The following is a 72089-nucleotide window of genomic DNA, read 5'->3' as shown; positions in this document are numbered from 1 at the left end:
TGTGGAGAGTTTTCTTTCCTACCACACCAAAATTCAACAAGTGGCAGTTTCCAAATGTATGGTTGTGATGTGTAATCTGAAACCCTATCAGTGAACATTTTGTACTCTGACCACAAAACCCATTGGGCTCTTCTGCAGTTAGAAAATCTTTTATTTTTGCATTTATCACACCTTGATCATTTAGAAATAATGATTCACTGGGAAATGTAGATTATCCAAATGTTGATGGGTTTCATGATGCAATATCAAACACACATTCATTAATGTCACCACTGATCTCTTCAGAAAAATATTAGGAAATTGACAAGCTAATGATAAGTTTTCCAAAGTTCTAGTGTTTTTTTTTCCCCCTTGAGATTGTGTATATTATCATTGGCAATAAATACTGTTTCTTGAAAAAAAATAATAAATACTGTTTGTTTATTTATTTATTTATTTATTTATTTATTTATTCCCTCAGTTTTCTTTTCCCCTTGGTGTGGTATAAATAATGGCACATCTCATGATCAGGAGTGTCACATGTGTGACGTTTTATGCACTAGGACACATGAAGTCTGTGGTTAATCATTTTATTTCTGCTGAATTTTTAGTTTCCAGATTTTCATGATTATAGATGATACAATGAATATATTATTGGTACACATTTCTCAATTGGTCACCAATTTAGGGACCTATCAAAAAGGCTCAGATGGCCATGGAAACTCCTGGTCAACTCTAGCAGAAGCAGCCCAGAGCTTGAGATCCCACACAGAGCAGGACTGCATTCGGGACTCAGGTGGCAAGAACTGAGAGCCAAAGCATCTGTCAGTGGCAGCTGGGAAGCCAGGCACCTGAGTCCAAGGAGTAAGTTTCCACCCATCTGGGGGTACCTGGAGTCTACTTCACTTGCTGGCTCACAGAGGTCAGCCTAAGGGAGGACCAGCAGGGTGCCCAAATCAAAGAGGCCATTCCTTCATACTTTTCTGCCAACCCGGTGGCTGCCTCCAAAATAATGATCTGCACATTTAACAGGGCAAATGTGAGACAAGGTGAAGCTGGGTGTAGACATTATTGTAAATACCTGGACAATGTCTGACTGCATCCCAAGGAGAGGTACCAAAAGATCAAGTGGCAGAACAAGGTTTTCCAGGAGTGCACACACTTTCTAGAAGGGACCCAAGTGTTTTTTGAGGCCAGCATTTCCAGAAGGCAATACTTCTCAATTAGGAGGGCACCTCAGAATTTTTTGTCTGAGCCAAGTTGCCCCAGCCCAGCCCCAGAGACCAGAGAGGGACAAGGAGCAGCTGCTAAGCCTGGTGCCAGAGCCAACCAACTGAACCTCCAGGGCGGGGTGGTTGGCCCTCACACCCCTGCCAACCAGTTCCATCTGCTCTGGGGACTCCTTCAACCTCAAGACAGAGTTGATGAAGCATGAAGAGAGGCTCAGCTGGACCCTGAGGTGCTGGAGGTGCAGGGTGCTGCTGCCCAACACCAGGTGGGAGAAGGAAGATGGTAAGAGAATTGAAACTGCACCTACAAGCTGCTATATATTTGCTTCACTGAAGGCCACCTCCTCTTGGGGACCTCCTCTGCCTAGGAGGCAGGTCAAGTCAGTCCTGTACAGGTTCCTCCCTGGGTCTTACAGAACCACTGGCCACCTTTTAGCTGCTGCCCTCAGGAGAGCAGGAGTTGCTGCAGGATGAGGATCTGGCTTTTAACAAGTATGAGCAGGTGTCTTCAGCCCTCCTGATTTTCTCCTGGGACACACCTGGGCTAGAGGACATGAAGGCCATGGGGACCAAGGCAAATTCATCAGTCTTGAAGCTCGAGCTTCTGGGGGCCATGGAGAAGCTCTTCAGAAATAAAAGCTAGATTGGCTTCACAATAAATAAAAGCATACATACTAACATAAAATAAAAATATTACTAATAATATATTCATTATATAGCTATAGCTGAAGGTTAGATTAAAGGAGTAGAAAAAAATGGAATTAGTATTTCAAGGGCATTTTTATCTTAAATCTTGTTAGATAACGCCACTTTTTCAATCTAAAAAAATACCATCAGATATGACTGCAGCAATGAATATTATAATCATATTTAGTTTCTATACAAAATTTCTTTTAGTGAATATTTATTGTTTACCACAGAAATCACTGAGAAAGATTGTTGAATAAAGTAGAGTGGAATTTACATTATTTTAGGGAGTGAAGAGCAATGTATAAACTAAATGAATAAGAATAAGAATAGATATATCCTGTATAAAAAGAAGATCACTGAAATAAGATGCTATAATTTAGAATGAGATAGTGGCTAATTTAAATTGGTGAGCTTCTAAGATGAATGACAATGAGCCGATGAAGCAAAGAATAAAGGAAGGATATTTTCTGTTTGGAGTTCCCAATATTGAGATAGTATTCATGTTGAAGGTATGATAAGAAAGCCAGTATGGCTGGGACATAGTAGAAGAGTAGAATAATATAACACGAGATCAGACAGGCAAATAAGAACAAGGTCAGGAAAAAGAGTTGGGGTTTAATCCAAAGAGAAGGAAAGCCATTAGAAGGTTTTATACAGAGCAAATATTTAGGTATTTAAATTATCAACCTGGCTGCTAAACAAAGAAAAGGTAGTAGGGAATCAAAAGTGGAAAAAGGGGGGCCACCTGGGTGGCTCAGTGATTAAGTGTCTGCCTTTGGCTCAGGGGATGATCTTGGGGTCAGGGATCAAGTCCCACACCGGTATCCCTGAAATGGAGCCAGCTTCTCCCTCTGCCTATGTCTTTGCCTCTCTCTCTGTGTGTCTCTCATGAATAAATAAATAAAATCTTAAAAAATAAAAATAAAAAAGTGGAAAAAGGGAAGCCAAATAGTCTGCTTGGGCTGCCATAACAAAATACCATAGACTGGATGGCTTAAACAACAGAAGTTTGTTTCTTACAGTTTTAGGGACTGGAAAGCCCAAGATCAAGATGTCAGCATGGTCAGGTTCCAGTGAGATGTCTCTCTTTGGCTTCCAGATGGTACCCTTTTGGCTGTGTCTCCAGGTGGCTGAGAGAGGAGGAAAGGAGCTGATTGCCGTCTCTTCTTATAAGGTACTAATCACATCATGAGGGCTCCACCCCTAAACCAAATTATCTCCAAAACCCTATATCTAAATATCATCACATTGAGGGTTAGAGCTAGAACATATGACTGGGGCCAGGGTGGGGGTAGGAGAGAACAGGACAAAATCCAGTCCATACCACTGAAAACAACTGCAATAGTATGGATGAAAACAGATGGTGCCTCAGACCAAGGTCAAATTAATGGCAGAGAGGAACAGATAACATCTCTTTAGAAGTTGCCCTCTACTCTAATGGTAGAGCTAAGAATGGTCACTAATAGAACAATTACGGCTTGAGGAAATTAGATGATTCAAGCATAACTCCAAGATCTTTGACTTGTGTGTTCAAAAGTGGTGCCATTTATGAATATGGAAGACTCAGATTTAAAGAGAAATATTAATAATTCTGCTATAGCCAACTTGCCTTCAAGCTTCTGAACAGGGATCCAACTTGTAATATCAAACAAGTCATTGAATTCATGAGTTTGTGTTTTTTTAGGTATTCCTGGGAAAACACAACATAGAGGTAGCATATAATATTAGGCAATTGGACAGATTCACCTATGTAAATGTGTAATTAGAGATTAGTAGGAAGTTCAAGGCTGAGCCAAGACCAAAGAGTACACAAGTTGAGCAGATTGAGGAAGGGCCAAATTGGATAGTAAGGGAGATTGATAAAAGAGAAAGAAAAATGGGAGAATATGAATTTAGGAAGTCAAAAGAAGAAAGTACTTAAATGATGAAGTTAGGATCCACTGCTTTGACAACTTAAATGGTGTGCTGACAGTAGAAGACTTAAATCATAAATAGAATGTGAGGTGGGGAAATGAGGATGCTGAATATGAACAACTATCCAAATGATTTTAGCTGGGAAAGGGAATGGAAAAAAAAATGGGGATATAGCTAAGGGGAGAGTGAGGCCAGAAGATATTTTTATCTTAATTGGAGATAATAGTACATATTTATATACTGATGGAAATTATGGCATGGAGGAGAAGAAATCAGAGATGCATGAAGAGAATAATCAAAGGGCATGTGTTGAGAAGGCAAAAATAGATGGGATCCAGAGCAGATGCCATCGACAGGAGCAGGGCACGGATCTGTAGAAATAGGGCTGAAAGCAGAGGATATGTATGTAGATGGACAGAGATTGGAGATTTGGTGTGAGGGTGAGAGATTACCCAAAGGATATTCATATAGTGCATTTCCATAATTGCAGAAAGTTTCATCATGCAGCACTAATCTAAATGATTCTTATTATCCTAAATTTATACTCTCTTCTATTTTCTCTTAGAATTTACCTTTTACATATTTTATTTTAAATCTGAAAATTAACTAATTTGATTTTTCCCCAATAGTTAGCCAAGTATCTTTAATCCGTATTAAAACCCTCATCCTTTCCCCATGTCATTAAAATTTCAGCTTAGTTATATATCATGTCACTCTTTCGTATGTGCATAGGTTCCACTTATAGCATATATGAAATATATAAATGCATATTAATATCTGATATTAGTTATTTTGCGTGTTTCTGTCTTTGCTGTTAGGTTTCAAATTGTTTGTATTTGATAATTCATTTGTCCTATTTGTGATACCTTTTTTTATTACTGTAGATTAAGGTATAGTATGACAATTAACCTGGCATTATTTCCCCTATTCAAAAAGTTATCAGCTTTTCTGCTATATTTTTCCTTACCGGGGAACATTTGAATAAGTTTACTATGCTTCCATGCATGTGCATATATTTTAGAAAAGTTCTGTTTGATTAGGATTTAATTATATTATAAATTACTTTGATGATATCACCATTTTAATGCTGTGATATGTTCCTTAATTTATCAGGAACTCTTATTTGATTAATTTTAATAATTCTCTATTCATAAATCCAATATGTTTCATTCCTAATTAATAGTTGTCCTTCCCATAATAAATATTGTATATTATTTTATTAATTTTTTTCTTATCATATGTTGATTTCCTATGCAAATAACATACTATATGTACCACTTTCTTAATTTTCATGATTTAACATTATCTTGGGTTTTCAAGGTGTAGAAGTATCTTATTTCCCGAAAAAGACCAACCCTACAAATGATGAAAACAATTTTTGATGATTATATGGTATATATAGCTTTTCCTTTTCCTTGGCTAAGATTTTAATTTCCTGTTGAATGTAGTGGAGGGATTTCTATTCTTTTATTTCCAACTAGAATTTCTTTTTAGTATTTTCCAAAAATACTACTGATCAGACTAGAGATATTTTTTTGATAACTAACTTATTATGAGTGAATATTAGAAATGAATGTTATATTTAATATAATAGATTAAAAAATAAAAATAAAAAATAAAAAATAAAATAAAAATAAAAATAATATATAAACAAATATAAATATATGATATATAAAATAAATATATGAAATATATAGTATTAGTATATTTTATGCTATACAAGATAAATTTTTAACATTATAAATTGGATGAAAGTATTTTATGATGTGAAAATATCATTTAAAAAATATTCCACATCCTTTGCTTTCTTGAATGATTTTCAAATTTTTGTTCCAGAACAGTTGTGGATAATTCTTTCAGAGTACATGGTAAACATCTGAATCTTTGCCTGGATGAGAATATATTTTGCCTTTGGACTTGAATACTTGGTTTCCTTGACTTAGAAGTCTTTGTAAAATCACTTCTCGGCCTTTTGGCTAAGTTCAAGTTTAGAAGTCTTTGTAAAGAACGTCTCCTGGAGAATGCTGACTTATTATATTTTATCATCTGGTCATAAAAAAAAAAAAAAAAATTCTGGTGCCAATCTGATTATCCACACATTGCAGACAACTTTCTTTTCCTTTCTGAAAAATTTGACTTCTAATTTTTTATTTGTTAATTTCTATTTTGTTATTTTATTGGATTTTATTTTTGCCTTTGGGTCTGAAATTTCATTCCTCCAGCCATAGGTAGCTCTGATGATTTGTTCTTATTACTACTATTATAATTTATTATTACAATGGATTCCTTCACATCATTTTTCCTTCCTCTCATTATGAATTTGCTTTTAGATTGTTATGAGGAAAATCAGTCTGTTCTCTTTTTCATAACCTTTCTCTCACCCTTTATACCTCTTTGGCCTTTTACACTTACTTCTTAGTGAATGCCACAACTCAGGCTCTCAACATACAATGCATTCATCAGATTTGTCCATCAATGTTTTTAATTCATCTAGTAGGACTTTGATATTTTAAATTTTCACATACTCTGTTTCCTGTAAGGCAGTCAGCCTTATTATTTATTTTGATTTGGATTGTTTATATTGTAATATTTTATACATGTAACATAATCTATGTAACACAGCAAAAGCCATAAATCACAACATAAAATGAACAAAGACAAAAAAAGTCAAAGCTGCTTGTGTCCCTTTCTCAAATCCCATTCAACTGCTTTTATGCTTTGAATTTTTATTATTTATTCTTTTGCAACTATTAAAAACTGAATTGTCATATTTGTATATAATTCTAAGTATATTGTTAATTTTTTTTAAAAAAAATAGTGTCATATACTGTTTTTCACTCAGCTTTATGTTTCTAAGATTCATGGATGTTGTATTTACCTTTTCCTCAAGAGTGTATAAAAGTCCACTATAAAAACGGTCCCCAATTTTTGACTTACATCCTGTTTATGAACAAGTGGTTTGTGTTTCTGTTTTATTTTTATTTTTGTTTACCATATCAGTCAATGATGTGCATGTCTCTTCATGCACATTTGTAAGAGTTTTGTAGATAATATACCTAGGAATGGAATTTTCAGAGTGTACATATTTTCAGTTTCATAAGATAATACTGATGTTTTTGCGAGTGTTATACTAACTTGAATCTAATGTTGAGTTATTACAACTCCATAATTTTGTACATTTTAAAAACAGTAAAAAAAAATCACTCTATTTTTTCAAAAGCATTGAAGCTAGGTTTTTGCATTCATTCTCCTGTTTACTTTTCAATATTCCACGTCAAGTTATTGTGATTTTTGAGCAGAATGCCATTAAACTTTGCAATTTATCTTCCCATTTATTTTATGCAATGCTGCATCATTTATCTCAATATTCTTTTATGACTATCAAGAACACATTATAGTTCTTAGTAGCTCATTCCTATTCTATTGATTCAGTGTTATTGGATATCCAGATTTCTTTCTCCCTTAGCACTTTATAAGAATATTTATTGGGGTGAATCACTAAAATCATATCGCAGAATGCTACATGTTTGTTTTTGTTTGCTCATCTGTTTGTTTGAATAATCCAATCTTAATATACCCCTTGAAAGGCCAGTGCTTGTTCTTTGAACATTTTCCACATCATCCTAACGTTGTGGTAAGATCCTTAAAGTGGATCCTGCCTGGGATGAAAATACTGTATTCCCTTGAATCATTCCTTATTCATTTGGCAGCTCAGGTAAGAGTCCATATCTGACCCAGTAGGGGTATGGATTTAATCTGAAGTGCAGTTGGGGACAATGATAGAATATAAATAATCTTGGACAAAATTTCACATTTTAACCCAGATATTGGCTGTTAAGTAAAATCTCAATAAAATTGATTTGAACACTTTTCCACAGCATGGACATTATTCTATTTCCATAACTTGAAGCTTCTTGAGTTGGGTGTTGCATCATTTCCATCTTCACAGTTACCTCTGCCTATGACTTGGTGCTTCTATTCTCTTTTAATTCTCTGTTCAGCATCATTTGTTTCTGGAATGTTTGTTTGCTTTTTGCATTTTAAAAATTATTTATATATATAAATCGCCTTGTAGTGAAGTGGTCGTAGGATACCACTTTCTTCTCATGCATGATCTCTATGGGTCAAAAAGAGAAGACTATTTGGGTAGGAAGGAGAAGGGACAGTATTTTGCATCTCAGCCAAATTCGGTATTTTGGAATATAAAGAATGTTCTAATATATCAGAGTTTTGTTTGGATATACAGTCTTTCACATTTTCTTTCAAGCCAACCCACTTCTCAGAAAAAAAAAATAAATAAATAAACATAGGCTCTCCCATTTTTGCATGCAAAGAAACTTTCTTGCTCTTTCTAAAGGGGCTTTTAAAAATATATTTTACATAGTAATTTTATTTTTTCTTCCATATCTATGTTGAATCCATTGCTGCTTTTAACAGGCTTAGCCAAAAGTAAAGATTGAGTAATGAGTAGGTAGGTGTGTCAAGACTCTTCAAATTGCTGGCATGAAAGATCAATCAGGCAAGAAAGAACTGAATGAAAAGACCATCATCAGGAAAGAAGAAACTGTTGAAAGAATAAATACTTTCTATATTTTCAGAAAACAGCCATGTGGAATGATAGAAATGATTTTTTTTTCTACCTATGTTGCATTTATTTACAACAAAATAGTGAAAATAAAACAAAACAAAATGTCTTCAAAAATCAAGCAGGTGAACATGGCAATTTCTGGGTTTGGAGAGACTCTCCTTTATTAGATGGCCTTTTCCTAAAAGTAGCATGAGTGGAGGACTTGAATCAAGATGATTATTGTCAGTGATGTCACAAGAAGCAGAGATGAGGAACCAGAAAGAAAAGAAAAATTCAAAGCAGGATAAGGGTCCATTGTATAAATGGCTGCTCTGTTGATCCCTTAACTTTAAAAGTAGCAACTTAATGGAATAGCCAATTGAAATATAATCTGGAAGAGGGAAAACATGTCATAGATATTACTAAATCAAAGACTTCAACTATAACCTGGAAAGTCCTACTTAGGGAAAAGCTAACCAAAACAATTCTCTAATTTTCTCCTGCTAAAGAATAATTCAGGCTTTTGGAAGGGTGATAACACAAAGTTCAAACACTTAATTTCAGAGTCAATAAGCCTCGCTTCACTAATTTATATACATGTTGCTTATTTATTCTTCTCAATTTATCTTTTAGATGAAAATGTGAAGAAACAATTTAGAATTTGATGCCAGTGGGGAGAAAAGTCTCTAATGATTCTGGTAAGTTTCTTGTCATCCTGTGTTAAAATTTGTTTTTAAATTTCAAATGTTTCTCTTCCGTTGAAATTGATCACTTATTTTGAACAATCAAGGACATCTCTCAAATTATTTCCCTCTCATGTGTTTCTTGGTCTAAATCTCCTCTGTTGAATTATTTTAAAATTGATTTTGAAAATAATAAGAACCACTATTGTTGCTTATACATTTTATAATTCCAATATGCTCTAGATGGGATTTATCTATTTTCAGCTTCCATCTTCCACAAATACAGGGTATAAGTAGTATACATATTGTTTTGCATTTAAACACCCAGGCAAATGTATTCATGTTTTCTTTTTTGTTTTTTGCCTTAGACAAAAACCATGAAATTGAATGCTTTAAGAAATTATTATTCCTTTTTACAAAAGATCAGTACTACTCAGAGTATTTATGCATATATTATATGTGCAAAGTTACAAGGTACAGTTGAAGATATTATTCTCCAATGTGAAGATGATTTACAACTCTTTAAACCCACCCCAACTCACACACAGATACATAAAATATTCAGTGTACATACTGTGTTTAATTTGATTATTTTAACCACTGATATCCTTTCATAACTTGTATTTTTAATGCCATTTTAAATGTAGGTAGCAAAGCAACATCTGTTTACTATCCTTGTTTTAAACCTTATATAGATAAAGAAAAATCTGAAATCTGCAGAAGGTATTTTCAGTTATAGTAACATTGGGCATGTATGACAGAGGTGTTCATTCGCCTGCTAACATTTTCACACAAATGTGGGAATGGAAGCCTGAGGCAATGTGAATAGCAGCTCTTCAAACTTCAAAGGATCTGTGAAGGATTCTTGCTCTGCTCTTGCCATCATGAATTGGCCTATGCTTGGGGAGCAATTAAAATTAAATAGCCTCTGAACAGCAAAAAGTGAAAAGCTCTAGTTCTGAGTATGAACATACTCTATCACAGTAGTGGCAAAGGAGAAGTGTTAAGAAAAAGCAAAATAACTGAAGAGAGCGGGACATGACATTTTGTATTTAGACTGTATATTTTCCAGGCAGCATTTAACTGTAAACATATATCTTCATGTTTCCTACTCTTTTAGAAAAAATACCTGTGTGCAGTATAGTGATATGTATATAGACACACACACTATGTATATAATAATCATTAGTGCACTATTACAAGATCAATGAATCCTTGGAAATTAATCCTTTAAGCATGTTAAGCAGTTATACCTCCTCACTTTGGGACTGTAAAGAAATCCCTCAGATTAGGGCACCCGGGTGGCCAGTCAGTTAAGTGTCTGACTCTTGATTTGGGGTCAGATCATGATCTCAGGGTTGTGGGATGGAACCCCAAATTGTACTCTGCACTGCTTAAGATTGCTCTCTATTGCTCCTCCCCAGCATTAAAAAAAATAAAAAATAAAAGTGAAAGAAAAAAAGAAATCCCTTAGATTAATCACAAAATTATAAAATGCCTATTAGAATACAATAAATTCTCACTTTTTTGAGATTAGCATGGATAGTGTGTTCCCCTTCACCACAGAAAGCAATAAACTTAGTCATGCCCTGTTAGAAGTTTGAAACGGTGGCATATTCATGATGCCAACATTCAGTAGTTGCTGTATATCTAGTCACCTGAAAGGCAAAAGCAATCGAGAGGGGCCGAAGCAGAAGATATGAGCCTAGGTCCCTGACACAGTTATTCAACAGTTTAAGAAAAAAAAAAAAAAAATGACATGATGGTCAACCCAACAAACATATATGGGATCTAATCACAGAACTTTCACACACAAATGAAATATTTATATACATCATCTACAATGCTGAAGTCCAGCTTTCTTTAAGATACCGTCAATTTTAGAATTTTGTCATATCGTATACAAAATTTCCCTGTATTCCTCTTAACTCCAATCCATCTGAAATATACAAATTCAAAACCAGAAAGGTTGAAGAAGAGGAAGAGGAAGAAGAGAAGTTAAAAATGATGAAGAAAAACTTATACTTGATTGTCTAGGAAATTGGGAAGGGTTAAAACAAGGGAGTGCAGAAACCTAAGCTTTGGACAGCAAATTAGCACAAATTTATGATCAAAGAATCTCTCTGGGAAACATACTTTTTTGAACAGTGCTAGAAATTATGGTTACCAGAGGAAGCTAAAACTGATTTGGAACATTATTTTAAATAAAGTACTAAACTGTTTTCATATATATTGATTATATTATGTTGTAATCAATATATATATTATGTGCATACTGATTTTATTATATTGATATTATTTTTAATCTGATTCCCATTATTACAGTATTGCTTTTATTTAAGATTCTTGCCTTTGTTCCCCCTGTTTATTTCTCTTTCCTGAGACTTACCTCTTTGGGAGAGAGGATGCAATTTGATAAAATTGAAATTAAATCTTGAAAATTCAATGAGATTGTGTAAATTCTTAGTAAAGCATTACTTACTAATACAAAGTATCATTCACTAAATGGGGACTGACATTACCCTTTGCTTTGTGTTTATTCATAAATAGAAGTTTAAAAAATATCTTAAGAACCTCTATGTTCAATGTAAAAAAATTGGAAAACACAACAATATATAATGGAAAAATCAATAATTATCCCACATCCCAGGATAAACATTGTTAACAAACAACTGTTATATTTCGTTTTTCAAAAAACTTACTTTTCTGGGCAGCCTGGGTGACTCAGCTGTTTAGCTCAGCCTTCAGTCCAGGGCATGATCCTGGAGACCGAGGATCGAGTCTCGCCTTGGGTTCTGGGCATGGAGCCTACTTCTCCCTCTGCCTGGGTCTCTGCCTCTCTCTCTCTCTCCCTCTCTGTGTTTCTCATGAATAAATAAATAAAATCTTTTAAAAACAATTTACTTTTCCAAATGCCTGTTTGCATGTATATACATGATTCTAAAGTTTAAATATGTTGAATATACATTTAATATTCTGTCATAGTTCATACAATATTTATGAAAAAATTTCTTGGTCTTAATACTTTCTTGAAAGCATGCTTTTTTGGTTGAAAGCTTATGAATGTTTCTTAGAAACTACTTGTGCTTATATATATATATATATGTATGTATATATCACATTCATCTTGAAATATGGAATATTTTTGCTATACTAAAGGATACAGAACTATGTTTAAAATCATCATAACTGCACTAAATGGCTCTTTTTATTCCAAAATTCTTACATTGTACCATATTTTTTAGTACATCATTAATCTTATGAGCTCTGAATTCAAATTGCCAGCACTTGGTAATATCAATTATTATCTGTTTCACTTTGAATTCTGAACAACCTTTTTACATAGGTATTATCTGGAAAAAAAGAAAAGAACACAGTTCATAGAAATACTGTACAATTAAGTAATGTAAATCATAATATTTATTAAGTTACATAATAACTGCTCAATAAAATTCATCAATATGCCTAAGGTCATTTCCTCATATATACTTTCAAAAGCAAATAGATTAATTATTACTTAATAAGAGAAATTATAATAATATTTTGAAATGTATGCTTTAGTTACTCTAATCACTTGTTTGAAAATAAACTATAATTTAAACTTTTATTTGTATATACTTATTAGCAATCTTTCTGGAACTTTCTATATATATATCCTCTTCTAAACTTCCTCCATTTGCTATAACTGCCCTCTAAATTTTTTAGTAGTTCAGCCATGATGACTTATTTGAAGAGTGTCATTTTCTCTTTCCTATCATTACTGTACAACTTTTCTGTAGGTAACATGGTATCAGTAAACATTCTCAATATTACCAAGAACATACTTAAAATTCAACTTGGATTCCTATTTTACAAATTTAGCTGGTAGTCACTGTAAATAGAGGTGTATAAAATAGTTTCATTCATTTTGTTTTTCTAGAGTTAAACAGAGAAAAGTATTCAAATACACATACACACATACACACACAGAGCTATTGAAATTCTCATAGGGTAGATAGATGCAGACAAACATGAATAATGCAAAAACACCATCTCTGAAGCAAAATGAGCGTCAAAAGATGTGAAATCAGTTACCCCTAAGGAACAACGAAACTGTAGGTAGCCTGAAATATTTAAATTAAATCACATTCTAATATGCAATATACTCCCTAAGAGAAATAACTGAAGAGGAATTAGCTTTTTTAGTCCTCTGGGATATCATTTATTACGTACTTGAATTAAACAAAAAAGCATATTTATGGGATTATATATCTGTATATGCATATGTATGCATATAAGGTGGATGCTTTCATTTGCTATTACTGTTGTAACAAATTACCACAAATGTGGTGGTTTAGAAAAATATAAATTTATTATTTCACGGTTTTGTAGGTCAGAAGTACAGTGGCAACTTTAATTCCATCTATAAAGTCTCCTTTGCTGTGGAAGATAACATATTCACATGCGTAACATCGGGCAGTGAAGGTCATGGAAGTCAAGATCTTACCCACTATAGCAGAAGAATCTTAATCTTTTATTATTTTATTCAAAACATATTTTTTATAATTGTAAATTATATGACAGGAAACATGCTAAAGATTTTACCCAGATAATTTGATTTAATCCTCACAAGAATCTACTAAGTATTATCACAGATATTTCATAGATGTCAACACATCTTTTCAAAATGATTACCAACTTGTCCAAAAACACAAAATGAGCTTAAGATCAGCCTGAATTTGAACTAAAGCACAGACTAACTACTCTGCTTTTTAATTTATGCCATAACAAACACACACTCACATGCAGATTCTTATAAATTAGTTCAGTCTTAATATGGAGTAATGAATCAATCATCAAATTAATTTTTGAATATGTCAATATATTTAATAATAATGTTATATGTAGGGCCATCATGACCACAATTATACTCACAAACACAAACACATGTATGTACACATGCATGATGTTGTTGCCTAAAGATTTTACTTTAGAAAAAAAATGCTTAGGGGCACCTGGATGGCTCAGGTGGTTAAGCATCTGCCTTTGGCTCAGGTTATGATCCTGGCATCCTGGGATCGAGCTCCATGTTAGGCTCCCCTGGTCAGCAGGAAAGTCTGATTCTCCCTTTCCCTCTGCTCATGCTCACTCACGCTCTGTCTCTCTCAAATAAATAAATAAAATCTTTAAAAAATGCTTATTATTTTTAAAAAGCTATATAAATCCACCAAAAAATGGTGCAATTAACTCTCATTTTAAAGTCTTTAGAAAGCATTCAAATACTCTCCTTGAATTTTATTTCTAATGAAGCAAAGAGAAAAATTCAAAATTAACAGCGTTCTAGTTTTCCAAACGTATTTCCTGATGAGCTCTACCTCTATTTTTAGGGGCCTACTATCAGCACATTAAAACTGCAAATTTATTAGAGGAAATGATAAATTTATGGAACCTATGGTCTACTATGTTTTGGTTACTGTAATTACATATCCTTCTTATGTCAGTCACCAAGGAGCAAATTATTTTTTAATCGCCCAGTATTGCCCTATGCATTTCAGATGATATTAATTCATGATCGTGGGAGCTTGTTTCATGAACACAAGAAAAAAGAGAGTTTTAAATAATTTATTTTCCAGTAAATAATCATGCTGTTTGCTTCATTTGATTTTACTCACTTTTATCCTTAAAAGTAGCTGGGCAAATCGATTCTTAAGCTTGTCTACCTTTGCCCTATCCTGGAAATATCTAGGGCTCTTATACTGTCAGTTATACATCTGTGTCCTTTCAAAATACATAGCAGACCCTACAGCCTCGCATATCTATGAACACAGTCAATGTGTGTCATGCCTGTTTCCCACAAGACAATGATTCTGCTCAAGGGAGACAGTAACGTTGCTGTTCCTTGGTTTTTATCTGTCCGCAAGTAAGCGGCTCGCAGAGAAGAGTTATGTTGGATTCCACTTGCTTGTCAGCTTTGTCACATCTTTTTCTTCTGGCTATATATTTTGTGATTACATTTTCATCATTTTCTGCTGATTATATTACTGAGAGTTGTTTCTACAGTGACAGTTTCTATTTGACATTAATTTTAACTATGGATCTGAGTATGGGGCAAGTGCTGAAAATTTGGAGGAGGGAACTGTTCTTTTTATGACACACAATCCCCCTATGAATTAGAAGTCCACTGTGTAGTTCAAAATGACCCCAAATTATACACTGTGTTTATGCTGGGGGTTACAAGATTGTGCACACAATTTTCAGTGAATTTGTGTTAGGTTTTATGAATGTATTTTCCAATCATTTGGTTTTGCACAATGAACTTTTGGTTGACTTGTCCTAAGTGTATAATACAGTATCATAAAACTCAGAGATGTCAAACTGCTGAACTTGGCATTCTTGTCCTATATGGTAATAATAGCAAATACTACAGATATTCTAATTCTTAAAACTTCCATCAAAGTTTAAAAAGAAGTTTTTGGGATTTTTCAGTCAAGAACTACTAAAAGCTGTATCATTTTAGTTGATTAGGGATTGACTTTAAATAAAATGAAATATATTTTATTGTGTTTTTATCATCACATTGATAAAACACCTCGTGATTAGGTATTCAGTGAGTATTTGTACTGTTAATTTAGAGGTATTCAATATGAAAAGTTATTTTTATCATCTTCATGAACCTTAAAAATACCCTGTTCAAAAATAATAATGAAAGAATAATGAAAGTCATTTCATGTGTCAAATAGCCCCTGTAACTCTTTCCCATACACAATATTCATGTCTGCCATTTTAATTTACTTATTTTGCTTCTTTTCTTCATGGTCCTCTTTCTTAAATCGTAGGCATAGTAAGCAGTAGGGTTTTATAGGAAGATTACACCCCAATATGACCTTCACCCCAATGTTGGATCTCTTTTCTTATTTGATACATTTAATTCTATTTTATGGATCAAAACTATTTCAGTATTATTTCTTGCTGTTATCTACAAAGAAGCCCTCATGGTTGGAAAAGGTGAAGCTAAAATTCTGCTGCACTCTATTTCCTTTCAGTCTTTCCTAGTAAAGGGGATAGTTGCCATCAGAATTGATCTGTTCCATGTAATAATGCTGTTCTGGAACACTACCTGAGAGATGCAGACTCAGGTATTGGTTCTGCTACGAAGATAATGGAAGCAACAGGTCTATATCATCCCAGGTAGGGTTAGCTATTTCCTTGTTGCCTGTCTCCCAACTACCTAGCCAATGCCACTTTAGATTGTTTTGGCGGGGAGGAAGAACTTCCCTTCAAACGACCAATTTCTATATTAGTTAATGTAGCCCTAGCTACTACAATGAAGAAAGTATTAGTAGAAGCTTATTTCTTTTTGACAATCCCAGCCAGAGTTGCTTTTCCACCACAAGATGACTGGGGGAAACGGACTCTTTCCATGTCATGACTCCTTCAGCACTGTCATCATAAGCAATCTGCAGAGAAGAAGGAAAGAGCAAGGTGAAAGTAAACACACACCCTAAGTGCCTTAGCCTAGAAATATTTCATTTCAAATCATCTCACATCTCATTGGTAATAACTCAGTACCTGACTGACCCATATTCAGAGGCTGAAAAATATAGAATCTGGCTGGGCAGCTGTTTCATGGCAATAAAGCTGCACTATGGATGGAGAAGCAAAACATTAATAAATGTGTAATTCTGTCTAGGAGATAAGTATTGGGGGCAGGTATAGGTGAGAAGGAAGTGTGTTTTGTGTTGCTTGGGAAGAATTGACAGCATATTATATATACTATTTGGAAAAATGGTTTTTTAATGAAAATGTATTTTTTCACAGAAACCAAAATATTTTAAACAAAAAAAACATAGGCCAACTTCATAGGGTCGCTGTGAGAATTAAACACAATTTTCCATATATGAACTCTTCTTTGCTATTGTTCTTTTTGTCCTTGTTACTATCAATAAAGTTGAAGCTGTAATATATACATATGTATATGGAAAGAGAGTATCCTAACTATATTTTGAATATTGTTGTTTAATGATATCAGGTCAAACCATATGATATTGTCATTTTTATAGTGGAAACAATTTCAAATATCGGCTAATAGTGGTCAGACCAAATGTGATAAGCAGGACATTTTGGTTCCATGGTCTTTGCCCATGGGTGTAACTACTGTGAATGTGTAAATATGTTATATATATACATATATATATACATATATATATATATATATATATATATATATATATATCAAAAGGGACTTGCATATAGAATTAAACTTGCTAACCAGCTGAGCTTCAAATGAGAAGACTATCTGGATTATATACAGCCCAATATAAACACATGGGCCCTTAAAAATCAGAAGAGGTGGGCATGGTGTCAGCGAGAGAGATGTGGCAAAGAAAAAGCATAACACAAAGGCATGAGAAGAACTCAAGCCATCTTTTCTGGCTTTGAAGACAAAAGGACTTGAGTACAAAAGAATGCAGGTGGCCTCCAAGAGCTCAGAACCAAACTTGGCAGACAGACAGCAAGAAAATTGGGACATCAGTTCTCCAACCACAATGAACTGAATTCTGCAAACAACTGGTGTGAGTGTATAAGTAGATTTTAGAGCCTCCAGTAAAGAACTCACCTCTGCAGACTTGTAGCCTAATGAGACCCAGGTCAAGCTTCTGATGTGTAGAACCATGAACCTATACATTTGTGCTTTTTAAGTCACTAAGTTTGTGGTAGCTTTTCAAAGCAGTGATAGAAAACTAATGCATTGTTTTTAAAAATATATTCTGAGACTATTCACTTATCCCATCTTTTCCCTCTGTAGTAGACACAACTGATCTCCTTGCTTGTACTTCACCTAGTCAAAACTATTTTCCATAAGGCAGGCTGGGGAACCCTTTATGTGGGATCCCCAATATGTGAATCAAATACTGGCATTGACCTATCTCAACCTCTCCAAAGGCTTCCTATCAGAGTTTCACTGAAATCCAAAATTTCCTTTGTTATCTATAAAGCTTACATTTTCCACCAACTAAGCTCTTTCTGCAAGGAGATTCAAACACAACGGCTTTCTTCCTGTTTCTCGAGCATGCTAAGTATATTTCCACCTTAAAATGTTTTGCCTGCATTCTTTCTTTGCCTGGAGAGTTCTCTCTCCAATATTGGCATGTTTTCTTTCTACATATTTATTCAGATCTCTGTTCAGATGTCACCTGTTCAAAGCTATCTTTTACATGATTGACATGAAATAGCACCTCTTTCTGATTATTCTGTACCTTCCTATCCTACATTTTTTTCCTGCATAGTAGTTGTCACCACCTGATATGTTTTCATATGTTTATTTCTTATTTTTGCTTATTTATTTGTATATGTATAATTTTGCCATGAGAGCAAAACTTCTTATTTCATGCAGAATTGTACCCAGAAAGCCAAAAAAGTTCTAAAAATATAGCAGATGTTCAACAAATATGTGGCAGACCAATGCTGGCTTATGAGAGAATAATTTGGGTAAAGAATTTTGTATCACATCCACCTTAGAGTACAGAAGAGGCAGTGTAGCTAAATATTGATCAGATAGTAAGATAGTATCCACAAAGCTGGAAAACAGCAGCAGGACTATTACTACTTCTGTTCACAGATATCTCTGGTTAAATTTTGACTCCTGCTGTAAGCCTCTAGATTTACATTTGGTGTTTTTTAGTCTTTTCATCTACTCCTGCTATGATCTCCCTTTGGAGTAACTATAACCCATTCGTAGTTGTTTCCCAAAGCCACATTTTTTCTTCTTGGTCCAGATCATTGTAGCTAACTTTTCATTATCATCGTGAATTCATAGCAGAAAACAGTATTGCCTCTTATTTCATAATGGAAAATAATCTAAAAGAAAGCCATCAATAAGTCAATAATCTTCACAATGCTCCCTCTAAGACAATGGCTACTTATGTACCCTACCTCAGTGATTACTCAAAAATCCATCCAGATTCCCACTATAAACTGACTACCATCCTTCATTACTACATATGCACCCTCTCCCTTAACAGGACCCCATTAATCATTAGGATCTATCCAACTTATTTATTATCTCTCAAGTCTATCCATTTATTTCCATTACTACCATTTGAGTTCAAATGTTCATCATCATCTCAACTGTCTTCACTCACAACTAATTCCATGTAACCAGATGGTATTCTATAATGATGTTGGTCACTCCTTGTTCCTCTCTTTCTTTAAAGCCTTTCAAGATTTTACCATATATGGGTAATAAACTATCTCAAATTTGTTGGCTTGAAATAAGAATCATATTATTTCTTCACAAATCTGTGGGTCAGTTTGGGCTGGGCTTCTCTGGATTGGTCTTTTCTTGGTGTCTCCTAGTCATATATCTGGCTGCACTTCTCTGGTGGCTTCAATGGAACTGAATGATCAAAGACGGTCTCACTCACATATCTGGTAGTTGGTTCTAACTATTGGCTGGACTTCCCTGTTCAGAAGCCTTTGAGCTTCCAGTTAGACAGATAGGGATTTCTTTTGTGGCAATTCCAGGACAGCAAGAGATGGAGAGCAAAAGCTTCAAACTTCCTGATGTTTAGACTTGGCAGTAACACTAAATCAACTCATGTTTATTGATCAGAACAAGTCACAAGCCTAGATTCGAGCATGGGTAAAATAAATGTTATCTTTTGATTGGATTTAGGCAAAATCACATTTCAACAAGCCATGCAAACAGAGATAGGAAGAATTTTTTCAGGTCATCCATTCAACAATTACCATAATCTTCCACAAAGCAAAATTAAAAATTACATTGAAGGTGCTTAACACCTTGGCCTTAGGCTTCCTTTCCTACCAACTCCATTTCATAATATGTCCTCCACTCATTTGCTAGTAGCAACAAGAACTGCTAGGACTCTGATCAAAGTACATCCCTTAAAAAAAAAAAAAAGTAATTATTTGAGAAAGGGAGATAGAGTGTGTGTGTGTGAGAGAGAGAGAGCACGAGCAGAGAGGAGGTGTAGATGGAGTAGCAGACTCTCTGCTGAGCAGAGAGCCTGATGCAGGACTTGATTCCAGTACCCTAGGATCATGACGCAAGCCAAAAGCAGACACTTAACCAACTAAGCAACCCAGGTGCCTTCAAAACATACTCTTATAACTGAATTTTCTAGATTTTTCTCCGTGCAAGACCCCTTTTCAACAGTTAATTTGTTTGATTTTTACAATGTATAACTTGTTACTTCACACCTGCATAATTGAATCAACATCTAGCCATTGCAAGACTCATGGCTAAACAGTCACTTTTATGATTCTTCAACCAGCTTATCACCCAGCTCCCTTTAAATCTCTGATGAGGAATTATTTCTTCCAGAAAACATCCTTTAACCTGCTGACTTTCCATCTAATATTTGGTTAAGTGCTGTTCATAGTTCTCTCAACATCATGGTTCACAATAAACTTTAATTTATTTATATGTCTATCCCTCCTTGTAGATTTTAAATTTTTTGAGGGAAGCCATTGTGTCTTACTCACCATTGAATCCATGGGAATCTAGCATCATACAAAGGACATAAAACAAGTTCAATCAATATTTGTCAAATGTTGCCTTGAATCATATTCCAATTGAAAAACCACTACTTAGCTCTGGTGATGCCACTGCTGAATTTGTTTCATGAAAATACAGAGATATAAAATGCCCCCGAAGAACTTACTACTGGGGTTGCCTGAGTGGCTCAACAGTTGAGCATCGGCCTTTGGCTCAGGGCGTGATTCTGAGGTCCTGGGATCGAGTTCTGCATCAGGCTCCCTGAATGGAGCCTGCTTCTCCCTCTGTCTGTGTCTCTGCCTCTCTCTCTCTCTCTCTCTCTCTGTCTTTCATGAATAAATAAATAAAGTCTTAAAAAAAAAAAACTACTACCCTATTGGCTTAAGGAGTGGGTCTGAATTATAGAGAGTTAAGTCCTATTCTCACTCTTTTTTAAAGAAATACTATAGCAATTTTTTGATCACTGATTCTACTATACAAATATAAACCTTGAATTGTGCTTTATAGACAATAAAATGATCTCCAAATACATATATTTTATTATATTTCTTTTAATTTTGCCATCATTACATCAATAAAGAATGTCAATAATGGATTCTACAAGCTCATTATTTTATTTTATTATTTTTAAAAGATTTTATTTATTTATTCATGAGAGACACAGAGAAAAAGAGGCAGAGACACAGGCAGAGGGAGAAGCAGGTTCCAAGCAGGGAGCTGGATGTGGGACTGGATCCCTCATCCCAGGATCACACCCTGAGCCGAAGACAGATGCTCAACTTCTGAGCCACCCAGGTGTCCCAAGCTCATTATTTTATGTTAAAAATTGCTGCCAATTTTTATTATACTTGTGATTCCTTCTTTATCACTCTCTTTGTTATCAGTATAGTTTAGTGTCTATAAATGTTAACTTACATCCCTATAAGTTTTTTTTTTTAATAAAATACCTTTAGAAGGACAGATTTGATTGAATGTTTACAATTGTTAAACACTACAGTTTTTTAAACAGCTAATTACATCTTGGAATTTCCCTCAGAAATCCTTGGCAGAATTTATATTTATCTTTTTTTTTTTGATGCTAGTTTTTTTTATTTGTTTCATATGCAATTGTTTCATCTATCAACTGTTCTGATTGGTTTGTTCCTGCACTGCTTGCTAAAAGTTTTTTCTATCATATGATTTGCAACATTGCTCATGATAAAAAAAAAAAGATCCTAAATACTCACTAACAGGAAACTGATTAAATAAATTATGGTACATGAACATTATGAACTATGTAGAAATGTTAAGCTATTTTAAGCTTTATTGTTGACATGAAATGTTCTGGCACACGAAGAGGTAAGAAGACATCACTACACATACAGTGTGACTTCAATTTACACCAAAAGGCTAACAATGCATAAACACATAAGTTGGGGATAAATTTATGATAAAAGAAATAAACCCAACTCTTCTTTGTTCTCAAAAAGGAGAATGAGGTGATTTTCTATGGGTAAAGAGTAAATTGTGTGCTTTATGTATTTTTGTGAATCAGTTAATATTTATCAATAGCAACAATAGCTAACATTTGTTGGTAGCTTACTCTGTGATAAGATATCCCAAATTCTAAGCAGTGATTTCCTTAATTTTCATAAAAACTTGATGAGACATCTACTAGTATCTCCATTTAGCAGATTTTGAAAAGTGAGGCACAGAGGTTGAATAAGTAATCTGAGGTCTAAACACTAGAGAGCTAGTGTTTCTAAAAGGAGTTTTAGAATGAAACCCAGGAGTTTTGGGATGAGTTTGTTGTATCACTACAGTTTATGTAGTATTTGTGTGACTGTTTCAACACCATACATTACAGAAATGCCTGGAAACCAGTATTAATCTCAAACAATATTGTAATTTTTAAATTAATACCAAGTACGTGGGGTTTCACTTATTGTTATGCATTGATTTAAATATAATTTTGTACCTATTCTTGATAATGATAGTGTTTAATTGGAATTTCTTTAAGATTTATTTTTCAGCAATCTTTACACCCAACATGGGGCTCAAACTTACAATCTCAAGATAAAGAGTCCCAAGCTCTACGACCAGCCAGGTACCCCTGGAATTATTTTTATTTTATTTTTTTTAAGATTTTTATGTATTTATTCATGAGAGACAGAGAGAGAGAGGCAGAGTCATAGGCAGAGGGAGAAGCAGGCTCCATGCAGGGAGCCCGACATGACTTGATCTTGGGTCTCCAGGATCACGCCCTGGGCTGAAGGCAGGCACTAAACCGCTGAGCCTCCCAGGGAATCCCCTGGAATTATTTTTAAATTCAATTCCTTTTGTTCCTGTAGGTCAATCTACTACTTACAGAAATACTTTTCTAAGGCAAGTATAAAATCAAAATATTGCTGTCACAGCACTTTTCTATTAGAATTGCAACACTTTAGATACAGATTGCCATAAGAATACTTGTTTCTTTTTGAAACATCCAGCTAAAATACAAATTTTAATATATTCCTAATTGGATCCTTTAATAATACAAAATCCACATAGATCTTTCTAAGATGTTGGAGTTTTCTCCAAATTTTCTCAAACTTACCTTGTAATTTTTGTTTTCCCATTGAAGACTCCCAGCTCCAGACAGACTCACTTGAATGATATTGCCTGCTCATTGCCACCAGCAACTAATTCAACAAACAGATGGCATTTGTGAGACAGTGCTAGACACCATTGTGCATGTGATTTTGCCCATTTGATATTCTTCTGTCTCTTTCTTTAAAATCCAACTCTCTTTCAAGTTTCCCCAATATGTTTTTTAAAAAACCAGATGTTTCTAACTGTTCACACTCTCCTCTGGATGCCTCTGGCATTCATGAGTATGGTTTTCACCTTGTATATTTGCACTTGTTTGTGCTCTGCTTTGGGAGCATGTGGAGAAAGCTAAAGAGCCCATGCTCTTTATGTACAGCTAGTTCGTATGTTCGTTAAAAGCAAAGACTTTTTCTTATATCTTTCAACCGTGACTCCTATACATAGTTTCAGATGGTGGACTCTGAGTAATTGGTAGTTGACTATTTCTTGAAGTGAGATTAAAATGGGATGGAAGAAAAAAGAGTAATAAATAATGTAGGAAAATAAGCAGAAAGTCAAGAGAAAAAAAAAAGAATAAACTCAAAAGAAGATTAAATGGAAGGAGATGGATAACAGAAAGAAACTATCCATATCCTTAGCTAAATATAATTAAATATGAATTGCAAAGAGATCTTTACACCACAAGAGAATAGTTGTACAGTTTTTAGATATCCGGCTTCTTGTTTTATATTGATAATAAGTCAAGCTCCATAAGTGGACACTGATTTCCAAATTTTAAAAGAAAAATAAAGTAAAATCCTACATATTTTTTTACTATTCCCAAAGAAATATTTTATCATTTTAAATATACTTGAATGTACTTTTGAGCTTAATAAACATATGTAGTGCCAAAGTCAAGCTAAGATACACTCAAAATTTAATTTAGAGGCTAATTTAATAACTCAGCATGTCATCCTTAGTCTTACAGATTTACTTCATTATCAAAACCCCATAGGACACTTTATAATCAAGTAAACAAAATTTAGGAATTACTTAAAACCTCGAAGAAGACTGTAAGAATTTCCCATATCTAGATAAGTTTATTTTTGCTTTAGTTCATATAAACTTTGCTTTTGCATGCCTTATTAAAAAGTAACAGATATAAAGCAAGTCGAGAATAGATTTGTTGTAAAAAGATTCAAATTTACATGGGGCTACTGATAACTATAACATATGAAAAATTCATTTATTGAAAATCTAAACACAGAAAGCTTCTAGTTGGCTAAAATAAGCAATGTGAACTTAAATAAATTTGTATATACCATCTTCATACCAGATACCATTTATAGAGTTAGTTTCTTACCCAAACTGCTACCTGATCTGCCATAACAACACCAAAATTTACATATTAAAAATTATTGACTATTTCTCTAATCTTAACCTTGACATCTTTATGGGTTTTCTATATTAATTAATTCAATGATCATTCCTGGCAGTAAAGCGATAAATCTGGAAGTCATCAAGACCTTTGCCATTATCATTTATTACAATTACATTCCTTGCTTTTCCTTTAGAATTTTTTAAAGATATCTTTTGCTTCAGACTATAGCAAATGGGAGTTAAATAAAAAATAACAACTTACAAAGTGGACTGTACTTGTTTCTCAAAACTACTTTCAAGAGTCTCAACACTATACCAAACAATCTATGATATACAACACAGATTGAGTTCAAATTCCTTTTACACCAGTTTGCTCTGAAAAGTATTTATGAGAATGGGTCACAAACAACTTGATTTAACAGTAACTCAGTATAAGCTTACATATTTTATTTTACTTAAAAAAATTTTAAAGATTTTATTTATTTATTCATGAGAGACACACACAGAGAGAGAGAGGGGGGCAGAAACACAGGCAGAGGAAGAAGCAGGCTTCATGCAGGGATCCTGAAGCGGAACTCAATCCCAGGACTCCAGGATCATGCCCCGGGCCGAAGGCAGGTGCTAAGCCACTGAGCCACCCAGGGATCCCCACGCTTACATATTTTAATGTAACTGCTGAATTCTTTAGAAACTTATCTTCTTTTGATTAATTATTTGATTAATTTTGATTAATCTAAGTTAAGACTATAAAACATCCAAATCCAAAAACCCTGATATATTTTCCTCAACTCTCCTCTTCTGAGAAGATTTATAGTTCTTTTTGATTATAGTATCCTTTGCTACAACAAATGGCAAGGCTTTGTATTTTTAATTACACATATGTTCATTATAGTCTTCGAATATTACTTAGTTCTAGAATTTCTTTATAATTCTTTTTATAATTCTTGATAAAATTCTTTATGTGGACTTATATTTTCTTGAGCTTATTGATCACAGATATTTTAAACTATGTCTGATACTTCCAAAACCTTATTTATCAGTGGATATCTGTAACTACATTTTTACTTTTTGTATTTAATATTTAGATCTTCTTTCTTGAGTGCTGTGTAATTTTTGATCAGGTACAATGGACTTTTCAGAAAAATTATGGAAGTTTGGGACCATGTTCTTTTTCTTCAAAGTTCAACCAGAAAGATATAGTGAGAAGATAATTTCAATCTAAAGAGCTACTTCGATTTGGGCTTGCAGAGTTTGAAAGACTGTGTAATTCTGTTTTATTAATACTCTTAGAATGCACTGTACCCTTCCAAATTTTTGACTGAGAACCTGGGGTATATAATATAGTACCTCTCCCTTTATCAGGTCCATACTTCCAATATATGTCTCCTCGGGACTCTGAAACTACTAAGTCCTGTTCTGTATTTCAAAGACATTCTGAACACCTTTCTCTGAAGAGCTTCAGAAATCTGCAAATACCTAAGAAAGTCACTGGAAACAGCACTGACATTCTCAGCAAGAAGCATTGGACCAAGTTGTTCTCAAGGGTTCACCAGTAATTCTCACTACAGTAAACACCTTGAGGAAACTACATGCTTGAAGAAGAGAGAGGAGTGACGAAATGAGAACAATGAAGTGAGAGAAAGAAATAAACATGTAAGTACTTTTAATTACGTAATTCAAGATTATTACTCAATAATTATTATTCAATATTATTAGAGAAAATGTATTATCTCCTCATGTACCTACAGAGAACGTGGCTTTCATTTCTCTACTCTCTATTCTAAATTGAGTTCTTTAAGTTGGTTCTCCAGAGATAAGAAATATGTACCTTGATTGATAAAAACCTGAAATTAACCTGATTCTATATTCACTCTTTGGTGGAGCAGATATGTTAAATGTCAATACACACAATAAGAGATCCAGCTTCATATTGTGTCAGATGTTTATTTTTAAACTAAACTTATGGTCAAACTCAAGTTTATATCCAGGGTTACATGGTCCAAGGATGTATTCCAGCAAGAACATAGGAATCTTTTTCCAGATAATTCATTCAACTGGAAACACATCAATAGTCTTCCCATAATTTTTTTTCTCTTTCATATTTTCTCACTACTGAGAAAAACAGGTCAGGTTTGTATTGTGTGTTCAGCTGTCTTCTACTGAAAAGATAACCTCCAGAAGCTCCTACTCTGACTGATAAACCATGTGACATTTGGGGTCTCCTGGAATTACTGTCAATTCAGAGCCAGTGTGCAGTAATTACTGAACTGTGATTATTTTCTTTCTCCAATGCACAATGACTCTGGCAAATGTCTATGTGTCCCTTTTCAGAAGGCTAAAAGAAAGATTAACAGTGTGAATTCTGGGCAGTTTTTTGAGGCCTTTCCTTAAGGAGACCTAGCCTCCCCTTTATTTAAAGAGATTCTATAAATTGGCTCATGTCTGGGAATTGATTGAAGGGCCATGACTCTGTTTTTATGATTCAAGTTAGACTTGTTCACTTGTCCTAGAACTTTTCTGCTCATACAGATCAAACAAGAATTTAAAAGAATCTCCATCTATTTCACTTCTAGAAACACCAAGTTAAAAAAAAAAAAGATTATATTGAAGAAAGGATATGTGAAGGTAGCATTTATCTAATGGAGTAAAAGCTAACAAAATCCATGTAGTATCTAAAATGATCAACTAACCAACACTATAGGTCTCGTGAGTCAGACTCTTTTTTTTTTTTTTAAGATTTTATTTATTTATGAGAGAGACACACAGAGAGAGGCAGAGATACAGGCAGAGGGAGAGGGAAAAGCAGGCTCCGTGCGGGGAGCCTGATGCACAACTCCGTCCCAGGACTCTGGGATCACGCCCTGAACCAAAGGCAGATGCTCAACTGCTGAGCCACCCAGGCGTCTCAAATCAGACTATTCTGATTCTGATTTTATTCTGCTATCCATTATGGTACCATAACTACCTTGCCTTTGGGGACTAAGTGCTGCCACTTAGCCCCTGACACTCAGGGATCCAATTATTCCCATTGCATTCAGGTTTACCAGTTCAGTGACAGGAGTTCCCATTGGAACTTCTAGATGCCTGGGTGACTCAGCGGTTGAGTGTCTGCCTTTGGCTCAGGGTATGATCCTGGAGTCTCGGATGGAGTACCACATTGGGATCCCTGCAGGGAGCCTCCTTCTCCCTCTGCCTGTGTCTTTGCCTCTCTCTGTGTCTCTCATGAATAAATAAATAAAATCTTAAAAAAAAAAAAAAAAGAGTGATCACAGATCACAGAGGTCTTCAAGTTTCTGGGGTTCACTTCACAGATTTATTCTTCACAGCCATGGTAAAATATATATTCTCCAGAGCCTTAAATATAGTGACCTTAACGTTGCAATCTCCCTAAGCCTTTGTATCTCATCCACTATGGTATACCAAGGCAATTTTGACAATTTAACTTAATTTAATTTAGGCCACCTTTTGTTCCATGTTTGAGTCAACCAAACAAACCAATCTTTATAGTTTTTTAACCACTCAAACTGCAACATTAAATCCAGAATCTCTGCTCAGTGGTCCCATATCAAAAAATTCAGCCTGATTCAAATTTATGTTCCACTGTTATCCCACATCTTCAATATCTATTTGTACACATATTCCCAAGGCTTTTTTGTATATTTGGAGAAAAATAATGTGGATTTTTGGAGTGTAGCATACTTCCTCATGGGTCACATATTGTACCTCACCTTCATGTGACTCGTGTTTAGTTATAGGTCTAGAAGGAAAAAGAGGTGTTGGTATGGGTTTTGAGGAGAATCAGAAATGTCTTGCAAGGCAACAATCTCTTGAGATACCATTTCAATTTACTTGGGGAAAGCAGAATTGATCATTCAGAGGTGGAATAGCTAATTCTATTTACAAAGATTCATCAAAGTTTGGGCTTTAATATCCCTGGTTTCATCAGGGTCTTTTCATTTGTCCTCATTCCGATTTTTAGAATCACATTTCTTTCCAGCAAATGCCATCAATTTAGCAACAGATACCTTGTGAGGTTAAATATTCAATTTGCATTGTAATTAAGGCACTTGCTGAATGTGATTTTGGATTTGTTTTTCAGCAATCTTAGTTCTGGACCTATAGAAGATAATTATTTCTTTCAAGGAAAAAACAGTAAAGTACTAGAAGAGAGAGATCAACTGAAAAAATAATTTGTAAACCAAAGGGGACCAGAACTTGATGATTTTGAAAAATCAGCTTCTCCAAGTGGCAAAAGATATGAAAAGGCCAAAAGAGTGATCATACCACCTCTTGCAGAAACTTCATAAAATCAAAAGTTCAAGGTCAGCATGTTTAGATACACAAAGGGCCTTTTTAATAGACTAAGGGTATACCTCCTTAAACCTATAAGTCAAATTTTGGAGCACTAGAATATTTGAGAATACTATTTCTGAACCATCTCAATAGAACACCACTTTAAAAAAAAAGATTATATTGAAGAAAGGATATGTGATGGTAGCATTTATCTCATGAAGTAAAAGCTAACAAAATCCATGTAATATCCAAATACACTCATTATTATTTTTATAATATCCAAATACACTATTATGAAAATAGTTTCAGCAGAAACACTGCCAATTTGGATTAAAAACGACAGAAAGATACACATTTTTAAAAAATCCAAAATTCTACTAACCGGAAGAAAGTTTATAAAATTATTCAGTGGCAAGCATGTGTCATTTTCCATGAAAAAGAAAGAATAAATAAGTAGGTAGGAGCAAGATCCCATAAGGTGGAGCCTAGAACCAGTGAACTACTTTGAAGCCTTGCAGGGTAAGAAACTCCCTCACCTTTGCTTGATTATATTTCAGAACTTCAGTGAAGACTGACTCTTTTGCTTTTATTTTATCTGGAATATAGAAAGCTTTTATCCTACATCTATTCTATCATTGAATGTTGGGTTTATTGAGGACAGTCATCTCATTTTTTTAGCTTCCAGGTCATAGATAAGGAAATTTTTCTGCAGGAGATGAACTTAATGGATTACATTCAGAAGCCTCATCTGTATCTGTATCAGACGTATGTGATGAGATCCTGAACAATAAATAGATGCTGATATGGTATGAAATTTTCAGGAAACTTGGAAAAGAGTGAATGTATTCTGCAGGTATGAGAGATGTGAATCACTGGGGATATGAGGGAGTACTACAGAAGAAATGCCCTAAGGTTATACCCAATGGGTGTTGATTTGCTCCACTTGAGTATGGTTGGCTCTGTGACTCACTTCTTAACCTTAACAAGGCACTAGGATGAATCTCGCATGATTATGTTACCCTAAATAAGACTCCAATTTAGCCATCCAGAGCCTTGAAGAAGCAAAGTTGCATGAAGTAGAGAGGATCACATGGCAGGGAACTCTGGACCACCTCTATATACAGAGGATCCCAGCTCTGTAGCTGCAAGGAACTGAATTTTGTCAATAACCATGAAAACTGGGAAGAGGACCCTGAGCCACAGACAAAATTTCAGCCCCACCTCACACCTTGGTTACAGCCTGATGAGACCTTGATCAAATGACCCAGCTAACCCATGCCCAGATTCCTGATCCACAGAAAATGTGGGATAATAAATACGTCTAAAGTCACTAGTTTTGTGGCAATTTTTATACAGTGATAGAAAAATAATGCAATACTTACTCTGACTTAGGCAATATAATAAGGGATTTAGATCAAGTAGATGGCCACCAAAGTAGAATTTGGCTTTAAAATTCATGATTTTGATGATGTGACATTAACGATAGTGTTCAGTACAAGGTAAAGTAATAGGTTATCTTTTAAATACATTGGATTTCAGGATATATTTTCAGTCTGTATTAGCACAAGGAAATTCAGCAATAACAAGATAGAGATATGCCAGTTGAGTCCCATATCAATTGTAGATTAATACAAAATACATTTGTGTCTTTAATTTGCATTTGGTACATGGAAGCTAAAAGGATCATAAGCTAATCAAATCACAGCCTGAAGACATTTTCATGAGTACAGGTTAAGTGTGTATCACTCCCTGAGCTCAATGCAGGCACTTTCACAAAAATAGGGTATTTTTATGCTATTCCAATGATTGGCAATGAGTGTAAAATCAAGATAGAAATGCCCTAATTTAAAAAGTATGCTTGTAAATTATTATACTGTCATTTCTTGAAACATTTTACCTGATTTCCTAGATATCACCATGATTCTTTCTTCATGGTAAGCAATTGCTTCTGTAAAGTAACCCTGATAACCAGTCAGAATTCTATATATTGACAAAATAAAATCAACTTTATAAGAAAAAAAATATGTAAGAAAAGTGAGGATTTGTAACTTTATAAAATTTTAAAAAATAGTATTCTTGCAAATTATCTGAGTACATACATACTGTACTTGTTTGATTTTATTACATAGAATAAACTTTATGTAAATAATTATATTAATATGGAATATATTAATTTATATGGTATATACTTATATATAGGCATTTCTGTATAAAATATATTGAAAATCTAAAGATATTATGATGCTATAAAGTAAAACAAGAAAAGTATTTAATATGATGTTAAATGACTTAAAAAAATCTTGCAGCAGTAATATTCAGATATAATTAGACCTTTTTTAAAGGTTTTTTTCTTTTTTTTAAGATTTAAAAAAAATTGTTTATGAGAGACACAGAGAAGCAGAGACTCAGGCAGAGGGAGAAGCAGGCTCATCACAGGAAGCCTGATGCGGGACTGGATCCCTGGACCCCGGGATCATGCCCTGAGCTGAAGGCAGACGCTCAACTGTTGAGCCACCCAGGTGTCCCTAGACTTTTCTTATTATTCTTCCAAGGATTAATGGAAGCAGAATACATGAAATGATACCATGAAAAACTCTGGTGTTTTGAGCATGCCTCCTTAATTCTAGTAATGGGCAGTAACAGAATGCATGAGTAATTTTAGAAGTATTTTAGATCACATGCTGAACATATCTAAAAAGTGGAACCAATAGTTAGGAACTTAAGTCTCCATGGATTCTAATCTAAATTCCCGCTTTCTAAGTAGAATTTAAGCTCTATGCTATCTTCCATTGGAATAGGAACTGCATGTCTGAAGGACAGATGCTGTACCAGGAGTTTTAAAGATACAGTGGATACTATTTTTATGGATAAAAAATTTAAAAATCAAAATAGAGATAATTATACAGACTTCACCTACCATAACATTAAGAAATTTCCAGGCTTCCTAATTAAAAAAATAAAATAAAGTAACTAACTAACTAAATAAATAAATACATCTAAAAATAAAATACATATAAGCATTTTAGGAAAGAGAATTCAAAAGAATTGAAGAAAAGGAAATTTTTAGAGCAATATAATTGTAAGTAACTTGAAAATTACTATTAATATACTTACTTTTAGAGGGAATCTTGTCTACTACTAAGATTTAAAATTACTTGCAGTCCAAACCTTATGCACTTAGTATATTTTTCAGTGGTTACCATATGATGGATATTTATTCAAAATTTGCTGAATGCTCAACTAATCTTTTTTGTTTTGTTTTATTTTCTTTATGCTACATTTAATTATATTTCTTTGTAATACAACCAGGATGATTTTGTTCTGTAGGGGACATTTGGCAATGTCTGCAGACAGTTTTGAATGCTATAACTGCGCAGGCGCTATTATCACTGAATGGAGACCAAGAATATTGCTAAGCATTTTACAATGCACAGGATTGTCCTTTACCATAAAATGTATCTGGTGCAAAACACTGTAGTGCCATGGTTAGAAAACTCTGCTTTAAAGAAAGCAAGGTGTGAAATTATTTAATTGCCTGTAAGAGAGAGGTAGAATTGGTGCAAAACACCTATTAGAAGATTGTAAAGGAGCATTTAGTTTATTAAAAATTCTTTTCTTGAATTAGACAGACAATTTCATATCAATACTGCTTGATTTCCTCAACTATTCCTGAACCTGTTCTGCTCTAGATATAACATTTCAAAGGAAGGTTAAATGTAAAGATGATGAAAATGGAGAACACATTGGCAAATCTTCTAATTCTAGAATGACAAAACAGTTCTGATTGCCCTGATGAGAGATTAATTGAAATTGATTTGGGTAGAAAAATAAGATAATTTATTGATATGAATATGGTAATATGAATAATTTGGTATTCACAGCAATAATTTGAGTACTGTGGCTTTTATGCTGGAAGTTTCCCATTAGAATGTGAATCTAAAATTTTAAATGACTTATAATGTAGTAGGAACTCATGACTACATGACACAGATAAACTATTCTAAGGAGTCTTTTTAGGAATTCCAAATAAAATTAGACTCAGCAGGATCAAAGCTAAAGATTTGATTAGAAATATAAATAGCCCAACACAAATTCCTTTGATTTTTAAATTGTTACAGAGTATTACACATCCGTGAAACACTTCTATTTAGTTATACTCACGGTACATAAAAGAAATCCCAATATTAGTATGCTTCAGTCATCCAAGGACAGAATTCAAAACACAGATTTGAACAGCCATTTCTTATCTCTGTCATCTCTTATTTTAAAAAGGGAACATTAAGCTGATTTTAATATTTTATTTGAAACATACGTTGCTGTAATTTGAATATTAAGATGAGTTTTGCCACTCGTAACTTTATCCTCAGTTCTTTTTTTTTTTTTAATTTTTTATTGGTGTTCAATTTACTAACATACAGAATAACCCCCAGTGCCCATCACCCATTCACTCCCACCCCCCGCCCTCCTCAAAATCCTAGAGAAGAACACAGGCAACACCCTTTTTGAACTCGGCCACAGTAACTTCTTGCAAGATATATCCTCAGTTCTTAGCACAGTGCCTGGCACATAGTGAGTGCTCAAATAAATGAAGATAATCATAATCATTCTGTATGAAGATTATAAAGACTTTTTATTAGCAAATTAGTGACTACTTTCCACTTAACATATTTAGATAGTTTCTTTTAATTTTTATTTTTTAAAAATTTATTCATTTTAACCTTAGCAGTGATTAATCGTGTGTGTGTGCTTTCCTTCTTACTTTAGAGTAGGCCAAAGGAGGCATCTTGTTGCCTCTCTGGCTCATTTATTTCATATTGGTTTGCTAGATGTACAAGTATACCAAACTATAATAAACAGATACCAAACATTCTGCTTCAGAATTAAATGTGCATTGTGAAATTATTTATTTTATATGATTTTTCAAAAGGTTTTATTTATTTATCCATGAGAGACAGAGAGAGAGAGGCAGAGACACAGAGAGAGAAAAAAGCAGGCTCCATGCAGGGAAGCCCGACGCAAGACTCGATCCTGGAACTCTAGGATCACACCCTGAGCAAGGGCAGACACTCAACTGCTGAGTCACCCAGGTGTCCCATTTTATATGATTTTTAGAATGCTTGCCATGTTTCTAATCCTCATAAGTATGAATACAAGTAGGATAGTTCTGTATCAAAATGGGGCTCATTGTTATAGAAAATGTCTGTGTTTCAAGTACTATTTCAAACATAATACTTCATTGTATGTTTCTTGGGACCAAATAGCCAAATCAAAAGTTAAATCTACCCTAACACCTGTGAAGACAACATGAGTGATTAAACTTTGGCCTGACAGGCTGCTCTAGAAAGGAAAACTGGAGAAAAAAAAATATTATGATTACCATCATACCTTTTACTATAGACACACATACACACACATGTGATAAATGAGTATGGGATAAAGTGGCTGAGTTGATATAGTGTCATAGGCAGAAGGTTTATAAATTTTTTTGCTTTTATCTCCTCAAGTTTGAGAGAGAAAACACAATAAGAACTTGCTCCTTTCCTACTTCCCAATTCAGGAAGGAACTGAGATCATTAGGACTTCATTTGAAGAAAATAATAGATTCTAGATTCTAGATTCAGAAAACTCACTGATATGTGTTTCTAACATCCAACTGGAAGGGGAAAATAACCAGCTACGGGTCACTGCAATTGGGAGTTTGGAGCATTCCAATGACATGGCACTCAGTAGATACTTTGTAAATCACAGGGGCCCAGTGAAAAGACAAGAGATTAACTTTGTATGTCGTGATATATCAAAGGGGAGACGGTTCATAGTATTATAGCATCAGAGCTGAGAATGAACTGGCACAATTCAGCCACAGCCAAGAATGATATAAGAGATGTAAATCAAAAATGTTCTGTCACTGGTAAGGCTGGGATCTCTGTGAAATTTTTTGGAACCAAAGACACCAGGTGAGATGGAGTGGTTAATTTTAAATGCATCAGACATGGTTCCCCTTTTGATCTTGTCCTCTCATAGAGAGTCCATATAGAGGCGATGGAGGGAGGGATTTCTTTGTAATCCAATACCTAAGAGGAAACTGAAATTAGTGCTAATAGGAAAGAACATTGGGTGATTATATTTGTACTATCCCCACACCCCAATGTTAAGCAAACTATTTTCTATACCCCTTATTTATGTTATGAAAGCTCTTGGAAGCATTTCAACACTTTAAAACTAAGGGATAAAACTACATTAATATAAACTTACATAAACATGACATTAAAATCAGCTAAAATCTGTAGATGCTTTAACAGTCCTACAATAGATTAGAATATGGATGTGTAAATGAAAATGGATTAAAAATCACAATAAAAGAGATAGTTGAAAAGGTAGCTGCTCTCTTTAAATCAGCCGCAATGACTTGAAATCTGCAAGCAGCTACTTAGAAGAAACTTTTTCTGTATAGAAAAAAGTGAAACTAAAGAAGAGATATGAAAAGAGAGAAGCCTCTTTTGAACTGGCCTGGGCTGTGGGCCAGTAAGAAGGCAGTTTAAGGGAATTTCTAGGCAAAAGACCCAGGCAAAGCGAAACAACCTTTATTAAGAGTGTCAGGTGGCTTTAAGGAATGCAGATTGACCTTGAACTGTAGCAGGTACACCTGGGAAGAATGCCAGAATGGACTCTGTTTCATCAGTGGCCAGCGCAGCAAAAGGATGGTGTTAACTTCAACTGGGGTTAGATACAAAGGTGAACTCAGTAAGTAAAACTTAAAACCCCTGATCAGCGTGTGTAGTAGAGTCAAGTTGAAAAGTGTAACATGATCATGCATTTTTAAGTGTTATGTCCCTCCCAAGGTAGCAGAAGAGTTTTGCTCTCTAACCTAAGTGTTTTGCCAGAAACATTGCCAACGAAAGATTAAATAAAATAGAGAAAAGCCCTAGTTTTATTTTTGGATGAGAGGCACAAGCTCCTGGGCAAATACTGGACAAGTACTAGGGCTGGAATAACAGCAACCTTACTTGACTGTTTCTAATGTTTCAGACACTGTGCGAGGTAAATTACATGTATTATCTTATTTAATCATAGCTCTAGGATAGGTTGAATTTCTATGTGACCTATGAAGGAAATAAGACTTAAAACAATGAAGTATTAGAAGAAGACCTCAAATATTTTTAATAACAGAGATAGGATTAAAAATAAGGTGCATCTCTTTCCAGAGTCTGTGTTCTTAAATTCTGTACCACGTTGTACATTGGTGAACCATGTGGTTTGTGAATCAGTCAGGTTGCTTTGATACAAAAACCACCAAGGGGCCAGAAGCACACAAGTGTGAAAACATTTAGTCTATTGGTAGAGCTAGAATCTCCGCTTGACCCAAAAGTTCTAAATATAGAGAATTTGCAGAATAAAAATAAACCTGAAATAAATATAACGTTAGACTTAAGAGAAAAAGAAGCAAACTAAAAATCACTAACAAAGCCTTACAAGCATAGTATTTATAATTTGATTTTTAAAGTACTCAATTAGTACTGTGCAAGTGAAAATATATGAAGTGTAGACTACTGTACTGGAAAGGAAATGTTTAGCAAAACACTTCACACCATTCCCTCCCTTTACTGGGTGACATTTCCTTGGAAAGAAAGACAGCATGTAACCCCCTCAAATCATCTTGTAAACATGCTGAAATCAGACCTCCCTGTGCGTTGTATCCAGGTCTTGATTTACAAAGATGACCGAGTGGCCATAGACAGAGTTCGATTCTACTGAAAGAAAAGTTTAATGATACTTACAGTTCCCATAGAAATGGGAGCCATGGCTCACCACACAAAGTCAAAGGAGGAACACCAGATTTTGGGAAGGAAGTCGAAGCAGGGGTGAGGGAAGCACAAAGACCTGACCTTTCTTGGGGTTTCTATAAGAAAGACAAAGGCCAGCTAAATAGTTTAGGGTTGGGTACTTTGAATAATTTCAGCTGACTTTAGGTTATGGGTGTGCTACTCCTCTCTAGGTGCCTAGAATCTGGCCCTGGGATGATTAAAGCTCAAGGATTTTACCTCCTGGGCTCTATAAACAAGATAGAGGAGGTGTGGATCTGGATTGCTTAGTTTGCATATCAAAGGTGTTCTCCAGGTTGTATTCTTTACTATCTCTAAGAATAGGCTAACTCTGAAGGGACAGTCTCTTCCCCACCCCAGAAAGTTTTTTTTTTTTTTTTTTTTTTTAGATGTCAAAATATCATAGTACACAGAAAATAAAAAATATATATACAATATACTAGACAAATGAACTAATCGCATTTTCTGGCAGGAGAATCCTTATCTAAGACATGCTTTTAGCAGGATATATTTATCTGTCTACAGTTGCCTATGTGGGGGCCAGCAAACTATGACCTATGAGTTAAAATGTTTTTACCTTTTTTAAGTGTTGTAAAAATAGAATACAAAAATTAACAGAGACTATGTGTGGCCCACAAAGTCTGCAACATTTACTGTCTGGCCCTTTGCAGAAAAAAAAAAAACAAAAAACAAAAAAAACAACCCTTGATTTACCATAATCAAGCAGCAAATCTATGGATTTATGGGGAAAAATAAATTTGCTAGAAACACTGATATTAGAAAGAAAGACTTCCGTTACATTAGGGAGGTACAAAACACTTAAAAATTCATGATAGGGAGATGTAAAGGAGTCTCTGAACCTGTTGAGTGACTTTTTCATTCCAGTTCATGGGACACACCCCGGCCCCACTGCTGCCTTAATGCCCTCTCTCTGTGGAGCCATCAGCCTTCAGCTTCCAGAGAGGTGGAGCTAGATCTTCCCAGCTCTGTTTGGGGTTTGATGCACTGGAACTGTATATGGGTTGGTGGTGGGAATTGATCCCTGTCCCTCATCCATTGAGACATAAGGACTTGATGTTCCTGAGTCAACCCTCCTGTCAGACGTGCCATCTGACCAATGGTCTTCCTCCTTTCTCATGCGTTCTCCATCCTCTCTTGTGTTTCCTTGGGGACAGTTGTTTTGTGGCTGTCTACAAATGCCCTTTGTGACTAATACCATGCAAAACATCTTGTATTTCCCAGGGCTTCCAGGGAAGACAGTTGCCAATTTCACAAAAGTATCATCTGTCGCTCTTCTTGTGTAGGCATAGAATTCCACATCTTACAAAACCTAACTGGTATGATTTTATGCTGTAATAAAATGACTTATAACAATACTTATTCTCTCTCAGGATCTTACAGTTTCAAGTCAGTGGATCATGAAGGACAAATCTTTAAATTTCTTATGTCTGTAGCACAATGCTAATAAATTTCACTTTTCTGAAAAAAAAATACACTTTTCAACTTGACTCAATTAACTACACACAATGATCAAGGGTTTCAAGTTTTAGTTATTGAATTTATCTATGGTTTTATGTGGAAAATGTCATCTAAGCAATGCATATATCAGAATATAAATGAAGATAATTCATGACCCAAACAACTCCCTTCTGTACAACTGATGTGATCAGAACTGGAGCTTAGTTATCTTTTATGTTAATGGGGGCCCAGAGAATGCCCTAATGTGTCAAGGAAAGATTTGAGTTGCTGCTTTTATGGTCTTATACCTCCCTGCGCTTTATCAGTAATCACAATTTGTTGTATTCTTGATATTGTTGGTAAAGTTTACTGGGTAACAACCTTGATTTTCTAAATCTCTAATGACCTCTCTGGTCAAACACAGTTCATATTCAATAATTTTCATGCATGAAAATGTAACGATGTGATTTTTTTTGAGACGTTAAAGAATGAGAAAGGAAAACAGCAAACCTGAACATTTAGGATTATGTTATGGACTGAATATGGAAACCTCAAATTAGTTTGAAGCCTTCATCCCAATTATGAGAGTATTTGGAGGTAGGTAGGACCTTTGGGTGGTATTAGGTTGAGACGAGGTCATGAGAATGAGGCCCTCATGATGGGACTAATATCTTTACAAAAAGAGACACCAGAGAGTATGCTTTTTATCTCTCTCTCCAACCTGTGAGGGCAGAGAGAAGTGGTAGCCTGCTGGAAGCCAGAAAGAGCCTTCTCATCAGAACCCAAACACTCTGGCACTCTAATCTCAGACTTCCAGACTCTAGAACCGTGAGAAAATAAATTTCTGGTGTTTAAACCATCTAGTGTATAGAAAATGGTGACTCTGCTAAGATGTGTATGCTGGTGCAGAGGCAGGGATAATGTGTGATGATCATGTTGAGTAGAACAGCATCTACCAAGTGAACACTGAACAAATGAAGATGGATGCTGTCCACATTATAATAATTGGTATTATTTTTCCTCTGACTTCACCTGGTAGGTGGAAGGTAGAGCATCATTGTTGATGTCAATATAAGAGGTGGTGAGCCATCAGCCATCAGAATGAGATGTGATAGTCCTTTTGTGTCCTCCCTGATGCTGATGATAATTCTTGGGAAAAAAAAAAATGGTGTCCTGTAACTGTCATGTATGTTAAGCTGCCTATAATTTTCCTGAAATAATACTGAAGGATTCTTAATATTGACTGGCATATTCCTGCTATATTTCATAATTTTCCTTTTTTTAAGATTTTATTTATCTATTCATGAGAGACATAGAAAGAAAGGCAGAGAAATAGAAAGAGGGAGATGCAGGCTCCCTGCAGGGAGCCTGATATGGAACTCAATCCTAGGAGCCTAGGATCATGCCCTGAGCTGAAGGCAGACATACAAACCCTGAGCCACCCAGGCGTTCCAATATATTTCATCATTTTCTATAAATGTAATCTCAAAAGTTTCTTTGCCTCATTGTTAATTAATGTTTTAGTTCAGCCCTCAAGTCATCAACTTCTTTTTTGAAAATGTTGATGAAACGATCACAATACATTATTCTATCCACTTACTTGAAAGTGCTTTTCAACTTTATAAATGACTAGATTTATTCAAACACTATTTATACCGCTATCACCAAAATTCTTTAAATTGTCCATATTTGGCTTTTTTTCATCGTTCTCTTTAAATGTAATGGTGCAAAGATGACTGCTTAATGCCTGGCAATATTCTCTCTCTTTCAGATCCATACCATAGTAATGCAGAATCTGAACAATATAATCCATAAATATGTGATTTTGAAACCTGATATTAGATGTTGGAGAATGCACAAGGTGGAGGTGGTAATTTCCAGCCAAATGTGCAAATCATTCCTCAGGGGGCCAGATGCATTGTGTATGACCAGTGACATTGCAATCTGCAATCTTTTCTTTCCTAGGGTGCCAACTGCCCTCCAGAATGAGACACTGTGGCATTGATGTAGAGGCATAACTGCTGTCATAGTTTTTTGTTTTGTTTTGTTTGTTTGACCACCAGAACAGAAATATGCATTTTTGGAATGGCAATATCATTTCCCTTTTATTTATTTACATATTTAATCTTGGTGCACATGTAGTAATACATGAGTAGGATGATATAATTTTACAGCAAAAGATACATGTTTTTCTTAAATTCATTTCAAGATCATTTTCTTTCTCTTTGGGTAAAATATTCAGTATTTTTTAGAGCTATGCTACGTAATTGTTTGTTTGTACCACAATGGAGTTTCAAGTGTTCAGATGATTAAATGAATTGTCCCTTGAGGAATAGAAAAACTGAAGCACTGTTGTGCTGCTTCATTAGACTCCTAACCAAATAGTGAAGGAAAAGTAATTTGAAACAAACCATAAAAGGTTACCTTATTAAAACTACCCAAGTCAACTTAAGACAAATGAATGCAATATAAAAAATTAATTATCTGTAGCATTTTTCATCATTGAATATGCTTAGAATTGTAAAGCCTGCTTATTAAAATAATTTCGATTCTCATTGGATACTTGTTTATATTTGAGTTGGTAGTCCTAGACTTAATTTTAGTTTTTAATTGTTTTTTTTTTTAAATCTATTTAAAGTTCAGTAGGCAAAGTCCTATTTTCACATTTTCAATATACATTTACTGAGAACTACTGTCAGCCAGGAAATTAGGCCTGATAATAATATCAAAAGCTGATATTAATGAAGCATTTAGTATTTTCTAAGTCCTGTTGAAATATGTTACAGGTACTAACTCATTCCCTTGTTCCAACATGTAGAGGTAAATGCTATTATAACCACATTTTAACCATAAAGAAACTGACTATCAGAGAAGTTAAATTACTTGTTCAAGGGCACAGTGAGAAATTAGCACAGACAAGGCTCAATCAAATGCATGCATGTTAGAACTTTGCTCTTAAGCAGTGAATGGAACACACTTATTAAAAGCTGGCTGCAAAATAACACATTACCCAAAATATATAGTGCCCTGAGGCCTCAGAACAAACAATCAGCTCTGGTAGAGAGGCTTCCAGAAACGTAATAATTGAGTAGGATGAATAAGAAGGAGTTTGCCAGAGAACTAAAGAAACTAAGAGATTCAAGACAAATGCAATGCCATAGGACACAAGTGAGCAAGAATAGGAAAGGTCAAAGACTGTGTGAGGAGAATGGTATGACTGGTGCTGAAGATGTGTGTCGGAGAAAGCCGGAAGATCAGCTAACCATTTGTGTGATGACATAGTTGTGATAATCTGCATAACGTTTACTCATCTACTAAATTTTAAGTGCCCTGAAGGCAGGGAATATTTCTGTATCATTTACTCTATTCCCATCAGCTATCTCAATGCCTCCTGCTTCTCAATAAACACATACATGAGTGATGTAGATACAGTTGAGTGGATGAATTGAAGTCAGATTCTGTAGGTCTAAGAAGATTCTTTGTGTGTTTATGAAGGAAAGGGACAAGATTGCTTTTTGTTTGTTTCTTAGAAACATAACTCAAGGGGAGTTTCAAAGGAGTCTTTAAAGTAGTCCCTCTGGGCAGTCCAGGTGGCTCAGCGGTTTGGCACGGCCTACAGCCCAGGGCATGATCCTGGAGACTCGGGATCGAGTCCCACATCGGGCTTCCTGCATGGAGCCTGCTTGTCCCTCTGCCTGTCTCTGTTTCTCTCTCTGTGTGTCTCTCATGAATAAATAAATAAAATCTCTAAAAAAAAAAAAAAATGAAGTAGTCCCTCATGGAGATAAATGATCATTTATATATGTTTCCACAGTACTGTTATTGCTGACTAATTCATGAAAAGTCTCTATTTCCTCCTCTGTCAAATGAGGGGATGAGATCATCAGGTCACGAGTCATGTAGTACATATTAGAGCCTGAGAACATTGTCTTACTGTGTTGATATTTATACATAACAGACAAAACTTGCAACGCAGAGCATCTAAGGCTAGAATCTGGGATGCACAGCGTTGAAGCAAAGGTCATTTATGATAAAAAACACAAAAGCAACTTCAGAGTGGTTATACCTGGCTTATCCCCAGGTTGGGTATGGGAGAAGATGGTGTTTGAACTTTGGGTAAGTTTTAGAAAAGGAGTGATGCTTATTTTGAGGAAAGTATCACTAAATGATTCGAAAATAGAATTCATATCCTGAGCAATAAGGTCTCCTTAGTACAGCAATTTACTGATACATTGCATAAAAATCTTGTTTTGTAAAACTGGCAAACTTACTCCATCCCAACTCCCAATGTCTTTTTATAACAATAGCTAAGGAAACAAGGGCTTCTGGAAGGTAAGAGAGAAACCATGGCGGGAGATGAATTCCAAATGGCTCCAACTACGTGAGTTCTAAGGTCATGCTTTTTATGATTCAAAACATGAATTGTTTTCCAAAAAGAAATGCCTCTTTATTAAAATAACAATTGAAAATGGTTCATTCTTCTCTTTTAAATATATATATATATATTAATTTATAATAACGAGCAAAACTGAAAATAATATTAATTCTAGGGGAGTAATTTGTGTTGTATAGAATACCTGCTCTTACACTCACAGGCAACCTGTAAACAGGTGGGTCCTGTATTTCTTTTCTCATTGTATAAAAGATTCAACTGAAGGGAGCAGTAGCTTTTAAGTAATTTGCCGCAAGTTACAAAATCACAACAAATATTAGAACTAAATACTAAATTTAATGTAAATGCCTCTCAAAGGACTAGAATCTCATTTTCTCTCTGTTAACTCTGACTTTAGCTTCTCCTCATTACATATTTTAGATGTTGGTATTCTCCTGGAGTTATGATACATACTTGGAGTGTGAAACCTTTGGCACTGCTCACAGAACCAGCAGCTGGAGTTCTTCTGGCTTGATTTATCTCAACAGCTGCTTGCAGAATTACTGAAGCCAGATTCCTTTCTCTCTCTACTTTGCTCTTCTTGGGAACTGTTGATGTCATGTTATCTTTTCTATAAAAGCTGTTATGCATCTTTCCATAAATAATGCACTCATGGTAAGGCTTCAACTTAACTTTTCCTTAAACTTCTTTGTTTCTTCTCCTTCCCTTCCCCAGTGACACCTAGTGGTGTTTTGTTATTTACCTCTGTTTTGTTTTCCAAGAAGATATCTTCACCTTGGTGATAGAGATTGTTATTACTTCCCAGTATTTCTCATTAGTGTATTTAGCACTCCATTAGTTTCTTACTTGAAGTGAATAAAATGATTTCTTTTGCTCTTATTTTTTTTCCTTTTATAAGCTTGTACTAGTAAATTGCAGAGGCCATATTTTCTCCACAATCTCTCATCATATATTTTGAACAACAGACCAAACAATTCTTTTAGAGACCATCGCACACATAGCAAATGAGATGTATGTATTATAATGGTGGCATAGATAAGCTGTTGTGAGAATTCACTTGAGTAGGGGATAACGTGGGCCTGGAGTGAGCACGGAAGACATGGAAAGGTCGCATCTTAGATCAGCCTTGAATAAAATTATGGTTGTGCTGTTCATCAAGAGCATACTGGGGTGGATAACTGTTAAAGAGTCTGAAAAATTAATATGATTTTGATCCCCAAGATCTGAGTAATCTTTGATAGAGTGCTATGATGCATTAAATACACAGTAAGTATTTGTTGATTAATTGAATCTAGCAACACAGTTTGATTTAGTTCTCTTTTGATGAAGTAGAAAATGTAATTTTTGTATAGGAAATGATTCAGAACCCTGCTAAGGATCAGAGAAGTGAAGATAAGAATAAGTCATCTTTTAAACAAAAGCTTATATGGGGTACCTGGCAGACACAATCAGTTGGACCTCTGGCTCTTGGCTTCAGCTCACCTTATGATCTCAGGGTTGTGAGACTGAGCTCCATGTTGAGCTCTGAGCTTAGCGCAGTCTGTTTGGAATTCTCTCTCCCTCTGCCCTTTCTGCTCATGCTCACTCTCTAAAATCAATAAATAAATCTGCTAAAAAATAAATAAAACAAAAAATTATTAAAAAGCGACATCTACTAACTAGGATATACTATATCCAGAAATGCTTCTCCTTCAGGAATGATTCATAATAAATAACTGTTTGTCATTGTTTACTATTTGCCAGATATTGTGCCAACCTATTCACATACATTTTCTCATATATGCTTATAACAAACTTGCATGGTCCCACCAAATACTCTAATTTTCAAATAAAGAAAAGCAGGTGTAGAGAGGCATAGTGAGGCATACATATACATATGTATATCACAGACATACATATGTGATCTTTGCCAGAAATGTATCCAACTTTCTCTTTTAATCCCAGAAATAATATACTTTAAAGAAAGTAATTTCTGGAATATAATCAAAACAACAGCAATCGTATGATTTTCAGTTTTGTTCCTGCTCACCTGAAAAGAAGCAATTGTAGCCTGTGTTAGGTTGAGGAAAAACTGGAGATTGGTAAATAAATTCTTACTAGTATTTGTCAAGACCAGTGGAGAAGAGCTTTGTCCTGATCCTAGAAAACCTGGCCAAGATTTGCAAATGAGAATATCCATATTTTGTTCAGGAGCATAAAATAATCTGTTAATCTATGAATCTAATCTTTATTTCCTTTACATATTCTCACCAGTGAAAACCTTGCTTAATAGATTGGTCTCTTTTGTAAATTTATCTTTAAATTCTATTCATAGGTGCTGTCAATTATATTTTCATGCCATATGTTAAATTTTGATTTTAGTGGTAAAGGCAGTCATATTTCTACCTGCCTATTTTTTGCCATCTAAAATTTAGTTTCTTGAGATCTTGAAATCTTTTTGGTCTGCCAGCTAACTACATGTTTAGAAAGAGCTGTGAAGACACCATTTGTTTTTTTGGGGGGTCGGGGGGTTGGTACGTATTGACTACTTCAGCCCACAAAGATACCATTTCTTAAACTCCTTTTAGCTATTCGAGATGTTAAATATTTCATATATATAACAATTATGTATCCCAGCAATGAATTCCAAAAGTGTCATTATTATTGCTCAGTATTTTTTATTGTAAGTTAAACTACAATAGATCTCCATAAACATTCTTAACTGCTAACTGCAGATATCACAACTTTTTAAAATTTAACCTGAGTTAAGTTGAACATCTATCTTTTCATCTTATTTTTTAAAATAAATATATTCATGAATTATTTTATTTTTGCAAATCTTATTGGTGCTATTTATATCAACCTAGGTATTAAAATTAAGAAGAGATTTTTTCATTGCTTATCAAATAGTATGCTATTATAATGGACTTTATATGGTTATTTGTTGATACAATAATGTTTTGTAACCAACGACCACAAAACACATATGCTTAAAACAATAAGTTTTTTTAAGCTTATTCTTTTAAGCTCACACATTTATGGGTTGACTGGGAGATTACCTGGTCTCAGAGGGCCTAGAGATATCCAGGTGCACATCTGTGATTAGCAGTCACTCACCTAAAGAAACCAATAATTGTTTTGTTTTGTTTTGTTTTGTTGTTTTGTTTTCTTGGCTGGACTTTCACTTGTTTGGGGCCTCAATGAAGACACCTCAGCTCTTCCCCAGTTTGTCTCCTATTGTCTAGAAGGCTAGCTTTCATTTACTTGTTCTCCAAGTGAAGTCAGAGAAGCAAGATAAAGCACATAAGAACACAAGATCCCTGGACCCCTAGTTTGGAAATGGAATATTGTCAACTGTTCCATACTCTCCTGACCATAGCAAATCACAAAGCCAGCCCAACTTCACAGTTTCAGAAGAGAAGATCCAATTCTTTCACAACTACAATATTATGAAAGCCTGATGTCCAGAAGAGCAAAGAGTATTTCTATAAGCAGAAGTGAGCACCATTTTAAGGCCAGGCTATAGTGGGCGTCCATGAAAACAAACTCTTTTTTTGTACTATAATCATGCTTAAAACACAAGATTTTAGACTCCGTGCAGATGTGGTATAGGACAGGACAGCCCTTTCCTGCGGGGGTTGAGGAGGCCAGCCTTTCTTCCTCTGGAGAAAATGGCCTGAGCTGTGCTATGGGGCAGGCCAACTGATGTGTATAGTAGCAGGGCATCACTTTTGATCTTTTGTTGTTTCTATTAAACTTGAACTGAGATTTAAAAAAAAAAATTGCTACAGGGAAGGATGTAGAATACAGGATATTTTTGTAATTTTTTTTTGTTTTTACTAATTTTGGTAGGTATTCTCTGAATACTAATCTTTGAAGAAAAAATACTTATTTCTGAGAATCTTTATAATTCTATGTGTGTATCTGTTTTGTTTATTTCTAGTCTAGTTTTTATTATTTCCTTTCTATGGTTTTCTGGAGTTATTTTAGTAATAGTTAACTAATTAACAATTTTGATGCCTAGTACTTAATTTGTTGCTATTTTTCTTTTCTTATATATGTTTAAATTCTCATACAGTAACAAGTTAGCATCATCTCATAAGTTTGGAGAAACAATAATTTTAAAATATTTGATTATAAATATTTTTTTTCTAATTTTAAGTGTAGTTCTTATCTGATATAAATTATTTATTAGTGTATTCTAAATTTCAAATATGTGTTTGTAAAAAATCTAACTTTTAGATAGTGTTTTCTCATATAGTGGCATTCTGTCCAGAGAAATTACATTGAGTCACAACATAGATGATTCTCACAAACATATGTGGAACAAAGTCAGAAAGCACAAAAGAACACATATCTATGTTTCCATTTATATAAAGTTCAAAAACGAAAAATTATCCTTCATGTTTTGGAAATATGTAATGACAAGGTGGTGGCATAAGGGGGGTTATGAGAATGCTGGTAATTTGTTTTTCTTGATCTAGGGTCTAGCGACAAGGCTGTTGGTAATTTATGAAAATTCATCAAGCTGTATATATTTATGATTTATGCACATTTTTATATTTTTACCACACTTTACCAGACTTTACCAGACTTTCAAGTCTACTATTTGGGAAGCCTTGCAATCAAGTAGTCCAAAAGCTGCTTAGCAGGTGCTAGGTGGACTCATCACATTTGCACAAATTTAGTCACTGGGAATACAACCATACCAAATAATTTTACAGTTTGTAACTTCTGGAATAACAGGCAACTTGAACTTCATGCTTTCATTAATCTTTCTTGTCCCCTAAGCTCTGTAGGGATGATTCAAAATGGGCCGTGGTGAATTCTGAGCACACAGCTAACTGGTGTCCAGCTTTGAAACCCTGAGATTAGAAAACCCTGGATTTCATAATGTGTCGCTAAGAAATTTACCCAAATTTTGTTCCAAAGAAGACATGGTATTTGTTACTCTATAACATAAGAAAATATCTGATAGCAAAGTACTACCTTGTTATATTTCCTTATACAAACATTTTTAAACCAGCCACAGAAATATGAGGGATTCATGCAGAATTGTCTCTCATAGGCAACTGAATGCATCTATAATATAAAAAGAACTAGTCTAGCATCTAGAGGAGGGCATGTGAAAAATCAGGAACCATTCCTTCCAACAACTCTTCTATAAGTAAATAAAGAAACTCAGTTAACTTCAGCCCAAATTGCTGATTCACATATGGTGACCAAATAGTACAGTAAGCTTTTTGTATGATTTGTTGCCCAATATTAGGTAATTGAAACAAAGATGTTAAGATTCATAAAAGATATATTTCAAAGCACAGCTGGCTACTTTTCAAAATAGTCATGGATTATTTGTGCAAAATAATTATCAAAAATCTCATTCTTCTTCTAGGACAATTTTTATAAAAATATTTTCCAGAAGCTATCTGGTATACCATTCTACTCAATAGTGCTTTATTATCAGTGGTTAAGTTATAACTAAAGAAAAACATATTTATAGATATCACTATTTTTTTTTTCACCAAGATTTTGAGCCACTAAGAATATAACTACCAAGCCAATGCAAATGCATATTCATAGCATCTGTATTTATTTGATATGGACCTGATGAGTTCAACTGTAAGTTTTTCTTTTGGTTCATGGCAGAATGAACTGGAACATTTGGAAATTTGTTATTTTGGAGATTGTTCTTTCATTTGTTCAACAATCATGAATTGTTCACAGTTAAGTCTTCCTCTGTCCCCCTGTGATTCTATGGTTCATCTTTCATTGCACTGCCTCTGTTGCTCTGCACCTACTATGTTAAGCCTACTTACTATTCCAGAGTGGCATAAGGTTGTTACTTTTCACCAAAATGTTCCTTTTTCAAATACCTGTGTACCAAGTTTCCTTTTATCTTTCAACTCTTTGGTCAAATATCATTGTATCAGATCCTCACTCCTTGACTACCCAGTCTAATCCCCATCACTCCCTACTATAATTTCATTCTTCTTTCTGTAATATTTTATCACCATTAATAGACAACTTTAAAAAAATATTGTGTTTGTTTTTCTTTATTAGCTGTCTCTTTTTTTTCTGAAAATAAGCTTCAAAAAGCATGGGTTTTTGTTTGTTCACTGTAATTCTCTTAGTGTTTGAATCAGTTTCTAGTACAAAGCAGGTGTTCAAAAATGGTTGTTAAAAAATGAATACGTGAATTAATGGAGTATAATCAGCCTCAGTTATTTGAAAAATAAACCCAATACCATAGTAGCTATAATAACATTTTATTTGTTGCATTTGCTAGGGGTTCCTGTTTATGTCTTCTCACTTCAGGAGCTGGTGGATCCTGAACCATCATAAACATTGCTGCCAATGTAGCAAGGAAATGAGGGTTAAGCAAACCACACACTCATTCTTAAACTCTCTTACTCAGAAATGATAAAGAGAAAATCCAGTCATATTTCAATGGCTTGGCCACAGGTAGGTAAATTTTATCTACCATTTGCCAAAAGAAAAGAGGTTGTTATAATGGCAGAGATAGTATTTGTATATGGTGGTTGGGGAACACCTCTCCTCGAGAGTAACCTTTGAGCTGAACTCTTATTTATTACTGGAGGCTGACAGCTCTCATATCCTAAGACATGATTGAGATCCCAGTTGTATGGGATCTGTCAAAAATGAATAGAGTTATCCTCACCTCTTAGTGTTGCTGCATTAAATAAGATAATTCACTGAAAAAAAAAGATAATTCATACAGAGCACTTAGCAACTGGAAATTAATAATGGAAATTGGTCTGAAAATTAGTAATTGTTCAAAAATGGTATCCATTATTAATATTATTATCACTACCATTTGAAATCATTTTGAATTACATGGAATGGTAAGTCTTTCGTAAAACACTGAAATATGAAAGCGTATCTAGAGGGGAGTTAGATCAATGCTAAGTGGATTTTGTCATAAAAATGGCCATCCATGGTAGTAGGATAGTCATTCAGAGGTAAGTTTTGAATCATGTTTGCTTGAATAAGTGGCTACACACTGATTGACATGTAAGGTAAGTAGCTCTTGAAACCAGGGCAATGATGGGATGTATTGAAGCAAGCAATATTTTGAAGACCAGGCAAAAGAGACCTGCCAGAAATACAGAGACAAATTCTATTCAGAATTTATGTTTTAATTTTTTTTTTTATTTATTCATGATAGTCACACACACAGAGAGAGAGAGAGGCAGAGACATAGGCAGAGGGAGAAGCAGGCTCCATGCACCGGTAGCCCGACGTGGGATTCGATCCCGGGTCTCCAGGATCGCGCCCTGGGCCAAAGGCAGGCGCCAAACCGCTGCGCCACCCAGGGATCCCCAGAATTTATGTTTTAGAACCCACCTACTACTAGCAGTTGCCTGAGGTATTAGTAGGGATATGTTGTTCACTGGGCACCTGAGTGGCTCAGTCAGTTTAAGTGTCTGATTCTTGATTCCAGGTCAGGTCATGATCTCAGAGTCATGAGATTAAGCCCTGCCTTTGGCTCCATGCTGAGTGTGGAGTCTGCTCAAGACTCTCTCTCTCTTTCTCTCTGTCCCTTCTTCTCACTTGTGCATTCTCTCTCTCTAATTAAAAAAAAGGTGTGTGTGTGTGTGTGTGTGTGTGTGTATAATATGCTAAAGTAATCAAGTTATCTTTGGTTACTTTGAGGTAGACAACAGATTTTACAAAGATGATCATGTGCGGGTATGTGCTGTAAAATAGAATGCTTTAAAAAGATTAAAATGATAATATAAATAACTGTATAATACCAAGGTGTTGACTTTAACAACAAGGAGGAGAAACATTGGTACTAGATTACAGGAGGAAATTACAAGAGGAGAACCTTGAAATCATAGATTGGAGGAAATTTTTTTTTTTTTTAGGAAATTTTGATAAGATGCCTTTACAGTAGAGAGAGGCAATGATGAATTTGCATATAAAAATAAATAAGAGAAAACTATAACATTCTATGCCTCCAATATTGTTTTAAGCTCAATAATCAAAGTTTAAAGTAATTAGGCATATTTGTTAAACACATAGTACTTATTAATAGAATAATTAACATATATTTCCACAGTAAGGTAAGAGTGTATATCTTAATACTTGATTTATTATGCAAAGGCATTATGCTGTTTAACTCATTGTTGAAAATCATGAACAGTACCACAATTTAAGTCATAAAGTAACTGGAAAGCCTACTTGAAGTTATGCTGTACAAAGAAGAGTTAAAAAGATAGAGGAATAAGATCCAATATGGTTGCTTATAATCATATGGTACTAATTAGTGTTTCACTGACACTGATTATTAAGGAGCACAGTGTGACTTACATTTCCATTTTGATTTAACACATTTTATCTAGGTGTTTAGTTGTTCATGGGTATGAGAACTTATTTTACCATTCACTGAGATCTCAGTTGTAACTCTGATATTTCTGACTTATCTGAGCTTTTCCCACCTCAAGTTTTAGAAAAAAATAAATTACCATTCCTCAAGGCACTAAATTACTTTTAGTATTACAATTTCTAGTCCTTTGTCTCTCCTTGATCCTCTGACATTTTTTTCATGTCTCCTCTTGTAGTGCACTTAAGCAGAGCTATTTTGATTAAATAACTCCCCAGAGAACTGAGATTATAATACAATAGTCTTCCAAACAGGTTATTCTTGAGTACATATTGCCATTATGCAGTGCAGATATAAAATCAGTATTTCATAAATGCATGTTTCTATGAAATCTGCCAAGTAGATGAATATCTCTTTCATTGTTCCTGACATCATTGAATTATAAATAATAAAGTGAAGCTCAAATTGTTTATTTGCAATGGAACAGCTCTGAGAAAAATCTCAGTTATCAATGATATAGTAACCTCTAGGAAAGACAGTAACTTTAAAATTACAATGAACATGATCTGAAATAATTTCCCTTAAATTGGGCAATTGCTCAGAATTGCCATAAATCAATTCTCCAAGTTCAATAGAGTTAAAATGAGTGGTGAGTACATTCTCATTCAATTCATTTTTTTTTTTTTTTAGATTCAATCTACTTCAGTGTTTTGGAGTTAAGATGGCATAAGATTGGTAAAAGTAATTACTAATTAGCACAATTTCACAGGAACAGAGCATTTCACAATTAGTCAAATAATTTACTCTTCTGAGTAAGAATTGGTTTATACCTTTTAGAAACAGCTCTCAGAAAAAGTACTGTTCCTTCTTTATGTCAAAAGATTACTACCATCATGCACTTGGAAAATTTCAAATTTTAAAGTAAAACATGAGATGATTTAATTGACTCTTTAGAACTCTATTTTTTAAGTAAGATAAAGCCAGAGATAGAGTTTTTATCAGGGTGGTTAACTATTAATCTCTTCTCACTTTTTATGTAGTTTGACTTTTAATAAAAACCACTGTATGCTAAATCTTTAGCACATAACAAACCTATGAGGCTTGATATCAGTATTAAAATCCCCATTTCATATAGTTATCTTACTCCACTGGCTTCAGAAACAGTGAAAAATTCTTGAAAGATTAAAAAGTAAGCAAAATCACAATGTTTTGGTTATGGAAGAAAAATAAGTTCTGGATATTTGATGTACAACTATGTGGCTATAATTAACAATGGTTTATGGTATGCATGAAATTTGCTGAGATAATAGATCTTAAGTATTATTACATACACAGACACACAAAGAAAAAGAAAAATAGTAACTATGTGAGATGATGGACATGTTAATTAGCTTTATAGTGGCAAATGTTTCACAGTGTATAGGTATATCAAATCATCAAGTTGTACACCGTACTGTTATATTTTAAAATATATGCATATTTTAAAAGATTTATGTATTTATTTATTCATGAGAGACACAGGGAGAAAGGCAGAGACATAGGCAGAGGGAGAAGCAGACTCCCTATGGGAACCTAATATGGGACTTGATCCCAGGACCCCAGGAACATGACCTGAGCTAAACCATTGAGCCACCAGGTGCCCCAATATATGCAATTTTTAATCATCATTTATCCACGAAGCTGATAAAAAATTTATATGCAAAGAAAACTGTAAATCAGTGACAAAGTATAAAAAAATACTTCTTTAAGGAACAAATCACTTAGAAACTGTTTTGTGTTGTATATATTCTCAAAGTGATTTATTTTGGAAAACAAAAATCAGAATGTCCTTTCTAGTTGATTAATTAGAACACAATCTGGCTGTTAATTTTGAGAGATTTTATATACTTTGATAAGAGGTTAGAAACTTAGATTAGTTTTATATCTCTTTCTTGTATTAGGGCTAAGAAAACAAAATAAAGAGAATGATAGCAGAATTGTAGAGTAGTGAAAGGAAATAAAAAGTCCTTTTTGTTATTTAGCCAGTTAAGCTAAAAGTAAAATTTGGAGGTTTATTCCACTTGCTATTTTCTTACTTAAAATTAATAGGTTAATTGTGGTTGGGTATCTACCTAATTTTTTGCATGAAAATATATACTTCCTAATAATGCATTCCCAAATTTTTGTCAATTTTGGAAGGGCACAAGAATTTTCCCGTTGAAAAATATGCCAGGTACATTTAACTAAAAATGTTTGAAATGTAAACTTGGTTTCTAGAATTTCCTGAGCTGTGATTATACATTAACAATGAATAAGATCAATAGTAAGGAGGAGAAAGTAGTTGCTTCAAGGATAAAATTCTTTTTTTGAAAAAAAAATTAAAGCAAAAGACTACTGTATCCTGATTCATCTCCACTGACAGACACCAATGTACCTGACTTTCACCAATCCTTCATCATTTTACCTGCAATCCTACAGCTATTACTGTCTCTTCTGACTTGACCAAACAAGAACACTGAAAAAGAACATTTACTGTATATCTAAATTAATGAAACCAGGGATGGAAAAAGAAGCACTGTGCCACTTGAGATATTTTTGCTCTCATAAAAGATAGAGGTGCTCTTGAGGTCAAGAGCTCTTTGGTTATAACTTCCAAGCATTCTAGCAATAAGAAAAAAAATTCTGTATTTTACTGTATTTCTTAAAATTCTTCTTTTCTCCTTTCTTTCTTTCTCTTTTTTTTTCTTTCTTTATTTTTACTATTTGTAGCACTCTTGAAATATAATAGACACAAAAAATCAACTCTCACTTTTTTCTTGGCTGAATATAAAAATTCTGAATATTTTCACATCTATCTTTAATCATTGATCATTTTGCTCTCAGTCTTGGCAAAATGGTTACTGAAAATTTTGTACATAACAGCATGTTTTAAGTATATTTTACTCTTTTAATTTTACTTTAAAATGCTCTTTCTCTTTCTCATCAATTTATTTCATACTAACTGAAATACGAAAGAAAAAAAAGTTTATAGAATGACATTAAAATTTATATACATTTCATATATTTATCATTTGACATTCCCACTGTTTCATTGTTAAGTGTTTTTTTTTTTTAAGATTTTATTAATTTATTCACGATAGACATAGAGAGAGAGGCAGAGACACAGGCAGAGGGAGAAGCGGGCTTCATGCAGGGAGCCTGAGGTGGGCCTCGATCCCAAGACTTCAGGATCGCGTCCTGGACCAAAGGAAGGCGCTAAACCGCTAAGCCACCCAGGGATCCCCTTGTTTCACGTTAAGTTTATGTTACCTTTAATCTTAGCTAAATAGCATCTAATACATTGTGTTTTCCTTATAAAATATAATATCACCGATTTTATGGCATTATTATTTTAATATACTAATATTGCAAATCCTATGCATTTAAAATTGTAGAATATTTATCCCAAAGCTGTTCAAGATTTTTATCTATTTGGGTTTTTAAAAATTGAGCCTTCAAATATTATTTTGAATAAATGAAGTTAAAAGTGAAAATCAAGGTCAGAAATAGAACCTAAAATTACTAAAATTTACTCAGGTATCCATGGCTCTAAATAAATTTGGGATTGAGAAGTCATCTTTTAGGGAAAAGAATTTGAGGATGTTTAATATGCTTAAGAATATCATTTTGATACTGATACTGTTAATAGTTGTTTTTTTTCCCTCTCTAGTCATGGACTTTACTTTTTGATTCTGAATACATGATATGTATCCAATGAAAGTAGAATTATGTAAAGTAATCCAGTTTTCAGAAGAATTATTGTTTCACATAAACATAATCAGAAATTTTCCTCCTAAGTGAACATTCCTACCATGTAAAGATATTTAAACAACCAACTTTTACAATATTATCATTATTTTTGTCATTATTATAAACCTACTATAATAAAATTCATTACACCTAAAAACTAAGAAAAATAACCATATCATATATGTCTATATTCTAAGTGAAGTAACTTCCATTTTTCCACAAATTTCTTTTCAGACTCTGCCCACATACATCCATGTTTTACATAATTTCTTCTGTCTTCAATAATTTTGTTTTCACTTTACATTTGACCACAGTCCCATCTTCTCTATTTTTCAATTCCTATTGTTGGCGTACTCATCTTTCAGTATTAAGGCTACTATAGATGAGTTTAGTTTTGTTAATGTGACAACTCATTAGTGCCTACCCACCCTCAGTGCAGCTTTTCTACTTTATGTAACTGACTATTCACATGCCCAACTGCGTTCCAGTTCAGGCTAAATTTTGGTACACAAAAATTGAAGAGTAGCAAAATATGCCACTTTGGTATAGTGTTTATATTGAAGTATAGGCAGTTTAAAAACAGCAAATACAGGGAGAGACTTTCTCTAAACTCCCCTTATTTGCCTTAAGACAGATCCCCACCAGGAACTCAGTTGTCATAAATTCCCTGGAGTTTCACAAATTCTTATCACAGGACAGGAGACTAGTAGTGACACGATATGCACACAATTTTTGTCACAGCTGTTACATCTTTTATCCAGTCTTCTATGGACCCATTCATCTTTCCTAAAAAGCATTCACTCTCCCCTAAGAGGCCTATGCAACTCCTCCCTTTTTCTTATTAAGATGGTGTTTAATCCTGAATTCTACACCACCTCGGGACTTCCTTTTTCTGGGTATCTCCCATGCATACATCAGGTATACATGTTAAACTTCTGTTTGGTTTTCTCTTGTTAATCTAACATTATAAAAGGGGCTCAGCTCAGAATTCAGAGGGTAGAGGAAAATATATCTCTTCTCCCACAATATCTGTGTCTAAAATCATTTTATTTCTTGCTCTAATATCCTATATAAACACATTCTGGCATTATCTTCCAGGAAATACATAGAATCAAGCTTATTTCCTATTTTTATAATAATTAAATTCTTAAAATTGAATTTTAAAGTATTTACAATAGCATCAAAACTATGAAACACTTAGGGATAAATCTGGCAAAACATGTTTATGAATGTGAATGATCTACATACTGAAAACTATAAAACATTGAGGAGAAATATTAGAATAAGTAGGGAAAAGCTTTTTCATAGATTTGAAGACTAAACCTTATTAAGATGTCAATACTCTCCAGATTTATCTATAGGTAGATTTCTCAGTCAAAATCCCAAAAGGCATTTTTGTAGAAATTGAAAAGCTGATTCTAAAACTTAGAAGCAGCCAACACACAGAAATTAAAATCTCTAAAATAATCAAATAATTTTGAAATAGAACAAAGTTAAAGGAGTAACACAACCTAATTTTTAGACATATTATGAAGCTACAGTAGTCAAAACAGTGTGATATTGATGTCAAGATAAGCAAATAGATCAGTGGAATAGAGTGCTCAGAAACACGCACATGAGTCTATTTCAGACTTCCCGTAAGCAGTTGACACTGGTTTTTGTCAAAAGTAAACCAGCAATTCAATGAGCAAGGCTTGTCTTTTCAACAAATAATGGTCAAACAATTGAATAATTATTGCAAAAATATGATTTTTAATCCATACTTCACACTATATACAAAGTTAATTGAAGATGAGTTAACCACTTAAATGTTAAAACCTAGCGCTACAAAACTTCTAGAAAATAAACAGAGAAAATCTTCGTGATCTTGGATTATGGGGAGATTTCTTAGCTATGACACCAAAGGTACAATCTGTCTTTCAATAAATACATAAATAAATAAATAAATAAATAAATAAATAAATAAATAAATATTAAGATAGTTTGAAGGACCATGTCAAAAGGTTAGAAAAATGAAAAAGCCAGACATTGGGGATAGTGGAGTTAAGATGGCAGAGCAGTAGGAGGACCCTAGTTTTGCATTGTCTTTCAAAAATACCTAGATAAATGTCAAATCATTCAGAATACCCAAGAAATCTGAATTTTGAGAGAACAAACTGCAGAACTAGAGGGAGAGAAGGAGCTACATCATGGAAGATAGGAGGTGTGGAAACATGATTCCAGTGAAAGGAGAATCACAGATGCTGAGGAAGGAAAGGAATCTTGATCTCCGAGAGATGAGAAAGAGAGATAGAGAAACAGAGAGAAAGTGTTGTGCAGCATATTGCACAAGAGAAACATTTCCCCAAAACCGTTGTCTGGGAAAACTAGAGTGGCTGATTGTCACAAGTTTTTATAGGCAGAGAGCTGAAATTTTGAAGTATTAGAAGATTATATCACCATTGGGTGAAGCCTGGGGGCATAGCTCCTGTAAGGAGGAGAGCAGAGGCCCTGGAAGGAACAGCATGCTCTGAGTATCCCCTGGGTCACACTGGAAAAGACAGTTCCCCTTCTTGGAGGGGACTGGGGATAAGGTACACAGCCTCTCTAGGGTCAAAAAAGCTGGCAGGCATCAATGTGCTGCCCTGTTCCTTAGCATAGGAACAGAGACACTTGCTAAAGGTTGCAAACCTTGGTGCTGGCTTGTTGCTGTGCTTTACCATAAACTGTGAACCAGTGAGTGGTTGTGTGATGGTTTTTCTGGGACTAACTGGCACCAGCCACAGCATGGCAAGACCCTCCCCCAGAGAATCAGAGTGGGCCTGTGCTGTGTTGGATCCCTAAAATTTGGAGTTTTGAAACCCAGCCACATGCCTGAGATAAAACACAGTAGTACTGTGCCCCCTGGCAGACAGCTCAGACACAGACAGAGTGAAGGCAGGAATCTGACAAAAGCCAGGGACAGAAGAGAGGAGACTTTTTACTCTTCTGTAAGGTTTCTGGAAGAGTAGCAGGCACAAACTCCCTGCTTTTGGGAGGAAACAATGGGCAAGGCCATTTTCTCCCCCACTCATTAGCACTAACCAGCATCAATGGGCACCACAGCATCCTCAGTGGAGGTTGGAGCTGCTAACACTACTTTCCTCCCCTACTGTACCCTACAGGTGCATCTTTACTAGGGCAAGTAGGCCTGAGACCCAGTGCATCAGGCTCCTTCCCCAGAAGACCAGCACCAACCCCACTAGTACACCAAGTACACTGATCACAGAATGCTGCAAAGCTTCAGCTCTAGGGGAAATAGGATCTAGCCTCTTTTAACAAGCAGACCAAAACAGACTTGGTTAAAACTTGTCAGACAATGGACAAAAAGCTGAACACTCTGCACTGCAGGCAAGGAGAAACTCTGCAGAGGACTGACCTGAGGGAAAGGACAGCCAAGACACAACAGAAGAGCACACACTCTGAAACACTTCCTGAAGCACCAAGCCCAAGACAGAACAGGATGTCTTCTTAGTATAGCCATTACTTTCAGAAGCAGGAATATAACAGGCTTTCCTAACACACACACACACACACACACACACATACACACACACAATAGTGACCTAAACAAAATGCCAAGACAGAGGAATTCACCTCAAAAGAAAGAACAGGGAGGCATACAACCAGGGATTTAATGAAAACAGATATAAGAATGATGCCTGAAGCAGATTTTAAAATAACAATCATAAGGATACTAGCTGGGCTTGAGAAAAGCATAGAAGACACTAGAGAATCCCTAACTGCAGAGATAAAAGAACTAAAAACTAGTCAGGTTTAAATAAAAATTGTTATAACAGAAATACAAAATTGATGGATGCAATAACAATGAAGATGGATGAAGCAGAGGAAAGAATCAGTGGTATAGAAGATAAAATTATGGAAAATAATGAAGCTGAAAAGAAGAGTAGAAAAAAAAAAGTATTGGGTCACAAATGTAGACTTAGGGAACACAGTGACTCCACAAAGTGTGATAACATTGGTATCATAGGAGTCCCAGAAGAAGAAGAGAGGGAAAAGGGGTCAGAAGGTTTATTTCAGTGAATCATACCTAAAAGTCTCCCTCATCTGGGGAAGGAAACAATCATCCAAATCCAGGAAGCACCGAGAACTCTCATCAAATTGAACAAAAGCCAGCTATCACCAGAGCATATAATAGAAAGTTTTGCAAAATTTAGAGATAAGGAAAGACTCCTGAAAGCAGCAGGGGAAATAAATCTCTAACTTACAAGGAACAACAGATCAGGTTTGCAGCAGATCTATCCACAGAAACCTGGCAGGCCAAAAGAGACTGGCATGGTATATTTAACAAGCTGAAGGGGAAAAATATGCAGCAAGAATACTTTATCCAGTGTTATCGTCATTCAGTATAGAAGGAGAGATAGAGTTTCCCAGACAGATAAAAACTAAACATGTTTGTGACCATTAAATGAACTCTGCAAGAAATTTTAAAGGGGAAACTTCCAGTGGGAAAGAAGAAACAAAAGCAACAAAGACTGGAAAGGAGCAGAGAAAATATCCAGAAACAGAGACTTTTTTTTTTTTCAGAAACAGAGACTTTACAAGTAATACAATGTCACTAAATTCTTACCTACCAATAATTACTCTGTATGTAAACGAGCTAAATGCTGCAATCCAAAGACACAGAATATCAAAATGGGTAAAACAAAACAAAACAAAACAAAAACAAAAAACAAAAAACAAACAAGACCCATCTATATGCTGTTTACAAGCATGTTAGACCAAAAAACACGTCCAAATTGAAAGTAAGAGGATGGAGAACTATCTATCATGCTAATGGACATAAGAAGTATGGAGTAGCCATACTTATATCAGACAACCTAGATTTTAAGCCAGACTTTAACAGGAAATGAAGAAAGACACTATATCATAATCAAGGGGTCCATCAAACAAGAATATTTAACAATTATAAATATTTATGTCCCCAACTTGGGAGCACATACATATATAAATCAGTTCACAACAAACATAAAGAAACTCATTGATAATAATACAATAATAGTAGAGGAATTTAACTCCCTATTTATAGCAATGGACAGATCATGTAAACAGAAAATTAATAAGAAATAATGACTTTGAATGACACACTAGGCCAGAAGGACATAATAGATATATTCAGAACATTTCATCCTAAAGAAGCAGAATACACATTCTTTTTGAGTGCACACAGAACATTCCTCAGAGTAGATCATACATATTGGGTCACAAATCAATCTTCACCAAGTACAAAAGATTGAGATCATACAAACCATATTTTCAGACCAAAATGCTATGACACTTGAAATCAACCACAAGATAAAATTTGGAAAGACCATGAATACATGGAAGTTAGAGAACATCCTACTAAACAATGAATGAGTTAACCAGGAAATAAACAAGAAATTTAAAAATACATGGAAACAAATGAAAATGAAAACATGGCAGTCCAAATCCTGTGTGATGTAGCAAAGACAGTCCTAAGAGGTAACTACATAGAAAGACACCTACCTCAAGAAGCAAGAAAAGTCTCAAATACACAGCCAACCTTCCACCTAAAGGAGATAGAAAAGGAATAGCAAATAAAGCTTAAAGCCAGAATAAGAAGAGAAATCATGAAGATTAGAGCAGAAACAGATGATATAGAAACAACAACAACAATAACAAACATAGAATAGATCAATGAAACTAAGAGCAGTTCTTTGGAAAAATTAACAAAATTTGTAAACCCCCCAGCCAGACTTATCAAAAAGAAAAGAGAAAGGAAAAATGGCCCAAATACATAAAATCATGAATAAAAGAACATAAGAGAAAAACAATTATAAGAGAGGATTATGAAAAATTATATGCCAACAAACTGGGCAATCTGAAAGAAATGGATAAATTCCTAGAAACATACCAATTACCAAAACTGAAACAGGAAAACATAGAAAATTTGAACAGATCCATAACCAGCAAAGAAATTGAATCAATATCAAAATTCTTCCAACAAACAAAAGTCCAGGCCCAGATGGCTTCCCAGGGGAATTATAACAGACATTTAAAGAAGAGTTAATTCTATTCTCAAACTGTTCCAAAAAAATAGAAATGGAGGAAAAACTTTCAAACTTCTTCTATGAGGCCAGCATTACCTTGATTTCAAAACCAGACAAAGACCTCGCTAAAAAGGAGAATTGCAGACCAATATCCCTGATGAACATGGATGGAAAAATTCTGAACAAGTTACTAGCAAATTGAATCCAACAATACATTAAAGGAATTATTCACCACTATCAAGTGGGATTTATTCCTGGGCTGCAGTTTTGGTTCAATATTCATAAATCAATGTGACACATTACATTAATAAAAGAAAAGATAAGAACCATATGCTTCTCTCAACACATTTGACAATAACAGCATCTATTCTTAATAAAAGCCCTCAACAAAGTAGGGATAGAGGGAATGTACCTCAACATCATAAAGGCCATATACAAAACGCCCAAAAGCTAATATCATCTTTAATGGGGAAAAACTGAAAGCTTTTCCTCTAAGGTCTGGAAAAAAAGCAAGGATGTCCGCTCTGACCACTGTTATTTAACGTAGTACTGAAAGTCCTAACCTCAGCAATCAGACAGCAATAGGAAATTAAAAGCATCCAAATTGGTAAGGAAAAAGTCAAATTCACTATTCACACACGATATGATACTTTATATAGAAAATCTCAGAGACTCCACCAAAAATTGCTAGAACTGATACACAAATTCAGCGAAGTGGCAAGAAACAAAATCAATGGCAGAAATCTGTGGCATTTCCATACACCAATAATGAAACAACTGAAAGAGAAATCGAGGAATTAATTCAATTTCCAATTGCACCAGAAACCATAAGATACTTAGGAACAAACCTAACCAAAGGACTAAAATATCTGTACTCTAAAAACTAGAATAGTGATGGAAGAAATTGAAGAGGACACAAAGAAATGGAAAAACGTCCCATGCTCACGGATTGGAAGAACAAATATAGTTAAAATGTCGATACTACCCAAAGCAGTCTACACATTAAATATAATCTCCATTGAAATATCACCAACATTTTAAACAGAGCTATAAAGCAAGTAATTCTAAAATTTGTATGAGACCGTGAAAGACCCTGAATAGTCAAAACAATATTGAAAAAGAGAAGCAAAGCTGGAGGCATCACAATTCTGGACTTCAAATTGTGTTACAAAGTTGTTGTGATCAAGACAGTACGGTACTGACACAGAAACAGATACATAGATCAATGGACCAGAATAAAAAGCCCAGAAATGGCTCCAGAATGCTATGGTTAAGTAATATTTCATAAAATAGTAAAGAACATCCAATGGAAAAGAGATAGTCTCTTCAACAAATAGTGCCAAGAAAACTGGACAGCAACGTGCAGAAGAACGAACCTGGACTACTTCCTTACACCATCCGCAAAAATAAATTCAAAATGGGTGAAAGACCTAAATGTTAGACAGGGCACCATTAAAATCCTAAAGAAGAACACAGGTAGAAACCTCTTTGACAATGGCCATAGCAACTTCTATGAGACATGTCTCCTGACGCAATGGAAACAAAAGTAAAAATGAACGGAGACTTTGTCAAGATAGAAAACTTCTGCACAATGAAAGAAACAATCAAGAAAGCTAAAAGGCAACTTTGAGAATGCAAGAAGATATTATGACATAATATATATACATATATGTGTATATATATGTATCTGATATAAATGACATATCTGATAAAGGGTTTATAGGCCCCCTTCATGGAGCCTGCTTCTCCCTCTGCCTATGTCTCTGCCTCTCTTTCTCTGTGTGTGTGTGTGTGTCTCGAATGAATGAATGAATGAATGAATGAATGAATGAATAAAATAAAAATATAACTATCTTTCCACCTGGCAATTGTGCTATTAGGTATTTACCCAAAGGATGCAAAATATTGATTTGAAGGGTCATATGCACCCTGATGTTTATAACAGCATTATCAACAATAGCCAAAGTATGGAAAGATCCCAACTGTCCAACAACTGATTAATGGAATATTAGTGAGCCATCAAAAAGAATGGAATCTTGCCATCTGCAGCAATGTAGAGGGAGTTAGAGTATATTAAGCTAAGTGAAATAAGTCAGAGGAAGACAAATACCATATGATTTCACTTATATGTGGAACTTAAGAAACAAAACAGAATAACATAGTTGGGAAGGGGGAAAAATGAGGGAAAAGGAAATAACCATCAGAGACTCAACTACATGGGCATCCCCAATGGCTCAGCAGTTTAGCACTGTCTTCAGCCCAGGGTGTGATCCGGGAGACCCGGGGTCGAGTCCCAAGTTGCACTCCCTGCATGGAGCCTGCTTCTCCCTCTGCCTGTGTCTCTGCCTCTCTCTCCCTCTCTGTATGCCTTTTATGAATAAATAAATAAAATCTGAAAAAAGAAAAAAAAAGAGACTCAACTACGGAGAAGAAACTGAGGGTTGATGGAGGGAGGTCAGCAGGGTATGGATGATGGATACTAAGGAGGCCACTTGTGATGAGCACTGGGTATTATATGTTAGTGATGAATCACTAAATTCTACACTCAAAACCAATTTACCATATAGATTTACTAAACAAAAATTTAAATAAAAAACATCCAGTGACATCTGGGTGGCTCAGCAGTTGAGGTCTGCCTTTGGCTCTGGGCGTGATCCTCATCTGGGGATTCAGCCCCACATCGGGCTCCCTATGAGGAACCTGCTTCTCCCTCTGCCTATGTCTCTGCTTCTCTCTGTGTCTCTCAGGAATAAATAAATAATATAGTTTATAAATAAATAAATAAAATATAAAATAAAATAAATAAAAAATAAAATAAAATAAAATAATAAAATAAACTGAAGGAAAATAGAAAGCATGTATTGGGGGCGGCCCGGGTGGCTCAGCAGTTTAGGCCACCTTCAGTCCAGGGCATGATCCTGGAGACCCAGGATCGAGTCCCACACTGGGCTCCCATCATGGAGCCTGCTTCTCCCTCTGCCTGTGTCTATACCTCTCTCTCTCTCTCTGTCTCTCAAGAATATTTTTTTTTTAAAGCATATGTTTGATAAACACATTTTATCCAGAATGTGCAATAAAATTTTAAGACTCAATAACAACAGCAACAAAAAAAACTCAATAAAAAATGGCAAAATATTTAATATTTAAACAAATTTTATCAAAGAAAATCTCTTATGTAGTGATAAGAATTTAATCAATTTAGCAGGACACTTTATCTAGGAGTTTTCAGATTGTTTCAATTACACTTCTAGCATTAGTATCTAAAACATAAATATAATTTTACTTATGTTTTTATTGGACTTCATAAAAGAAAGATGAGACAAATGGACTGGTCTTCAAGTAGATAGCTTGTTTTAAAAATAAAAGAGCGGTATGTATCATTAGTTAATTGGAGCTTACTCAGTTTTTAATTTATATAAAAGATCTGTAACTAGTAAGCATTTTGGAGACCATAGTAGTTGGGGAAAATAAAACTAAACCAAATTTGATTTTCTTGGACAATAGAATGTTTACATTAGTTTATACAACTTAATTAATCTTCTTTAGTTTTAATGCCAACATAAGCACTTTCATGTTTCAGTGGCCAAATACAAAGCAAGATATTTGACAAACTCTCCAAGTAGGGAATATTTGTTGCTCAAAGCTGGATATTTGATAAAAAGCCTTTTAAATTGAATCTGATTTTTAAAATAGCCATTTTTCCCTTTTTTCATCAATTTTGCTTTTATGAATTTTGGTCATTAAGGAACACAAAATGCTGAATGGCTCCCAGTGTTTTATTTAGCACGGACCTTAAGCTTTGGGGAGGAATTTTATTTTCTTATTCAAGATATAATCATGTTGATGCTATTTGTCATGGAGCAAAACTAGACAGCTTAGTATTTTAGAGCCAGCCCTTTCCATCAATCATTTTTGAAATAGCAATGGCATTAGCACTGCCGGCTTCCCATTATTGATTATTCTTAAAGTTATAACTCTAAAAGTTCAACGTGATAACATAACCCTATTTTACCAATCAAAAGGTTGAAGGAGAAAGGTTAACACTTTTATCAACTCACCAAAGAAATCTTTGGCATAACCAAACTGCATATGTCAATTCAATATATTGCTTCTAATTTTTTTTCAAATGTATTTTGGGATTTGAAAAATACTGGAATATGAATTGTATTTAATTTTCTTTTTTAAATAAGTTTCTCTATACAGTGCAGCAATAAGAAAAAACATCATAGTGCTACTTTATTTTAATTGGTATAAGATACTCAAAATGATTCCTACAAAATTAAATTTTAGACTTCTAAGACATGGTCTCCAAAAATATTTGAATTAGTCTCATAATAAATGAATTATGTTGTCCTTTCTCTCTACCACAGTCCATTTACACATGTGATGCAAAATCCATAGAGCCAATTCTCAGGTATCTTCATTTTTAGTAATAAAATTTTAATGTTCTCTAACCATAATAGTGCTGTGTTGTCCACTTAAATAGAAGAATCCTTGAACACTTATATGTATGTTCAAGGTTATTATTTAGACATTTGGATATCAAAACATGAAAACTGTAAAAGACTGCTATAAGTTGCTATTTTATCTTTCAAGATTTTGGAAAGGACATAAAAACATACAACAGAATATTACTGTATATTTTATTACTATTGTGTGATTGAAAACAATAGGGAAAGGCTGGCCAAGGGATACAAACTTCCAGTTATAAGACAGATAATTTTTTTAAAGATTTTATTTATTTGTTCATGAGAGACACAGAGAGAGGGTCAGAGACACAGGCAAAGGGAGAGGCAGGCTCCATGCAGGGAGCCCGACGTGGGACTCCAGGATCCTGGAGTCCCAGGATCATGCCCTGAGCCAAAGGCTGACACTCAACCGCTGAGCCACCCAGGTGTCCCTAGACAAATAAGTTCTGGGGAATCTAATGTACAGCCTGGTGACTATAGTTATCAATACTCTTTATACACTTGAAAGTTTCTAAGAAAGGAGATCTTAAATGTTTTCATCACAAAATATAGAGTGCTGGATTTGTTAACTGTCCTTATCATGGTAACCATTTTACAATATATATACTTGTATCAACTCATCATTTTGTGCATCTCAAACTTACACAATATTAAATGTTAATCCTGTTTCAGTAAACCAGAAAAAAATAATTAAAAAGGGAATTTAAACTGAAAAAGTGGGGAAAATATAATCTTAGGGGGAAAAGTAATTTTTCTTTAAGATCCACCTGATTGTCCTTATCCTACTTCTTTCTCCACATACTAAAACAAATCAGCAAAAACAAAGGAACAAATTAACAAATTGCCATTGATTAGCAATAGATTTAGACCAGCAAATGGACATATAAATGTACCTTCTGATGATGGTTTTAAGAATATAATCAAAGCCTGATTCAGATAAGCATTCTCCTCATTGTTTCCTTTTTACAGATTCCAACTTGCACAGGTGTCCATTGTGAAGTTATATTATGTGAGCCTATTGATGTAAAATTTTGTTTTCATTGAATACCTTTGGGTTCACAGAAGTAAGTGCTCATCTTTTCTGTATTAGGCCATCTTGACCTTTACCTTAACTTTGTGTTATTTAGCATGGTTAGAGAAAAGAAATATAGAACATGGAAACTCACTCTCCAACAAACAATTAAAATATACATTGTGTATTATATCATCTCTATCTTTGACCCCATTTATAATTCTGACTTTTATATATTGATTATAGTTAATAATAACAATTACTCCATGATTTGTATTTATGAGAATATCCATTGTGAGTATAAGAAATGCTTCTGTGACTTTTCTACCTTAGAGCCGGAAGGAACTTTATAAACATTAAATAATTAATTCTCACAACACTCAAAGCAATGTTTAATATTCTCACTTCATAACCAGGGATATGAGAACAGAATCTTAAAGTTACTTGCCAAATGCATTAGATAAAATGCTTGTCAGGTCTAGGATGAGAATTTGTAGTGCAAACGCAGATTTGCAGATGTTGAAACTAGTCTTTTAGAAGGATTATAGGTTATTATTTGCAATTAATATGCTCAGACTTCTTGAGAGGATGATATCTTGTACTTTGTTATAAGTTGGTAAGTAAAATTGTCTTTTTGAAGGAATTGGAACATAGGTAAATTGTGTTAGTAGATGACACAAACCATAAGCTACATTCTACTCTATCCACGTGGTTTTGGCATGAATATGTGATTTTTGAGCTTGAGTTTCACATTTCACTGAGTTTCACATTCCATAATTCATATTTTTTTTTGTATTCACAGTTGTAATTTGAATTACTTAAGTAAAGCTCATACAAGTAATAAAATAAAACATATACTATGATATACCAATTTTTGTAGTTGAAAGGGACAAGTTTTCTTACAAAAATTATTTTATTTCTATTCAATAGAGCTATGGTTATAGGAAGAAAAAATTCTTGATAATATAAAATTCATTTCAAAAACATCTTACTTGATTCTGTCTTAAGTAGATGAAAGAAGTACTTTAAATGAGAAGCTCTTATAGAAACCAGAAGTCTAGAAAGCATTTATCTTTTTTCATACTTCATATAGCTGATGAAGGATAAAGATTCTAATACAGAGAACAACAACAACAAAAGGGTAACAAAAAGGGGCTGGATTTCAAATTTCAGGTGGTCTGAAAATGCCTATTAAATTGTCTCACACAAAATCATCCCTTTTTCCCCCTATGTAAGTGAAGAGGCATGGGATGAAGGAATCTTGGCTGTAAGAGAATATGAAATATCTTTGTACACCTGAAACTAATATCAAACTGTCTGTTAATTAAGTAGAATTAAAAGAAAAAACTTAAAAAAAATAGAGAATATAAAATTTAAGCAGAGCTTTTGGATTAAAATTTTCGGAAAAAAAATATTTTTCTTCCATTTCTAAATCTCCTATGTTTCTGAGACATAAACATTTGCCTCTCTACTGGTGACTCTGGGAATATTTAGATTATGATAATATATTAATTGTACGCATGTGCAAAGGTTTAAGAGCAGGCGTTGCTGGTATTGTCTGAGCTTTTAAAGCTAAAGGAGAACTTTATCTTCTTAGTTACAGAAAACGTGTTGAAACGAGTGACTGCCTTATTTGCTTTATTGCTTTTGCCTCAGATTCAGATTGTTCCTATTTCACTTTAAAGGGTATTTGGATTTTTTTTTCTAGCTAGAATGTTATTCTTGCACTATTGCTTTTTTTTTTTTTATCTCTAGGCTTCTATCAGCTTATTACATGAAGATGAATCTTAGAAGAGTAGAGAAATAAAATTTCAAATTGAAAGAGACAAAGTTTGAAAAGAAATATTTGCCCAAAGGAAATTTATTATGATTTGCAAAGAAAAACAACTCAGTTCTATCCTGACCTTTGGTTGGATTTCTAGATGACCTTTATAGGCACCTTCAAATTCAGGTATGTGAAGAACCATATAATACTAACTTTATAACTCTTACTTAGTGATCGTTTTTAAAAAGTAAAAATCTGGGATGCCTGGGTGGCTCAGTCCATTAAGCATTTCCCTTTGACTCAAGTCATCATCCCAAGGTCCTGGGATTGAGCTCCACCTCCCTGAGACTCCCTGCTCAGTGGGGAGCCTGCTTTTCCCTCTATTCCCCACTTGTGCTCTCTCTCCCTATCTCTGTTGTTATCTCTGTCTCTCAAATAAATCAATAAAATCTTTAAAAAAGTATAACCCCCTTTTAAATTACTGACATTTACTGTAAAAACTGGTATTCTGAAACTTAATTCTGACTAGAAATGTGAAGTGAGGGAACATAGATCATTTTACAATTAAATGGTTTTCTATTTCTACCTTTTAGAATGTTCATTATATGTATGTCTAAAATACATATGATTTTAGATTAGAAAAGAGGCCAAGTGTAGACTGTTTGACTCTAAAAAGACTCATACTCTCTGTTGGAAATTTATTTACACTGAAATGACTGCATAGCAAAGAATTCCATTCTGAAATGTCTTCTGAGGGCATCATGATGATTTAATTTATTATTTTCATGATCACTTCTAATTTCAGAATACAGGGACATATTAATCAATCATACAAGACACAATTAAGTACTTCTCATAAGTAAATAAATTTCTCCAGTTTGGGTAAAGCAACACCTGAATTTTTATCTAATAAGTTTATTCTCATTTAATATTCAAATATTGTTTTCCAAACCTACTTTTAAACAATTAAAGTGATCTATATTGCAGAAAATAAATTAATGATTCACATAGTAAGAGTAATCTTAGAGGCAGCACAATTTTCCATGGTGGAGGGAGATAATTAATCAGCAACTTAAATAATTTTTTCTCTCTAGTCTACACCACCTCCTGATAATTAACACCCTACCTCTTACAGGATACATAGTAATAATGTTCACTAACACACAAACTCGAATTTAAAAAAATATTAATTGTAGTTTATTAGATAAAATAATTAGTAAAAGTATTTGTTTCCCTTCTTGAAATTGATGATCTATTTTATACGGTCCTAGGTAAATATACTTCATATTCCAATCCTAATGCATTGGCAACATTTTCTGGAAGCATTATTTTGAGAAGATTGGAACCTACCTTGACTTCATATGACAGAATTACATGATAGAAGTGATATCTTTCCAAAGTAAAAGAAAAAAACGTATGCCATATGAATCGTGGGTATGCTATCTCAAACTTTAGAGTCAATCTAACTAGTATACAAAATCAAGGTAATTATTTAAAAATGAAGCTAAAATACTTCTCCAAACAGCAACTCATTCTTTGCATATTATTTGCTATCTTGCTAATATTTTGAACCTCGTCAAATAAGACATTGATGTTTAATAAATAATTCAATGTTCTCTGTAAAGTTGCATGTCCAATAGTATATCTTTAAATTCTGGTTTCCCGTCAACATTTAATTGCTCAATCGTTCTTCCCTCTGCCTCTAAAAATAACTAGCTTATAAGCTAAGAGTGGGAAAGATGAAGTTAAGAATGGAGAGAGCCTTTTTATAATTTTTTCTTCACAAAAGTACAGGATTCTGGGATATATCAATTTTATATTTATGCATAGATAATGTTAAGTGAGAGTAAGTATAACCTGTTTTTTTTTTTTTCCAATTTAATTTAGTTGTATTCACTACACATGATTAATCATAGGAAAAAGTATCTATTTTGGGGTTGATCTATATGAAATGTAAAAAAAAAAAAAAAAAAACCTTCCTAAGACTTACATTAAGTAGACTCCATTAGTGACCTGTCATGAGCTCATGCCCATTAAACCTTTGTAAAATATTTCCAACGTTCTAGGATCTGACAAGGCCATTATAAGTTAATTTAGTATGCAATATTTTTGCAAATACACACAACTTTTATTATTTTCAGGAATTAAAAGTCATTTATAAAAGTGGTTTACATAAAACAAGTTTAATTAAGTAATTTGTTCATTCCCCCATGACAGTCTTCACACATGATTGAAGACACAGGCTGAATAAGCATCATCATTTTTAATAATTTCAGCATGTTCTGATAAATGCAAAAAGACACAGTTGTTGCTAGAAAAGAAATATAATAAAAGTCTCTGCCACATGTTATTGAAATGTAATATTAAGAATGAAGTACATACATGATGAGTGATGCAAGGTAGCCACATTTCATTCTTAAAAACCAGGGTCAACAAAAAAGCAAAATACTAAAGGTACGTAAGCCTTGATTACTTTGGGTGTCTCATAAAAAGTACTTGATTTCACGAAGATCATAATTACCATTGCATGGTAATTATGGAGAAAAACTATCAAAGAAACTATCATATTGGAGAAAAACTATCAAAGAAACTATCATATTGGAGAAAAACTATCAAAGACAACTGTTTTCTGTTTTTGTTTCTTCCAATAACATTCTTGAATATTAAGCACTTGCAATTCAAGACTCTAACAAGAGAATATTAGATCTATAGTATCCAATCTAAATAGGAAAGAATTAAGAGAGGCTAATGTTATGGTTGAAGTGGGTTAATAGTTATACAATTAAGCAAATAATTTTGATATTAATGCAAAAGCTCTTTCTAGTTTTATGTCATTTGTTCTTGCAGCTAGCAGCCTCTTATAAAATAATATTTGAGGAAGACTGAGAAGACTATTCTCTTTATCTGATGTATTTTCCCACAGTTTATTATTTTTCCACAGTTCTGTCAAGTTATGCTTTTTTTTAAAGTTCTTATTCTAATAGAATTTACCTATATTTGATATAATAATTATATATAAATCCCCAGGAAAATATATTAAGCATGAATAAGTTTGTCAATTTGATGGAAGAGAGAGTGAAAAAGAAACACAAGGGCACTGGGTCAATGCAAACAAGGTTAATCAACTTGATATATCTTGCTAGGGCAAAGCTGGTTACTCATAGCCTACATTTCCAAATGCTTAAATTTTCACTGAAGTTAGCAACTTTGCTTCCAGAAAATTGACGATTATACTCTATTTCTCTGAAATTTATGACTTTCAGTAATGAAAATGCTTTTTAATATAATAATATTTATAGTCTTGCTCTAAAGCACATTCAAAATTTCCCCCAGATGATGGAAGATCTTAGATGAGTAAAATAACTTCAACAAATGTAATACTATATTGAGGTGATTTTTATGAATAATAATAAAGACCATTCACTAAGGCCCTCTGTATACCAGGCATTGGACAAAGCTTTTTGCATATATTATTCCTTTTAATTCTCTTCACAGTTCTATGCTGTGAAGAGTTGTATCACCTTTTTCCACGTTGGGAATCTGAGTCAGAAAGGCCTTTGGCCAAAGTCAGACAATTAGCAAATTAAAAAACAGAGTTTTGTCCTCAGGTTTATTTAGCTTAAAGGTCAATATTTTAAAGAATCTTTTAAACATAAACTCTTTTTTGCATGTTTCACCAAGCCCAAATTGTCCTTTTGCATGACTTAATGTTATTTTATTTCTGAAAAATTAGATTAGAAAGTTAAATATTGCAATCTCATCTAAGTTTATTCAAGTCATATACTCTATGAAATGCTCTTTCCTTTACACTGTTAACCTTTAATTAATATTATTTTCAATATTTAATTAATATTAACATAAAATTAAAACAAGGAAGTACACATAGAAATAAGGATATACATATCCATACCTAAGTAATTTATTAATTTAATGGACTGATGTTATTATATAAATACCGTGTTTATATAAAGGTAATTCTACACCATGCACCAAAATCTGAAACTCATTTTGGGTTTTTTTGTTTTTTGTTTTTTTTAAGATTTATTTATTAATTAATTAATTAATTAATTAATTAATTTATTTATTTATTTATTTATTTTTCATGAGAGACACAGAGAGAGGCAGAGACATAGGCAGAAAGAGAAGTAGGCCCCCTGTGGGGAGTCCCATGTGGGACTCAAACAGGATCCCCAGAGGACGGTCACACTCTAAGCCAAAGGTAGATGCTCAACCACTGAGCCACTCA

At 34.2% G+C, this 72089-nt stretch overlaps 1 long non-coding RNA gene across 3 annotated transcripts; it reads left to right on the top strand.

Annotated features, from left to right (window-relative positions):
• The first annotated feature begins 16152 nt into the window (after window positions 1-16152).
• On the top strand, window positions 16153-69341 carry LOC140610562 (uncharacterized). Of its 3 annotated transcripts, XR_012012166.1 has the most exons (9): window positions 16153-16229; window positions 25852-26142; window positions 28589-28811; window positions 42368-42441; window positions 42874-43107; window positions 48719-48894; window positions 66036-66130; window positions 67834-68029; window positions 69115-69341. It is a non-coding gene; the product is annotated as an uncharacterized lncRNA (long non-coding RNA). The 3 variants fall into 3 exon arrangements; XR_012012168.1 differs by lacking the exons at window positions 66036-66130; window positions 67834-68029; window positions 69115-69341 and adding an exon at window positions 51470-51616; XR_012012170.1 differs by lacking the exons at window positions 42368-42441; window positions 42874-43107; window positions 48719-48894; ... (1 more) ...; window positions 67834-68029; window positions 69115-69341 and adding an exon at window positions 29461-30099.
• Window positions 69342-72089: the final 2748 nt, after the last annotated feature.

This window comes from Canis lupus, chromosome 2 (assembly GCF_048164855.1).
Source record: "Canis lupus baileyi chromosome 2, mCanLup2.hap1, whole genome shotgun sequence".
Classification (NCBI taxonomy): Eukaryota; Metazoa; Chordata; class Mammalia; order Carnivora; family Canidae; genus Canis; species Canis lupus.
The sequence above is the reverse complement of the archived record's forward strand: the minus strand, read 5'-3'. Positions and strand labels throughout refer to the sequence as shown.